General features: G+C 42.5%; 1 protein-coding gene across 3 annotated transcripts; it reads left to right on the top strand.

The window, feature by feature from the left end:
* Window positions 1–1212: 1212 nt before the first annotated feature.
* RAP1A (RAP1A, member of RAS oncogene family) lies at window positions 1213–46109 on the top strand. 3 transcript variants are annotated; one of them, XM_026077152.1, is made up of 10 exons: window positions 1213–1284; window positions 22798–22867; window positions 27095–27219; window positions 27693–27776; window positions 31918–31986; window positions 33559–33615; window positions 35430–35570; window positions 40774–40917; window positions 43675–43790; window positions 45116–46109. In XM_026077152.1, exons 4-9 carry the CDS (start codon window positions 27720–27722, stop codon window positions 43759–43761), a joined length of 555 nt encoding a protein of 184 aa, XP_025932937.1. In that variant the 5' UTR covers window positions 1213–1284; window positions 22798–22867; window positions 27095–27219; window positions 27693–27719; the 3' UTR covers window positions 43762–43790; window positions 45116–46109. The 3 variants fall into 3 exon arrangements, with proteins under 3 accessions (XP_025932937.1, XP_025932935.1, XP_025932936.1); XM_026077150.1 differs by lacking the exon at window positions 27095–27219; XM_026077151.1 differs by lacking the exons at window positions 1213–1284; window positions 27095–27219 and adding an exon at window positions 11549–11577.
* Window positions 46110–61573: the final 15464 nt, after the last annotated feature.

Genomic DNA, 61573 nt, shown 5'->3' with positions numbered 1-61573 from the left:
CCGCGGCGGGCGGTCGCGCTGCCCTCGGCCGCTCGGAGGAGAAACTGCTCCGCCCGGGCGGCGGCTCGGCGGCGGCGGCGGGGGCAGCGGGGGCCGGTGCCGCCTGAGCGCGGCTCGGAAACGCGCTTTTGGGGGCTTCGCTGTAGTCACGGCTCGGGAAGAGCGGCGCGCAAAAAGCGCAAATCATGAAAACTCTGCTTGCTTGCTTTCCTTCTTCTTTTTTATTTCCTTCTTTCGGTGACTTGATAAGGGAGGCGGCATTTCCTAAAATAGTTGTTTCTTGCCTTTGGAGAGGCCTGTCCGCCTTCAGAGCGTCGCCGTGCCCGGACTCCCTCTCTGTTCCTGTTGATTTTTTTTGGTTTTTGTCTCTGTAGTAGTAGTAGTCAAAGCAAAAAGGGGCACCGCGGTATTTGAACGGTTAAGCTGAGGAAACAGGCTGTTTAATCGAGAGTTGCTGTCTTTACTGTGCGCCTCACTGTTTTGATTTTTGCTGCTTTTTTTCCTTAATGAAATGGTACGTTGTTAATTTTCACCGGTGACGGTAGGTTCCTCAGATTCTGAAAGATATTTAATGTGGAATTCCTGAAGCTTTTAAACAGTAATGAGTCAAACCGTCGTGAAATAGGAAATACTGTGTTACTCTTCAAGGTCTGTACCTTTCGTAGGAAGCTAGCAGAAGTGAGGTAACACAGAGGGAAGTTTTACGTGGAACATCCTTGCCTTTGCGATGCCTGCAACGTTTTTAGTTTTTACAAGTAGTCTAGTTCAGCATGTCCGAAGTATGAAAAACTTTCTGATTATTCTGACATCATGATCGTGTTGCTATAGTGACTTCATTACGCTGGGAATGCCATGTTCACATCCGGTTGCTATGGAAAAGATCGGTGTTATAAATAAAAATATTTAAGGCTCTCTTCATAATTGTGGTAGGAGAAAACGCCGTCAATTTATTGACACAGTTGCCTGAAGACTGACAAAATATCCCAACAGAAATTTTTAGTGCCGAGTTAAAAGCGAGGGAGTTACCCTTTCTGATTCCCGGCAGCTTGTCACTTCATTCTCTCCGTTGTATTGGAGAGCAGAAGTTGTGAAATCCTGGCTTTAGAAATCAAAATGAGACCATGTATCTAGCTCTTTAAGGTGGAGTTGACAGGAAGTGAAGAACTGTGCTCCCATATACTGATTCTAAAAATAATCTGTTTTCATGCGCAGTATTTCTACTGATCACGCACCAGGACAAGAGGAGTGTTTGTGTTCTGTCAGACTAAGATCGTCCACAGAAAAGTGAGTTGCGCTTCCTCAAAGCGGATATTTCCGATGTCCTTTATAAACTTAGGAGAATAAATCTTGAAGGGTGTAGTTGGTCTAATCAAGGGACTATGTACAGTGCAGAAAAACCCCAACTTTGATAGCATTTAGTAGGCCCAAATGGTTATAATTCTGAAGTTTCAAATGAAACTAAAAGCAGTATATTTAATCATGTATTTTGGCTCTGGTCCGGCAGTTTTTAGGGTAAGTAGCTTTACCAAAGACTTTAAGGAGGACTGCCTGCCAAACAGGGACTAAGATACTAGCACAGTGTAATTCCAGTGACACGTTAATGTTTTTATTTTGAGACTAGTGTTTACATAGCTTATCAAAATAGTTTGTATTTGAAACCATAAGCTGTAAATATACAGACATAGACTATTTTGTGATACACTTCATGCCTGCTCATCCAGTCTGTGGGTGCTGTCTGTTTTTTAAAAAAAAGAAATTTAATTAGATGGCAGTAATGTAACACGTGGATGTACTCTAATGCAAAAGTATTACTTGTATATTGAATCATAGTCTTGAGGCATAAACAACTCTAAACATTTGTTTGTGCTAACGTATTGTAGTAGTTTTTTTGTCTTGTACCATGCCTGCATACAGTATACTTGGTGTCACTTTGAACTTGATATTTAGCAAACAGATTTGCCCTGTGCAGCTTTACAGAGGTTTAAAAAATCATCTGCGTACAGACTTTGTTCAGTTACATACACAATGTCGTAGTTTTATACCTTATGTGCAGTCAGCTGCCAAACTAAGAATCCTAAAATTCTGATAACAGGAACATTTTATCTGTCCATTCTAGTGGAAAAGGAAGTGAATCTTTTGAGCATATGTAAAGTTTAAATCTTTACTCTGTATATATGAAATATTTTTTGCTTGTAGCTGCTTGAAGTTCAGAATTCCCCTGGGTCCTGTTTTACAGTCAACCCGAGTGAAGTTAATTCAGCAGAGCGCTGCTGGGGACTAGCCTCTGTCAGATGGGTCTGACTGTGGATCCTAATCAAAACTTTGTGAAGATGATAATATAGGTGACTTCCTGTTTTATTGCTTTCTTTCCATTTCTGATGTGCTGGGTTAACTTTAAACATAAAGCACTTCTAGTAATTTTGTGTGTTTAATTCTGCAGAAGCAGATTCAAGAGATACCTAACTTTTAAAAGTCAGGTCCTGGGGTTGTGTGTGTGTGTGTCCCTTGAAGCCCAGTTTGTTTTTCAAGAGGAAATAGTGGGTTTTTTTTAGCATAAAGTTTGAAATCATTTTATGCTGAGCTCTAAAGTAGTTATAGATTTGATTTGATTTTTACTGTGATTAAAGGGCTTATTATTCATTCTGTAGCAGCGTTTAGTAGTTATGCTCAGTTGGCTGGATTTTTTAACCTTAATTGAAAAGTTACTTTTATTTAATAGATGATAGGAAGTAAAAAGAATTGTAATGGAAGCATCTTAAAGGGGTACTCGTAAATCAAATTTTTTTAGGTAGACATTTGTGCGTACACTTTGCAAAAGCTTCCGATCCTGGAATGTGACACCTAATGGCTGAGATAAGTTAGGATGTTAGAAAGTTGGAAAGAAAAGTTAATCTTACTGAGCTATCTTTTTTGATCCAATATGTCATGTTCAGATGCTGAAATTTGTGTGAGGTGTTTTATTTACTGCTGTACAGAGAGTATTCAGATTCCTAGACTGCTCTGTTGACTCTGGGTGTAAATTAATGTCCAAAAAAGTCCACAGCTCAAACAAGTTTCTCCTTGGTTTATATCCTAGCATTGTAAGTGCAAAAAGGATAAAGGAAGAACAGCTTTTTGTTCATAAATGTATACCTTGGAATGAGAATGCAGCTTTATAAGCTCTTTGCTGTTTTTCAGTGTGATTGAAAGTACAGTATGCTTTCTGCTGCTAGTGTTGCAAATATAATGAAGTTCACTACATTTCAATTCATGACAGTGGTTAAATGGAGCAAAAACATGTGAAGATGAATTTATTTCAGTCCTACATATACAAGTGATAAATTTTATTAATCAGTCCAATAGAAGAAACATAATTTTATGGGCAAAACATTTCACAGAATGGTTGAGTTCTTTTTTTTTAATCATACAATTAGAAGCGTTGAATTATTTTCTCATCTCCACAATTGTACGATAAGATTAGAATTCTTTGGCAAGCAACAGATTTAATTCCTTCACTTTCTCATTGTTGAATTGTTATTGTTGAGCTTTCAGGAGTGCTTGGAAGCAAGAATTGAGTAGGAGTCTAACTAATCCATTTTAGTGCCTCAAGCACTGACTAATACTAGAATGAAGAAAAACCCCACCTTTCTTAAATGAAGAATTGTGGAATAACATATCAAAAGAGAAAGGATTAAAATAAGTGCGGGGAGAAGACATTTTCATTAATAGATTCTGAGTGAGAAGGCTATGAAAAGAAAAACTATCTAAAGTGACTGTGGATACAGTTTTCATATAAATATTTTGAATTAGAAATAATCCTTGACTGGCCTGCATATGTACTCACAACTTAAAAGTAGAAATAATATTATCGAGCCGTGTACCATTCATTTTGTATTTCAGTGTTGCTTTTAGCTTTCTTCCTTAAAGGTCCTATATGACCTAAGAAAGTTACTACAGGAACAATAACTTAAATATTCTTTGGTAGTCTAAACCATTTGGTTTAGACTTGTGTTTGAGGCAACTCTGTGATCTAAGTAACTTGACTTGAGGTTGCCATGCTCTGATCTTAGCTTCATGACCAGTTCTGTCTTCTCTTTGTGTCCCTGCCTCAGGGCAATCAGGGAAATCCTAGCTATCAGTGGATGCAGATACTTCTTTGGGGGAGCTAGCATCTTTAGAATTGCATCACAAATTGAAGGGACCAAAAAACAAATCAGCTGAATGAACTTCATAGTGCGTTGTTACATTAATGGGGTGAAATTAGGCCAAAAGTCCCTCCTTACTGATTCTCTGGAAAACAATCATAAGCAGTAATACAGATTCCTTGGATGCATCTAGTTTTTTTCCTTTCTTATTAAGATTTCATGTTTTATACCTAACAGATTTTCCAGAATGAATGATTTTCTTTGATTTATAAAGTAGACAAGATTTTTGAGTAAATGTTGTTTTTCTTAGCCACACCTTTGAGTTTTCTTAAAAATACAAGTAATATGCTTTTAAGGTTACTGTTTAGCTAGTAAACCTGGCATTCAGCTTGGCATTTGTTCCAATAATGTGAGATATTTAGGCTAAAACCTGGGTATGGTATATGAATAATGTTATTTCAGTTATATTTCATAGAGAATCACCAGGATTGAAAGCAACTGCCACATTAAATGGCATTAATGTAGGCTCTGATGCTCCAGCTGAATATGTTTGGAGTTGATTTGCTCTTGCTTTTCCTCATGTATCTGAGCAGGCCATGAAAAAGGATCCTCCAAGGTCAGAGTGGGTTTGTTACGGGTGACAGTTCTGAGGGGATAGAGTGGGCAACTTACATTTTTGTAGATAGTGTCTTCCATGTACAAAAAAAAGAATTTTCAAGTTGTATATGGTCTGATACATAAAGTAGACATTTTGTGCCTTTAAAGACCGGTTTACCCTGTAGTATTAGAAGCAAAAGGAAACTGAGAGTGTTCGACAAAAGCTGTTACGTGTGGATGAGCAAGGTAGGCTGTAAAATGCTTTAAAATGTCTCTTGGCAAGAGTGACCCATGGTTTTCTCAGTTACTTCTCATTATTAATGTGCAAACTTGATTGCTTGTTAAAACATAGATCTATGTAATTAGTGATTCTTTTCACTTAAGTTGTCTTAAAAGATCAGTTGGCTCTTTTGAATCATGAGCTTTCTAAAATTACTGGTTGAGACCGTAGGCCAAGATCCTATGACAAAAAAAGAAAATGTATTTAGTGCTGGTTTGGTTCATCCTGACATCCACAGACGTTTCAGTGAGTGACTGACCCTGTCTATCTCTTGGAGTCTTTCCCGGCAAGGAATTGGATGTGGGAGCAGCAGAGCTTGGGTCTTGATGACAGACGCATCAGTACCTCCACGCCCTGCCGCAACGGGAGATGCGCAGCCTGTCCTCACATGATTTATTTGCAGGCTGACAGCTTGTGAGGTCTCTGGCTTCACACTGCTCTGAAAACAACTTCCGTATCCGTTTACTAGGCCATCCGGATATAGCCTAGTAGGGTTTCAGAATCCTCTTTTGTCTATACAGCCTTTTGATTATATGCTAACCATAAGGAGACATGAAGGCAATGGGGTTTATTTAGCTTGAAGAGGAGAAGGTTAAGCTGAGGGGGATCTAATTGCTGCCTTCAGCTATCTAACGGGGGTCATGATGATCATCAAATCAGATTCTCCGCAGAGTTGCACAGTGAAAGAACAAGAGGCAATGATTGCAAATTGTAGCACGGGAAATTCCAATTAAATGCAAGGAAAAACTCCTTCAGTGATTAAGCACTGGAATAGGCTGCCCAGGAAGTTTGGAGTCTGTGACCTTGGAGATACTCAGACTTGACTGGGCAAGGTCTGGAGTGACCTGGTCTGACTTTGAAGCTAGCCCTGTTTGGAGCCGGGGGTTGTAGTAGAGACCTTCAGAGATCCATTCCAGTATAAATTACCCTGTGATTCTTCTAGGTTACATGTCGCTGTTGTGACAACACTTAAATGGACTTAAAATAGTCAAGAAACTGCAGTTCCTGACTACATTTGACTTATGGCAGTATCTTTCTGTCAGTCTTGTGCTGTGAATGTAGTAGAGGTAAGGCAGCATCTATTGTTTTCCCTGTTACATCTAGAAAGCATGTAATTTGTAGGTTTTCTCGATGGTAGATAAATGGGTGAACGTTTGCTGTCCGTCTTCAGTGGCAACCGACCATTCCTCGCAAGGAGGAGCCTGCGCTTATGGGAGTTTGCATCATGCTGCCTTTCTGTTGTGACAAATGTAGGGTCTTTGCTGCTTGTTTCTCAGCTGACTTTGCTTGTTCAGGTGGAGACTTTTGAGATATCCCCTGTGAGTTGTTTTTACGTGTTTGCTGGCTGCATAAAATCTTCCAGAGAGATAAATGGCTCGTTATTAGAGCCTGTGCTTTCCTGTGACAGTGATAATTTTGTGAAGTATTGCCTACTTTCTGATCTCCCTGTTTCTGAAGTGAGGGGAGCGCAAGAGGAAGCTGCGCAGACATTAGTGACCATGGAGCATCGTGTAGGACAGAATGTAACGCCCCAACTGTTGGTAACAGATATCCATGCCGAAGTGCTTTATTCTGAGCTCCCCCTACTAATGCCATTTCACTGCCAGCTTCAGTATGAAACAAGTTTTGATCTCTAAAGCTCTAAATGGGACAGAAATTGATTACTTACAGATCACTTCTCCCCTTGCAGATACTACAATAATTAAGGTTGTCTAAGGCGTTCCTTTTAATGATATTGAAATGAAGAGGCTGTGGGGAGGTGGGTTGTGTTCAAGGAGGAGGCACTGTCTGAGTATTACATTCCTAATCAGAAACGGTGTGTTTAAACTTAAATTGCATTCATCTTCTGTGGGAAATTTCTTTGAGGTGTGTGTGGGAAGAAATGGGACATCAGAAACATTCCTTGATTTTGATCACTAATCATTTGGAGTTTTTTTGTAAGTTTGGTATTTCCAGATTGTGTTTGGAACATTGTAGTAGCCAATACATCTAATTAAAGATGAACTGTAAAATTATTTGTTTTTTTTCTGTTTCTGTTGTGGTAGTGGTCCACAGTGCATGGCAATGTGTTCTCTTCTCACTGTGTCAGCTGATTGTAGCAGGCAGGGTGGATCTGCTTAAATCTGAATGTGGCCACATGAAGACAGTGTTTTGATGTGTGTTACTCTTCCATGCTGCAAGTGGTCCAGCAGGTATTGTGTACTGGATCTTGGGAAATACCTGCTATACCTGAACAGTCGCTTCCTCAATGCATTTGTAGTGGCTTGACATGAACCTAGGTGAGAGTGCATATTTAATTTTTTTTTAAATTGAGAAATCCAGATGCTGACAAAAGCAGACCTTAGTGAGTACTTTGAAAAGCTCTGTTTTTTTAATAAAATCCCTTATTTGGGGGAAAATCTGCCCCTCCACAGGGCTTTTATAACAAGGGAGAAACAGGTAATGTAGGACAAACAGTGAAAATAGAAGATGAAGAGCTGCTTACAGGCCATGACTGCAGATGCTGAACTTGGCTTTTTTCACCCCTCTTACTTTGTTTGACTGAAAATATAGGGAGCCAGGCAATAGCAGTCCTGCTGAGCAGGTGGCCTTGAGTCATTATGGTTTGTTTTTTATTTTGAATATTGATAAGATGGAAGGTGTTCAAGTCCATCTGGGGCACTGAAGCAAGTGGTCTGAATATGTTCACAGCAGTGGTTGTGTTATGATTGAAACAGATCTTTATTAATCGTTCAGGTGAGACAGGCAGAAATACATGCCGCCCCAGTGCTCCGAACACTCATGTAAGGAGCAGGACGAGCATTTGTGTAATCGGTAGTTGTCGCTCTGTTAAATGTTATTGGGAGAGACTACTTTTGGAAATGCACTGCAGCACAGTGGGTTTGCCAATCGGTTGCGTTGCGTAACTGCTGCTTGCTCGAGCGTTGCAGAAAAAACAGACTAGTTGCATTTCATTTTTGAGTGGCTAAAACTGCAAATTAAAGGCTTGTTGGAATGTTTGGGGTTTTTCTGTTGAAATCCTTCTTGGATCCAGAGATGATGTGTTCTGGTGTGTTCTAATACTGAAAAAATTTGATTTTGTCATATTTAAATTACAGTATTGCATGTGAACTCATAGCTTTAAAATCTGCTCTTTGAAAGATCTGAGCATGCCCAGCTCTAGCTGGCTTCAGTTGGAGCTGTGGGTGCTCAATGATTCCAGAAATAAGACCACTATTACTTCTTTTCCAAGCAATTAATCTGTATGGAATCAGATATGTCGAGCATTTTTAACACATTAGTTGAAAATAGACCCTTGCTATGGAAAGCGCTGAGTGTGTGGGAAGAGCAGTTGGGCCGGATGTGTTGCTTGCAGTGCTTTTTTCTTATGCTGCTTTTTATGTAGTGTTCCTTTCTCTAATGTAAATAAACTTGAAGTTGTAGGGAGAGGCTGCTTAGAAGAGAGAACCTTTCATTACGGACAACTGACACACAGAGTAATATCTTTTTATATGCCACCTACCACATGGTAGTTTGAAGTAAATCATAGGTCACTGGGTAAGGTTATTTCTGGTGCAATTCTTTTTTTGCGTAGGTAGCCCATTTCAGCACATCTTGCTGTGCTCTGGGATGATGCGTTAGTATTGTGCTGAACGACCATTCCTGGTTATTAGTCCTGAAGAACAGAAATCCTGGTGGATTTATAGAATAAATGCAGGTGAATATAAAAAAAATTTAGCCAATTGCTACTTTCACATGCTTTGGGTTGTAACACTCATTGTAGTTGAAAGCAGTATTAAGAATAAAAATACAGCTTGCAGCTGTTCCAGTTGACATTTTTCATTAGATAGTCGTGTACTTAATGCTTTTAACCCATCAGATCACTCACAGTATTATTGCAATCCTTATGACTATAGGACTATATATCATTTTATGAATATACTGCATTGACATATTGATCACTTGAATAGATTTCTAACTTAGAATAAAGTTTTTTCATGAATCTCGTAAGAAATGATCTAATAGGTGTTTTAATGCTCCCGGGCAGTGTCTTGACCAGTGTGTATTCTAAGAATGGGTGACTCTTTCCTTTATTGTGTAATTCCAGTATTTTGTAGCCTGTTTCTGTTTTATGAACTGTTTGCTCAAAAACCTCATCATAAACATAAAATCAAGTACAGGTTAAGTTAGTACTAAAACAAGTATGAGCAATGCAACTCATAGGGTAGCTGAGCAGGGCATTAGCAGATGTCAGGGACAACTAAGTAATGTCTACAGAGCTCAGAGGCTGAAACGTTTTTTTATTGTCATTTTCTTGCCAAGTTAGTGTGAATTGCAACTCTGCGGACAGAAGTTTTAAAAAAAAACAAACCCTCAATATCTTTTAAACCCAGGGACTGTAGTGCACGTGGGTTTGTATAGTTGGTTTTGCACTTGTAGTGTTACTCAAGAAAAAACGGTTAAATGGGATTTTTAGCTTTGATGAAAAGGTGTTTAACTGAAGTGGAAAGTGCAGAAATAGCAGATAACAGCAATTTGCATTCAAATGAAGCACGGTGTGTTCTAAGGGCTCGATCGGGGTACAAAACTGGCAGTCTCCAGGCCATATCTTTAACAGATTCGCATACTAATATGGGAGAGATTTTTTTTCTACTGCATTACGTTCATCATTTTAAAGACTAAAAATTTGAGTTTTTCATTCCTATTTGAATGCTTTGCCTTCTCTACCCACTTTAAATTACTCTCGGAAGTGCTGTTGCTGGAGATGCTTTGTCCAAGGCTGTTCATGAGGTGGAGAGGAAGGACTGGCTGATGCCAGTGATATTCATCTTGTTCAGAGATCAGTTGCTGTAGGATGTGTCCTCCCTTCCTTCTGAGTTAAACTTAGCATCTCTTCTTCTGAAAGCAGGAGTCCAATTGCCCTTTTTTTTTCTTAATTTTTATTTTTTAACAGCTGTATAATAATCTATTTTGGTTGTAATGAAGGCTGACCTTTAAATTCTGCGACGGCTCATATAAAAATGTTGTAAACTATAGGAGCTATTTCCTCTAAGGGTTAGTGTCCCTTTTTATTATCTGTGAAAGACACTTTAGGATGAATTGGCAGAGCTGTTTTATCCTTTTAAGCCAGTCAGATTCAGAAGGATTTAAAAACTTCAGAGAATTCACTGTGCAGATGTTGTAAAATACCCATTATAGAATCTTCAGAAATTCAGTTCTAGACCCTTCTACCCTAAAAGTGTGATGCTCTTTAGAGTCCATCACGGAAGTCTTAAACTTCAAATATTCCTTCAGTTAAAATGTTCATGTAGGAGAAAAATTCATTTTTGCTGCAAAACAAACAAAACTCAACTTCTTCTACCCACTGCCCTCCTCTTCCTCCGAATTCCGGGGAGTAGCATTAAAGAACTGAGCTAAATGCTGAAGGATTAAGTCTCCTGTTAAATAACTTCATTTTGTTACAAACAGTAATGAAACTGTTACATTTTCTGTGGAGTAATTAACCTACTGCTAATCAGCTTCCCATCAAGTTTCAAAAATTGCTGTGGAAACATTTGAAGAGGTACGCCTCGACTTTATGGTGTTAAAATATATCCATCGTTAGCTTGACTTAGGTACTTGGTACAAGGGCACTCATCACTGGAAGTGTTTTATATAAACTGATAAACAACATATTAATAAGCGGCCATATGGTAAGTGGGACTTTTCATTCAAAAAATAATGGTTAAAAGAGGTGTTTAATTAGCCTTATTTGTGTGAGAGCAGTAGCTGTTTTGGTTGCTTGTGGCTGACATGCACACTAAACAAATACATATTTTTAAGGAAGTGAAAATGTCTAGACTGCATGTGCAAACCTGACCTTTAGATCAATCAACATGGTCAAATCAAGTGTATACACACAACCTGCTTATTGCAGCTTTGCTGTTAAGATTTAAAGAATTTTAATATTTTCTGGAATTTATGTTAGTCTCCTAAAAAGCTGGACAGCGTTCTTTACTAATATAAGACATATTTTGAAGGCTTAATATTAGTCTTAGAATTATCACTTTTGGGTAGAAATACTTTTTCAAAAGCAATTTATCTCTCTGCATTTTTTTACAAGAAGTTAAAAAAAGACCTTAATAGAGAGGCACTGTATTAGTGTCTCGATCAAAGGTTTAATTTTGGAATACAAATACGGTTAAGCCGGATCCCGCCCCACCTCCTCCTGCCCCAAATACAGCGCTTTCTGGGCGCAAGGCCGTCATTAAGGAGATGGGGAAGGAAAGAGCTGTTTTATGCCGTCGCATAACACCACTTTTTGCAGCAGTGCCCCGTGTGGAGGAAGGGGAGCTGCTACCCGTGCAGCCGTGGGTCTGGCGGGCTGCTCGTGGGCGCCCTGGTCCCCGTTGCCTCCTTCGGGCCCGTGTGCGTTTGGGCTCTCGGTCAGATATCTGACCTGCGCAGCCCCTGCGCCAGGGCGGCATCCGAGCGTCCCGCAGCCCCTGCGCGTTATCTGCCCGCTGCCTTCCGGGGAGAGGGACGAGGAGGTTTGCTGCAGCTGCCGCCCGGCCTAAAGCCGTGGATCAGTTTCACTGCTGATATAAAGCTAAACTGGTAAATCTCCTTTTTCTGTTGTTGTTAAGTTTTAAATGACTTCTGGGAACAGAATAAGCTGTGTTATGCTGTTCCAGCTGCATGTGCATTATGATCCTCTGTTAGTGTAACTATTTTTCTTTTTTTGCTTAGTTCTTGTCAATTTAAATTGTACTTTGTACAATGTAGCACTTTTAAGAATCCGTATAAGGCATGTTAAAATATTCCTCCATAAGCTGGTTTCTCAAAGACTTAAGATGCTATGGAGGTAGGTTTATTGCACATCATTTTGCTTTAGTCTAAAATGTATTTAGAAAATCATAGTGTGGTCAAGCAAACAAGTATTGGGTAAAAAAAAAAAGGAAATGAGCTTTCACTCCGTCATTTGTGTTGGGCGTGGAAATCTATCCCATAGTAATACTTTCTAGAAAAATACATTAGTGAAACAGTAAATTTTGAAGTATTAAGTTCACTTGACTGAAGAAGAAATTCTGTTTTCTTGATAAGGAAAATTTGTAAGTTCTTTTAACCTTAGTATAAATTCATCACTTTGATTTCACAAAAAAAAGTCTCAAATTTATGTGGCATTAAAACAAACCCCTCAAAAAATCAAAGCCTCAAACCCTGACTGTGTACAGTCATTTAGACAAAAACCCTCCCTTGAGCATTTTGCCATTTTTCGAATAGAAAAAGACAGGGATTTACCTGTGTCTGGTCACTATTACTGCAGAAATAAAATAATTACTTAAAATGAAAGCTAAAGTTGCAGTGACAATCTGCCTACCTCATGTCACTTATTTACTTTAATTATATAAACCAGGAAGAACACAGTTAAGAACGTTGCCAAGCTACTATCAGCACAACAAATTATTCTTACCAAGTATAATGTAGTTGGTGTTTTTGCTACGATTGAGCCTCCTAGATTCTGTCTGGAATTTAATCTTGTATTAAAAAAGGTCAGACTATTTTTTCCACTGAAGAATGTGGAAAAAGACTTAATATGATTTTAAAATCAATGGCAGGTTTTGGATGTAGGAGAGAGCAGATGGGAGGAAGTCCCATAAATTGATTCTGTATCTCATGTTCATGCCTTTTAACAGTGACGTGTTTTGCTGATGGGAAAGGGTGGGGGGGGGGATTTTTCTTTTCTTCCTTCCTCCCTCCCGAAAAAAGGAGAAGCTGTCGAGAACTCTTCTGTGTTGTGTAAAACCCTCTGCTGAAGAGTCTTAAGTAGCTCTAGCTCCAAAGGAGAGAAAGGGCTGAATGCGGTGATGTTGCTTGGGAGGACCTCTGTTGCGATGTTGTGTCTGTTGTACGTGAATTATTTGTGTGGTTTGTTGTGATTCTGTTTCTGCGTTGTGCCTACACAGTACTTCCTATTGGGCTACTGTATGTGTATAACTGAAAAACTAGTTTCCCCTAAATCTGCAGAATTTAGGTGGGCGTCTCTCCTTCTGTTTGCTGTTCGGTGCTCATTAGTATTAAATTTGCAGCAGTGCTGCAGTCCGTTTGGAGGGGAGGCTGCCAATTACAGCAAGTGACGTGGTGTTTTGGTCTAATTTAGGGATGCAGTGTGTGTTGGTCTTTGAGTTTTGCTTCTGGCTTCCCTTCCACTGTCTTTGTGCGTCTGGCACATGTCCCCAGCAACGTTCTGCAACTCCAGACCAACAGGACGAAAATAAATTAGCCGTTTGAGCATGGCAGGCTTTAGTTGCCCAAAGTACTTGCTCCTTGCCTGAAATACTTCGATAGCGAAGCAATTTAAAATGAGTAAGTAGGCAGTCACTTCAATAGAAGTAAACATCACGATATTTAAAACTACAAGTTCAGCATGAAGAAAAGGTTACAGATTGAGGCAGATCAGTCTCAATATGTTTGTGCGTAAAAGCACTTTTTCAAAGTACAGAATAATTGTTATTTTCAAAAAAGTTTGTTCCTCAGACTTGTTTGTTTGTGTTGTGGTTAATTTGTTCAAAGCCCCAGTTCAGCAAAACACTGGAGTTAGAAAGGACAACTGGGTTGCTAGAGGACTTTACTCTTAGCTGAGGCTTTTATGACTTTGGCCCTGAATCAGTATTCTTCACAGTACAATTCACAGGGTGTGAAATTATGCAGAAAGTAATGATTTTTTGGATGTGATTCAGAGGGGACACACGAGCAACACTTTAGATTTTAAGAATGGATGTGGACAAGATTTGAAGGTTGGTCTCTTGCCTTCTCCAGCTAACCACTTCGAATATAGTAAAACCTCACAGCAGTGTAATTTTTCTCTTGCATTCAGAAAATATCTGTTTGCTTATTTGGCATGTTTATTATTTAGTATGTGTCTGTCAATTTTTGTTGTTGTTGTTGCTTTTATCTTGTATTTCAGAAGCGAAACAATATGTGTCTAGTCAGGTATAAATTAATGAATTGTGATTGCCTCTGATTTGGGCAAGATATATAATTAAAATGTTGCTGCCTTCAGTTGTGTAAATTTATAAATTGTTGGGGAAAGTTGTCCTTCAAAATATTTTCCCATTTTGTGTTTGCAGTGAATTCAGTTTATAGCTGTTCTATTAACATGCTTTTTAGTGCAGTACTGGTTCAGAATTAGAGCCAATTATCAAGTCTTATGCTAGGGAATTACGACTTATTTATGATCTGCTCGTTGGCAAACTTAAGACTTCTGTGGAGGAGCGCATATGTTTCTGAATGTCACAAACACCCCTGTTTTCTTACACTGAAGTTACCAAAATATAAATAGACTAACTTGGCAACTTAAATTCCTGGAACTTAAATGTTTTTTCTTGTTTTTTTTAAAAAAAATAACTAGGTTTTGACCTATATTAAATTTAATAGAACAAAAGCTTAAAAACTAAAAGGAGTTGAACATATACTACAGAATGAGTAATACTCTGTAGTTGTATAGTGACTAGTCCCACAACATAATTATGCATGTAGTTAATTATATGCTTGTTGCATTGATTTTTTGTTTGATTTGGTGTTGAAAGCAGTCAATAGAAATGTTAATATTTTTACTGTTGAATTTGAAAAACTGAGTGAATTCTGCCATAATATATAAAATAATTCTGCTATAATATATATGATATAATATTAATATAAAATATTTTTATTTTGATATCGGATACTGTAATGATAAGCAATAACAGTCAGACCGTGAAAATTGCATGACTGGAAGTTTGTCAAATTACACTTGCGCTTGAAAAATCACACTGAAGTCCTACTTTGTGTTTGGTTTTGTTTTGTTTTGTTAACTCATTTTTCTGGTGTTGGCTGCCTCGGGAAAGGTTGAGGAGCTTTTTTGTGAGCCTTAAAGACAAGGAGATTGATAGCATTGGTTAAGTGACTTGGCGAGTGAGTCCGTGGCAGTGATTTTCATTCTCCTAAGTGAACTCCGTGCTAATTAATAGGGTCGGTCTGTGACAAAGGTTTTCTCACTTCTTTCGGGGGAGCCGTGCGTTAATTAGTCGTGTGATCTGTAGATGAGCACCCTTCCGTTTGTGATCCGCCATCCCTCTTCCCATCCCGTTTCCATAGCACGTGTACAACAATTGCATAATTGTTGACAGCTTGGATTAATATTGGGGAAGCATTTAATGTACTTTCAACTTCATTGAGTAATTTAATATCTAAGAACATGGTGTATAACAAATTCCTAATTAAGGAGCAGATGGTGAATGGAAGTTTTCATTCAACAGTGTGCGCCGGAGCCAGGCGTTGGAACCGGCACTGTGCGACCAGCCAGCTTTCGAGGGGCCACTAGCATTTTGCCTGCAGTTTGACAACTGTGGGTCCTTGGTGAAGCCAGAGGCTGGAGCCCCAGGTCCCATCTCCAGTTTTGACTGCAGTATCATTCTTTCTGCTATTTGTTTTCAGTCGTGAAGGAAATCTGTCAGTTTTAGCATGATTTTTGATCATTACAAATCTTTCCATTGCAAAAGTGCTGGATTTGAGTTTGAGAGCACAGTTGTGATTAATGAAGGAATTTTGGTGAAGAATTGAGCAATGTTTAATAGATATGTGGGGGGGGGGCGGACATTTTCATGGTCTAGTTTATAGTAATTAAAAAAAAATGGCATGAAGAACATTTACAAGCTCAAAATTAAATAGGCTTGTTTATAGTAGCCATGATTCAGTATTTAACTGCCAAGGTAAAAATAACCAAGACGTGTGGTTTTAATGTTCCAAGAATCTGCCCATCTCTCTTGGGGAAATGGAGAAGTGATGGCTGTTTCTGTAGTGCAGACAATTGGAAATAAGAGATGTTAAAGTTCAGGCAGTCATTCGTATGTTTTTTTTCTCCCTAATCAGTAAAATGCTGGAAGCATATTTCCCCTTGAAAATATTAAATATTTTGGTTTCCATAATGTTTCTGGTTCAGTTTCCATATGTGAAAATTGGAGCACTAGAAAAAGGGAGGTGCAGATGATGAGCAAGCTAGTGTACAAAAGGAGGTTATTATCTATTTTCTTCTCTCAAGCTTGGTGAATCTTGTTTGCTTTCCTTGCCTGTCTCCTTTTTCCTGATTTGTGTCTCAGTAATACTGGACTGAATCTTTCAAGTGAACAGTAAGAGAACAAAATACTTAATAGGCACAGTGCAAGCAGCTACAGAAGCTGCATTCTGGGAGGCCATTTCATGTTTTCTCTAGGAACCGATGCTTGTGCTTGTGGTTTTCTGTGGGTGCTTGTTCAACGCCTCACTTTTTTCTGTTCCTTTTCCCTCACCGTTTTTTAATCTAGGACTGTGTGTTGCAGTTCTTCATTGAGAATGCAATCTGCAGCATTGAATTGTATCATCTGTCCTCAATCCTGTAGTTGAGACTGTCTCAACACTTTTACTAAAATTCCCTGTTTCAGGTGTATATGACTTGGATCCAAGCAAGTGCTTGCAGCAAGAGCTGTGTGAATGAACTCTGCTTTGCTGTTGACTCACTTATATTTGGAAAAATATTTAACAAAGGCTATGACAACTTAATTATCTGTTTTAAAACACTTTGATTTCTACAGTTTCAAGGTGGTACATATCCGTGGCACATGCCCATGCCTCTGGAGTTTTGGATGCAGAGCTGCTAAAAAAAAATATTTTGAAAAAAACAAATGGTTAAGTTTTCATTCAAACTTTCTTATGGTTTTTTTGTTAGTTTCTTATATATGATTGCATCTTTTTTATTCATATCAGACTTGGGCTTTCTTACCGTTTCTGTTTTATGTCTGGAAGTAAAGTAAATGGCTGGGACTGTATGTTAGCTCAGTGACAGAGTTAGAATGGACCTGCTTCGTATTCCAAAAGCAGAGTATGGTGATGGGTGTTACTGCGATTTGAAGCTTCCACGACACTGATACTAAAAAAAGGATTGTGATACCGCAAGTACTAGGATGTCTTAAAGCATTTGGGCAAGGAATCGGCAGGGTTGCTGGGGGGACGTCGCTCGCCTTGGACGCTTCGTTGCAAGGTGGCGCTGGGAAGTCGTCCTGCTGCTGAGGGCCAGGGGGATGCTGCATTCCTCGTCTCAGCACAGCTCCGCTCTCCGCCCTCCACCCGTTTCTGTTTCATGGCTTGTAGATGCTCTTGGAGTAGTGTCACACGGATAACATCTCGGCCTGGCGCTGCTCCAGCGCTTCCCTGGGAGGGCAGCCCTGGGAGCGCAGCCCGCTCCCGGTCCCTCCTCGCCTCTGCCGCTGGAGCGGAGCAGAGCAGAGCGGCTCTGCAGGTAGTTCAGCTGGCAGAAAGGATGTGGAGGCAGAGGCACAGCGAGGGGGCACGGGGCAGGTTGAAGGAAGTGTGGAACAGGATGCCAGATGAGTTTCAGAGGTGCTGTGATACTATCGGTGTCTGATACTTTTATTTCCTGCGTGTTGAGTTGCCATGCTGCGCCGTGGGTTTGGTGCATGGTCAGCCTGGCTGCAGGGCCTGCTTGCTGCATGGGATGCAGTGCAGGTTAGTGTTACGTTATGATTGTGCAGGCGTTGCGTATTTCTTAGAAGAAAGCAGGCACTAAGAGTTTGTGAAATAATTGTACTTTATAGGTGATGCAACAGTCATTAGGTTTGTACGCAGCAGTGTTGATCCACTGTGTGTGCGGTTAAGCTACAGTTTCTGCACTTTGAGATTAATCAGATAACAGAGTGCATTTAAAGCAGTTCATCTGTTCCCATGCATTCTTTATAGTAGGATGTGTACTGTGTTTTCATCTCTTAAAATGCATTGTAACACTGAAATAACTGAAAAGAAGGTTAGGCTGACCTCAATTTGTCTTTTGTAATTGAGACCCCAGATTCTGCTTGGGGCGCATTCCTATGTTTTGGAGCGAAAGGCAAATCATGGTGGACAAAGCAGATGTAAAGTATATGTCCCCTATGTGTTGTAAATAAGACTAGTGAGACAATTACAGCAGTCCACGTATAGTAGCTGCAGGGGAAAATTAGGCAAATGATATTTCTGGGGCCCTTTCTTGATACTATTCCAGTTCATAAAATTTCATATATAAGTTGTTAAAAGAGCATCTAGATAAATGTAGTGTTTTTAGAGTGTATGTTTAATAAGCTTTCAAGGCTTAAAAGCAAAAATTCCTCAGAATCATATCTGCAAACAGCAAAAATACTGGTGTCTCTACCTCCTGTTTCTGAATACTCCTACCGAGGCGGGCAGCTGTGTGTCTTTTAACTGAAGTTTTGAGGGGTTTGTGCAGTGTATATCGTGGAGCAAAAGTCCAGCGAGAACCTGGTGGATTGACTGCAAGCAGCTCACCCCTCCTACGGAAGAAAGCTGTCATCTTGTTCAGGGAAAAACAGACTCGGGGAGAGGAATAAAGAGCTTGCAGAATGCATAAAGCTACTAAACACTTGGAATTCTCTAACAAGCTATTCCCAGCTGAGTATTTGAATAATTCCAGTCGTCAGAAATGATGTTGTTAGTCTGTTGAAATGCGGTCGTGGCTGTTCAGAACTACCTATTTGATGTGTATGCGAAGCTCAGTTGAAGTATTAGTCACCACCCTCAGTATCGTTTCCTGCTCTGTTTTGGCTGTCTTAGACGGTTAATATTAGTGCATGTTTTAAAAGGCTCATTTCAGTATGTGGGAGTTTAAGTATGAACAGATTCCTCCACCCTTCTGCCCTGTCCTCCTCCCCTGACTTTTCGGTCAAGTTTTTGGCTGATGACTCATTTATCACTGACTCAATTTCTAAAAATCTCCCTGCTGATCTGCTCTCCGCAACTTGTTCTTCAGACATGTATTCCGCTGGACGTGCAGTTTCTCTGAGGCAAAGCTGCCTGTTTTCTCCCAAACTGTGTTTGTTGCGTCCGTGGACACGAGGAAGGCTGCCCTGGGCTGCGGCCGGGGCCGGCTGCTCCCCGGGGTCCGTGCGAGGCCGGCCTGCCCCTTCCTGAGTGGGGACAGAGCAGGCGTAGCACCAGTTCGCCTTTCTCTTCGATCTGGCCAGTCGTGCTGGAAGCAGGGCAGGGAAGGCGCGAGGTCTCCCCCAAACGCAGCGCCGGCCCGTCGCGGTTACCCTTTGTGGTTTCCAGGCTGAAGCTTCTTCATTGAGCTTGAAAGATTGGATGATTAAACTGACAAACTACTCCAGAAATTGCATAGCGCAGGGACAAGTGTTGCTTCTTGCTTCCAAAAGAAAATGCATTTCTGTATTAAATAGAAATGTAAACTTTACCATTATGAGCTTTTTTTTTTTTTTTTTTTTTTAACCTATGAGACCTCAATTTTGTGTCGTCTTCCTATAGTTTACAAACTGGAGTAGCAGTTAAGGTAAAGCATTTTTAATGGTGTAATCAAGTAGAAATAGTGGTTTGCTGTTGTTTGTGCTGCCAGTTGCACCTGGGGCAAGACAGAAGTGGATTTGAGTTTTTTAATACCAAAACAGGACCCACTGCAATTCCTATTTTTTATCTACTGAGGTTACACCTGCGAACCCTCAGTTACTGTACATGCTAACCAAGGGCTGTGGAACGACTCTGGGCTGCTTATAGAATTGTTGTAGTCACTCCACAAACTCATGCTTTCTAATCTGTTGCAATGTATAAGGTATTTTTCTTGAACAATTATTGGACTACTGTAATGTTTTCAAGTTTCTGAATAAATGCAGGGTTGATTATTGTACTGCTAAGTATACTACTTAATCAGTACAATATTGTACTGATTAGTTTTACTGTATAAATAATGCTAATAAAAAATAGTGTGGATAAACCTTTTTTTTTTTTTATCTTAAGGTAATGAGTATTAAAGGCTTTTATAAAATTATTTTACATTGAATTTGTGCTCAGGAAAGCTTTTAAAATCCTAAGAAACCAAAATGAGATGGGGAGGGTCTTGTTTTCATAGTCTCAATTACCTGCAGCCTTAAGGTTTTAAGTATAGTTGCATGCAAAAATATTTAGTTTGTAAATACATAGTTGCATCCAAAAGTATTTGTTCATGGTGTGTGAAAGAATGTGCAGTGTGTTTAAACATATAGTTGAACCAAACACCTATACTGGGGAAGATCAAGTACTACTCTGAACACAGAACAAGATGACTCTAAGAATTAAACACTTTGCTTGGGGCGTTCAGCACCTGAACGCTCAGTATAAATGGGTTGGAAGAGGAAGGAAGAGCTGCCAGGTGCCCAGGAGGAGAAAGGATATTCCCAGCGCTCAGTCACTGTGACAGACCGAGTAAAAGATTGAAAATAAATAAACATAACGGAGTGCTGCTGGCCATTGTATCTTACCGTGTATTTATGCTGTGCACTACAGTAGTGATTTGTCATTTAGTGTATCTGGCCACGAGAAAAGACAGCCAGAAGTGCCATGAGGGGCAGAAAACTCCTCTAAAATACTTGGATGTGTAGGTCTGGAAGATCCTTGCTACATTGTTGTTTTAGATATGCTTATATTCACAACGCCTTGAGATAAAAGGAGACTTTCTGTCTGTGAATGAGTGCAGTGCTTTGACTGAGTGTCTGATTTGCGGGGTGAAACAGAAATCAGGATTATAGCTGTTGAACCTCTAGCGTGAAGGGACATTGTGGGAAATGCTGGGAAAATGTTCTGGAATTAGGTTATGTGGGTGGCATGTCTCCTCTACTATTGCAAATCAGTGTTAAAACATGCAGGCTTCAGGAGTACTCGACAAGGTTAGATATGTCCCACAGTGACTTCCAGGTGAATGGCGATGCCAACCTGCTGCTGTGCAGCAGGGTTTGAATTAAGCCACCGTGGGAAATGTCACTTACCGTGCACAGGAATGCCAAAACGGGAGATCCTTCTTTCTGTCTCCTAGCTATTACGCACATGTGTCTGCTCTGCTGTGGCAGTACATACGTCCAAGCTAGAGGACAGAAAGAGAAGAAAAACTAAACCAGAATGCCCGAGAGCTTTTGCTAGCGCTTGCTAAGGATCCGCTGGCCCATCTGTTTGATTCCATGGCCAGCAAGGGAAGCTGCATGAAACATCAGGACAGAAACAAAGGTGTAATTATTCTACAGTTTTTCTAGAGAAGTTGGGCTAAGATGAAATAATTTGCATTGTCTTCTAGATACGCCTCTTTTGCTTAACTCCTGGGACGATTTTATTCAGGACAGCCAAGAGCTGGGAGTGTTGTGTGAGTTACCCAGGCCTCTGAGAAAGGCATTGCTAATATTGCTCAGTAATTGCTTTTATCGACTGTAAAACTGCCCAGATGCCTGGTAGTTGTGGTGCAGTACATGTGTGGGCGGAAGTTGTAAGGATAAAGAAGTAGGATATGCAGAAGAGATTTTCACATGAAAAGTTGACTGCATTTCCATGTTTAAAATGTTTATTTGTAAAACTGTAGTCTGGGACTATAATCATTGTTAAATGAATTAGATGATGTTGTTTAATTGCATCTTTCACTGTTAGTGCAACAGGAAACTATTTGGTTTCTCTTCCCCATGTGTTATCCTAATGTTTCAATAACTGGATAGCAAGGATTGAAAGCAACAGTCTAAAAACCATGTGGACTTCTTAGGTGGAAGGAAAAACACAGTGAAACTGGTCAGTGCTGTGGCTGGTATAAATTGGCACTGTTAAATCGGTGGCATTTGCCACTGATTAGTAGCTGAAGTTGCCCATTATTGCTTATTACTGGATGCAGACTTACATTTTGAACCTATATTGGTGGTTTTTAAAGTGTGGCTCAGAAAAACTTGGCCTCCAATGGAACTTAAGTTGTTGCAGTGTGAGATATCTTTCAGTCTTCAGGTAGTTGTCTGCTGACAGTAGCGTGTTTTTGGTCTACAGGTTAAATGATTGTCCGTTATCTTTCAGAACTTTGGGGACCCTGCAAAATCAACAATTTTATTTTAAATATCTTTTGAGTATATAAGTAGCAGTTTGTTTGGGAATGTGTACAATGAGCTCTAAAATGTACAGGGGGAGGAGATAGGCTGTTGGCAGTAGCATCAGGTTGTCATTCCATTGCAGACTGACAAAATATTTTGTGCTTTGAGGCTTTGCAACCTGTGTTGTGTATTGTTCTCGTACAGTAGACAATGCAGTTATCGCAAAGGTTATCCTTAACTGTATTATTTACAGTTACAATGTGAAAAGTTTTGTAGCTAAGCATGTGAAGCATGAAACTTTTTTGTTTCTGTTTTTGTCTTTGTTTTTTTTAAATCTCATTGACCCAGTGTAGACTGTCAACAGTTTTAAAACACTTAGCATGGATGTTCTGAAAAAGTCATGTGTGGCAGGGGACAGTTCAAACACATTTGCTTTCAAGTTTTGTAACTGGCCTGGGCCTCTGGGAAATAACTTCAAGTAGAGCATACTTAGCGGTTAATGTATTTATTTAGGAAAGATGAGAAAAGGGAAGATGTGGCTTCAAGATTCTGATTTTTGGAGCTTTGCTTCCAAGTCTGGTTGGAGGACAAGAGTGCAGAGCTCATGTTCAGTTCCTCAGACATAAAAGAAAGGAAGAGAAGTGAAAGGGATTTCAAGGATGTCTAGAGGAGACTGAAAAGTAAAGGAAAACTGTCAGGTTTGCATCCCCCTCACCCTCTAAACATTTCACTGTTCCAGAGGCGAGATGAAATCATCAGGCGAGAGAAAATTTGATTCTAGTAGCCAGAAATTACTTAGAGTTCCTTTGATTAAACAAAGGGCAAATTTTGTAGCAGTCATGTTTTGATTTGAAACTGTGAAGAGTTGATTTGATGCTTATATAGACTATCATTTAAAAAATGTTTTGAGGAATTAATTTCTTTTTTTCTTTTTCAGTCCCTTGTAGGGAGCCTGGAAAAACCTTCCATAGGGCTGTTAAGACTGATGAGAGATCTTTTATGCCAAGGTAAGAGTTTTTTAGTATTCTTAATGCATTTTCAAATGAGATTACCAATTGTGAAAGCATTGGCAATTGGGGAAAACTTAAAAACTGACAAATGTATAATGCATGGTTTGAAATAAAAAGAAAAAAATTGCCTGAACACCTTCCTGTAGTAAGGTTAAGAAACATTGAAATTGTGCTGCCTTTCCTGATGTCATCTGCAGTCATACAAAGTATGAATTTGTGAAGACAGTCCACAATTTTTACTCTTCCAGGTTAAGTCAAGAATGTGCCTACTTACCATGACTTTTTTTAAGTCTTGTTATGGTCTTTCTTAATAGAGTATGTGTCATCAGTTATGCCCAGTATTTCATTGGGTTATGCAAAACCATCAAACCACACAGTCTTCCGCATGCTGAGCAGCATGTCTGTACCTCATGCTACATGTAGCTCCATCAGCATTTGGAGGAGGAAGAAGAAACTAATAAATATAAATTGCCTTCCTCATAAGTATAAAATTGTTCTCAGGCATTTGCATTTCAGAGGGTGCACATCACGTCCCAGGTTAGTGTGGAATTCTTGTACTCGGTCTTCAGTGCAATGTTTGCTTGTCTTCACACCCGTTCTTCTCTTCCCCCCTCTATCAGAAATTATAAATTTCTTGATGAGCTGGAGGGGCTTTCATAAGAGGAGTGGCTAATTTTTCTTTGGGGGTGAATCTGTTGCATAATTCCTAAGCAGTTCTCTTTTACAGTGGAATCACAATCGTTTGAAGCCTCTGACTGGTTGCAGTCAGAATGTTTGACTATATGGATTCACTTCTCATTTAAAAACTGTCTGTTATGACCATTTATACTTTGGTTTCCTGTTGTTCAGAACTTTGCTCGAATTGCAGTCCTTACCCTTGCTCTTTGTTCTTGGGCAAGCCTCTTCTTTATGTCTTGGCTTATACAATGTAATAGGAGTATGTTTTATTCTGTAGGGATGTGTCTTCTGAAGAGCCTTGCCAGTTCTCCACCATGCTTTCCTCCATAAGGCCTCTCTGCGTGGCTCCTTCCGCTTATTGGGAAATACCCTTAAGGTTTTGCTTATGGTTTTACTTAAACCTCGATTCAGCCATTTGGTTGCAACAGGGCAAAAGATGATGCTTGTAGTTAAGAAAGTGTGCAAGTGTTTTGCTGAATAGAGACGTGGGTAAGCGCACACTCAGATGTCAGGTTTAAAGCTACAGCTTCAGCCTGACACCTTAGCATGTGTTTCCATCCATCTGTTAGTTCTTCACAGAGGCCCTTCTGTCATCCTGTCTGCAGTGCATTTCATTCATGTATATTAAAATAAGTATCCTGCTTCTTTTCGTGACTTATCCATCTGTTCACAGAGCAGGGACCTTCATTCTTTCTTCCAGAAAGAACTGAACAATTTGTGGTTGATGCCGTTAATAGTTGAATGCAAGTTTCTGTCACTTTCCAGATAGTTGGCATTTGTGACAGTGGCAGCAGAAAGATACTCCTGTTAAAGACCTTTCATGCTTAGTTTTGCTCTTCCTTCGTATTAAAATCCATCGTTTCAGATGTATGTGTCTCAGTGTTTTTGGAGGTTGAAGGAATTGGATTGCAGGCATGTACTATTTGTACAACAGTGTCAAAAATTATGTTTTTGGAAGAAAAAAATCCTGAGATGTCAAGTGTTTCTCAGGGTGGTATCAAAATTTGGTTTGTCCATTATTATGGATGAAATCCAGACCCTTTAATTTATTATTGCTTTGCTTTAAAGTTGCTTTGCAGATGCTCTGTAACTTGGGAGTCTGAGACATGGGAGGAGAAGGGAGCCTGCTGCTCATAGCAGTGATAGGTTATTTAATAAGAAATTTTCTTTGTCCCACCGTTGTCTTGCCGTATATAGATGGCTTTAGGTGAATGGGAGGAAAGGGAGAATGGACAAGACAACATGCTCAATTTTTATTCTTTTATTTTTGCACCTTGACCTTCAGAACTAATGAGACCAGTTTCATAATGTACATGAGAGCACTAAAGGTTGTTTTCTTTTTTTAAACACTCCTTAGTGATCATATTCTTTTCTCAAATTGAAAGAAACCCTTAACACCCATAATTTCATATCATTTTGAAGCATAGCCATTGCTTCACAGCATGCTACTCCACTACACAAAGTTCTGGGTGGAAATGAATGGTACTGTGTGTAACTGTATTTAGGTGGGCATAAATAGTTTGCCAAATGTAAGTTGGCCAGGATGCTGCATAGTAATTTCTTGAGCACTCTATTCATGTTGTATAAACAGATAATATTAATACACTTGTGAAGGAGCTACAAGATAATCAAGGCGTGTGAGGTTTACAGTAATAAGGCTCATGCGTTTCAGGATCTTGGTTTCCTGTTTCACCTGAAAAAAATAATCAGCAGATACTGTAGAAAAGAAATGAGAAGTTAGTCTTGTACTACTCTCAGCTGAAACTTTCCCACAAGTATTTTTACTATAAATAAGAAGTGAAAGCGTTCAGAGCTAAATTTAACCCTTAGCTTGATTAGTTTGGGGGCTTTTTTGGCTGGAACGAACTGTGGAACTGTAGGGAGATGAAGATGGACTGGATCAGTAAAACTGCATTTATAGTTTTTAAAAAACAAATCGCCTCTTAACTTCTAAGACTTATGAGTATTATCAAGGGGGGAGGGGAAATTGCTAATTGGAATTCCCCTTCCTTCCCATCCAAAAGCATGACTTTTGAGGGGGGAATAAAAAAAAAAAAAAAAAAGGAAGTGAATGTTGCTTCTCAGGGAAGCTTTCAAGCAGAAGAGTTTGCAGGTGCCAGAATTTTAACCAAAACGTTGTCAAATTACTACAGTGCATAATGTTGCTTAGTCTATTTTTAGCTATTCAGAGTTACCATACTGGAAAATCCCTTTCAAGTTGACTTAATTTCTCAATTTCTATGAAGTTGAGTAACTGCAGCTCTCATAAACTTCAAGAGTTGAAGAAAAACAGCCTCAAGGTGCTTAAAATTATGGGCTGCTTCTGATAACTTTTATCCTCCCTCTAACGTTTGGGTGAGGAAGAACAGCTTAGCTGCATGACTGGAGATGGCCACAGCCCGGGCAGGCAAGTTTTATCTGTGTTCTGCTGTTTTAAAAAGGAGCTTCAAATCGAAAAGTTGGGTTAAACCCACCACAGAATTTGTTTGCATTTTTCTCTCCAACTGCACACAGGATTATTATTTTTTTTTTTTAACATGTATTTGTGGCAAATTTGGATCACAAACATACTGTAGTTGAGGGATGAGAATTAAAAGTAGAATACCTGGGCAGGGTCTCCAATAATCTGTTCCACTGCTTTCAGCTTGCAGTACACAGGTAGTTCAGCAAGGCGGAAGGAAAGCAGGTTAGCTGTTTTGTCTCTGACTTGCTGCGTAGCTTTTTAATCGTGGGACTGACTTCTCCCACACTGGATGCAGCTCGGACTGGGCCTGGGCATGGGGTATGTGGCAGCACCTGGACTTCCTTTTAACTCTGCCTGTACTGAGTGTATCTACTTGGAAATTTAAATGATAGAAAAATTTTGTCCTGACCTAACAATTATATAAAGTGAGACAGATTGTCAATGAGTTGTCCACAGTTGCAAAGAAGCAGCCCCAAAGTTAAACATATGATCCACGTTCCTTGCAAACCGTTTTTAACGGCAGTCAACAAGGTGATATATTTTTTGTGTCAAACTACTGGAATACATTTTTATTTTTAAAACAGTCTTCAAATTGTAGCCAGCGAACTCGCGTCTGAGAAGTGAAACTTAGCCTGTCTCATAGCATGCGTGTTTCTGAATCCTTACTTGGGAAGAAAACGCTATCGCGCGTCGGGAAGAATGAAAAGATAATTAGCTGCTGATGTCATTGTTTGCCCGAGCTCCCTTGATAGGGACAGCTGAGCCTGGCTTATAATGTAAACAGAGTGTAAAATGTTTATCACCGGCTTTGTCATTTGCCTTATTTGTCAGGGAATCTTGATGAGAATGAGAAATTTTCTGGGGCTGCGTAGCGAGTTCAGGGAGTTGAAAGATTTCCATAAAAAGGCACAGGCATTACTTGGAAGAGCAGAGAGGTTTCTGACTTGGCAGCCGGGAGCTAGGCCTGACCTTTTCCAGAGAGAAAATACTGACCTAAAACATTCCCTATTGGGGGTGGGTGGGAGAAGCAAACCTCTTTCCTTGCATTTCACTAACCTAATTTTCTTGTTTAATGCTCGCAGCTTTTTGCTGTAAGAAGTTGAGAGTGCAGAGGAAAGGTGGCATCAGCCAGTACTGGTGCTGCGTGCAGCTCGGGGTGGATTCGCATGCAGCTGTCGGTGGATTGTGGCAACAAAATGTTTCTACCGTAATTGTTTTTTACCCTCTTCCTTTCCAAACAGCCAGAAGGCTAACAAATCTACGTTTTGGCATCTTAAAACTTAGGAGGAAGTGAATTCCAGGGCAAATTTTGAAGTGGTTTATATGCCTTATGACAAATTTAAAAGGAAGCACTGAATTGTCTAGTTCACTATAGGAATATTGGATCCTGTATAGGAATTAAACATAGATTGTACATTTGAGTACTTGAACATGTTAGCAGGAGAAAAAAATCTTTAGTTTAAAGGTTATTTTTGAGTTTAGAATAAACTGGAACTATCAGAATAGAGCATCTGCATTTGAGTACTGAGGCTGAAAATAAAAAGTCTTAGCTATTACTAAAGAGATTTTCGTTCTCAACTGTATTTAAAGAACTAGTGTGGTGTTACCTTCAGAAGATGGTGTCATAAATTTGTATGTGCGGGTACACGTTTAACTCTTTGCTTTTTTCTTGCTTTCCAGGTCGTCGGTATTTAAACAGACCACATCATGCGTGAGTACAAGCTAGTGGTCCTTGGTTCAGGAGGTGTGGGGAAGTCTGCTTTGGTGAGTTTGTTAGGAAGTGGTTCTGAAACTCGTATATATGAAGTTCAAAATTGACCTATCTTATTGCAAATATTGGTCATTGAATGTATTAAGATATTTGTGTTACTTTTAAAAATGCAGAGTGACTTGCAGTAACTACTCTTGTACTGCTGAAATATTTGCGAACTGTAGCGTCACATGTTCGGAGAAGAAACATTGAGATGATTAATCACTGCTAGAATAGTTAGCCATTCCTTTTTGTGCGAGTATAGTACTGCAAATAATTGTACATCTTTATCCTGAAGTATTAAAAGCTGAACCTAGACTAAAATGATGAATTAAGTCTTGCCTTGCATAATATTGAATTAGTGGTGACTGTAATTTAGGAATACACCTTGAAGGCTCTATGTTTTCTATCGTGGACTGAACCTGAATGAACAGCTTGGCCTGAAAGCACAGTGACAGAATAACAAGTCACCTCTAGTGTCTGCAGTGCAGAAGGGTAAAAGCAGACTGACACTTTGCACTCCTTAAGTACTTGGGTTATTTCTTATAAGAGGTTTACCTTGCACAGTTGATAGGTGACAGAATACTCTCTTACAATGCTTTACTATTAATCAAGTATCAGTCAAGCAGCTTTCTGCTGCAAGAAAGGTGAAGAGCTGGTCAAGTGTAAAGTTATCTAAAACAAGGAAATACACCATGTCACTTTTCACAGAAGATGATGATGATAATTACCAGCCATTCAGATCACAGACTGCTGCTTCTTTCATCCTTTTTCATTCTTCTAAGATGGGCTGCTCATACACTTGATAGATCACCTGCAGAACCCAGACAAATAGGAGGAAAGAGATTGTACAATTATATATCAAATTTGATATATTCTTTCAGAGATCCCATCCTTTGTAAGATGTAGGTGTAAAATTTTTTTCTGATATACCCTATTCTGACATACTTTGATGTTTCCTCATTTTTGATATAAAATCTTAGTCAGAATCTATCACTGATGGTTTTTAGAAACTGAAATATGAATACTTCATTTTTCTAAATATTTACTGTAGATTTTCTTTTTTTCAAAATTCATTCTCAAAAAGCTCTGAAGATTCTGTTTTTCTTCATCCTATATTATGTTTTTGTGTCCTCCCACCTCTAGAGGTACAAATTGGAACAATGAGGTCCTTGGCTTTTATATGTGTATACTGCTGGTGGGATGATTGTGAAAAGTCTGATAAGCAAAACTTAAGTTCTTTCTGACAGTGTAGGTGCTATGTAACCATATGTTATAATTCATATGTGACAGTGATCCTATATGTTCATAACAGGACAGAGTAAGTGTTGATTAGCAGGTGAGTGAGAATAATATTTAGCTTACAAGATGACTATTTACTTATTTATGAGCAGTAGCATACAAGATGGGATTTAAAATAATATGGTGGTCACTTTAAATTTATTCTTTGAACTGTATAAACTAAAATGTCTAACAAAGAGGCTGGTGTTCGTTTTCAGTTCTGTGTTTTCATTGAGAGTTTAGATTACAATATGGTGTTGTTTCGCTGCAAATCCTCCTATTGTTTTAACTCTTTTGTGCCAATATGACGCTGGTCATGCCTTCTGGTAATGACGACAGAGCAGAAAGCCCTGTGCAAGTATTAAGGCACAGTTGTTTTGTTGCTTCCTTATAACTGTTTCCTGTGCAGTACTGTCCTCCCCAGTTACAATGAGGGTGAAAATTTTCTGGAGAGTCAGGGGGTATTACCAGGAATATCCATTTGTGCTTAATCTTGCATAGAATTGGAAACCGGATTCAAGACACACAATCTCCAAATTAATGGAAAATTACAACTTGGGTCAGCCCATAATCTGATCTGATAAAATTTTTCTCTTTTCCCTGTGCTTCTCTTTAGTAAATAGAAAATGTATCAAACTTGAAGAGTATTATATAGTAAGTTAGCTTATGAAGTTGGATATAATCATAATTATGGCTGTGTAATTGTTGATTTTATTTTAATACACAAATCTTAGCAGTTGAGATGACAAAAAAGTCAGAACAGTGATTTCTTAGAATTTGAGAGCAGGTTAGGTGGATTCAGTTAACTTTCTTTGTGAGAAGCACTGTATTTGTGAATATAAAATAAGACTCTGGATGTTGTAGTACAAAAGTGAAACATTGCAAGTGGTTTGTCATATTCTAGCACCCTTGTGCTGAAGGATGATTTACAGACATCAGAAAATACTTCATGGAATACAAATGTAGAATTGTGGCTGACTTCAGTTTTCAAATGTTAGCTTCCTATCAAATGACAAAGTTCTTTGGACTCTTTTTGGTTAGTAACTGTGCTTAAAAAAAAAAAAAACTAAAATCTGTGTAATCTGAAATTCTTCTGCTTACTGTTGTTAGTTTCTGTTGTCTGTATAACATCTGTATCTTATGTTAATAACAGTATCTTTTACAATGATATCATTGAGAGGTGTTATCTGCAAGAGAGACGGGGACAGCCATCCAGTGTGACTGGAAGATATCAGGGAAGCAAAAGCTTGCATCCCTAGAGAATAAAATAGGTTTGTTTAGTGAATGAAGATGACTTTTAAAAGAGGTACTACTAGGAAAACTTATTCTTAAATTAAAAGAAACGGGAAACAATGAAGAACAACTCAGTTTCCAGCATACAGCAATATTTTCTGCGGATAGCTGGCATAGGCCGCTCTCTGAAAGTCTGAAAATACTTGTGTGCCATGTGAACCCTGTTGCAGAAAAGTCTCAGCCTGCTGCCTGAACAAAATGTGGCTTCTCCAACCAGCTAGTGACTCTGTAGAATTTGTGTTTTTAAAAAAAAATTTGTGGGAGGTTCTGTTGGCAAAAGATAGTTGGTGTGCTTGTTTATCTTAGAGACAAAATAAGTGCTGCGATCTTGGCAGTTATCCACTGCTTTATTTTACGAACATCAACCAAACCTCCTAACACTCCTATGCTGCATTACTGCATGTTATCACATTATTGCATATTCCTACACAGCATGGGAAAGCGAGGCAGAGAGTTTGGGCCGTCTGTGGTGATATGTCAAGTGAGTGTTAGCGAAAATGTTGGATTCTGTGGAGCTGAACTTGTGCAGTAATTTAAGCAGCAGTGTCTGCATGGGAGTAAAGAAAACCCAACTCATACCGAAACTAGGGTAGAGAACAGCCCAGAATTTACCACTGTGATACCTGTACAGATTTGTCCGGGCACACTTGCTCACTGTTAATTCCCAACACTAAGCCTGATGAGGAGAAACTGCTGTTTTACTCTCCCATGTTAGCTGGTTTGGTAGTGCTGTAGGGATCTTGCACAGCCGCAAGTAAGAGGAAAGACCTGAGAGACGTGTTCCTCCTGTTTATGAAGAGAATGTACTGAAAAGTAGAAGTGAGCTGCCCGTTGTAAGGAGGACGAGTACAGCTATGGAATGGTGTGAGACAAAGCTGAAGTACAAGTGCAGAGCTGGAAATGTCCAGAGACTGACCACATCCACATTACAGCTCGATGGGGAATGCTCAGAGCAGTTTTATTTTGAATAATTATAAAGGGGAAGAAAGACTTCCTCTTCAGAATGAAAGCTTTCTCCTTCTTTAATGATTTAATATAAATTGAATATCTGGAGAATCTCCAGATATAACTTGTCACTGTGAAATATGTCTGTACTCTGGGCATGTCAGTAGGTCCGCTATAACTCTAACATGATTGAATTGAAACTCAGCCCTTAAATAGAGAGGTTTTCCACAATGTATTTTTTTCCACAATGTTCGTATTGCCAGTTCTTCCAATTTAACTTCAAGACTTCTGTATTTGGTGCTTTTTATTCTTTTAAAGTAGCAGACTCTAAAATAAAGTGATTTTTGAGGATATCATCTTTTATGAAAAAGCAAGCAAGCAAACAACTTAGGTTTCAAAAAAGCTTTGAAAACTTGTATAAAGTGATTCTTAAAATAACAAAAAGTATGCATATTTTATTAAAAAAATTTTGAAACTGTATGTCTTTTATCTCTGTTCTATATTATTGAATGTTAATGGTTAGCAGTGCTGAGTAATTTTTGTACTGTTACTTTTTTATAAAGGGCTTCTTGATAAATGTTACTGGTCATGTTGAGTTCACTTTAATTTTTTTCTTCTCCTTTCCTCTCTCCCTAGACTGTACAGTTTGTTCAGGGAATTTTTGTTGAAAAATATGACCCAACAATAGAAGATTCATACAGAAAGGTAAAATAAGATTTATTTATTTATTTCAAGTTTCATAGAGCTTGCAAAGAAAACTTATTGGAATGAAAACAATTTTTATCTGGGAAAATGTTTGTGTTTTTTCTTTTTTTTTTTTTTTTAAGCATCAGTTTATAGATGTCATTTTATGCATCAGTCTTGGAAAATATTGCATGCAGATAGTTTCCTGTATCTTTATAGAGTACTTTACCAGCTTAGGGCCTGTGAATTCTATCAGACAAATTGTATTGGCTACAATAAAGTTGAATTACCACAGAATGACAAATTTTGCTGTTAATTTAACCACTCCTTAACTTAGTTCTATTTAATAGAAGGAGTTAAAGCTTTTTACTCCATCTAAGAGCCTCTACTTTCAGATCTTTGGTGACTCAAGCTGTGGCAGTTTGAGGCTACAGCTCTCAGCTGTTTTGCCTGTTTCTTTGTTAGAGATGATTACACCTGTCCAGAGATGAGTCTTGTGCATCTTCCCAAACCGTCACTGATTTCCTCTTGGTAATAAGCTGGGGGAGGAGCTGTGGCAGCTGGGAAACAAGTATACTGCCCATCCTGTTGCCTGTGCTTCTGATTGACACCTGGGGATAGGAATATCTCAACCAAACTAGTGACGAAGACTGTTACTTGGATCTGTTTGTTGTAATCAGATATATTATTACTTCAAAACATAAATATATCAGCATTTGCCGTGTGTATGATATCCGTAGAAGTTATTATAAAGGATATATATACCATTCATCACCACAGATTTTATTACTGTAGCATAGTAATTGCTTTCTGTTGTTTTCTTTTTAGTAATGGCTGTCTCACCATTTAGTTTAAATGTGTTCTGTGTGGTTTGAAGGCGTATAAAAATCTTCACAGCCTTTTTGGATTCAGGCTTGTAATTGCCAAGCAAAAGCCCTTGTCAGAATCCTTGACACTGTGGTGTTATGTAATTCTATCAACAGAGCTGCATTCTTCACTCAAACTGATGTCAAGTAACCCATTGTTTGACAGATTAGCATAATTGTTGCCATAATTAAAGGCACAAAACCCAGAAAACAAAAAACTTGTATCATTTGTGCCTGTGATAATTACATGTAAATGCTGTTAAGAGTTCTGCAGTTAAATTTATTTGCCTTTCCCGGAATTACCCTCATTTGATCTCCAACATTTCTTAGTAAATAAAAGGCTTACAAAGCCTGACTGTAAGAATCATCAATTTTTTTTCCCTTCCTTGCTCCCTTCTCTCCACAAGCAAACAAAAAGTGAAGTCCTTTGATGTGTGAGGGTGAGTTTTATTTCCCTTAAGTTGAGATGTTTACAATGAGCTGCTTGTTTAGGCCTTTATAATCAATAGAGTCCTGGACCACAAGTGAACTGACCCGAATGTCTAGCTTAGGGTGCAGTTTGTCCACTGCCAGAGGTGCCTCTCTGACTGTTGGGAAAGTGCAGGTGGCTGGCTTATTTAGAGGTGTTTGCTTTAAAAGTCTAAAATTAAGCTGAGATTCCTCTTGCCTAACCATCTTATTTCAGTCTTTTTAGTTTTAACTGTTTGTCTCTTTCCTTTTTCCCCAGCAAGTGGAAGTAGACTGTCAACAGTGTATGCTTGAAATCCTCGATACAGCAGGGACAGTAAGTATAATTTTTTTCCTCTAATAGTTACAGAGTTTCTTTGTTAAGAATGAGGTGAGATGTGAAGAATAGAACTTAGTATGATCATCCTTTCCAAGGAAAATCAATTGATCAGCTGCAGCAATCTAAAATTGAAAGGTTTTGTTAAATAACCCAAAAATCAGTGTGGTGAGTGCACCTTCTGCAGCCCTGCCAGTGGCATAGTGAACTTGTTCCCTGCCTCAGTGCTGTAATGTAAAAGTTAATGCTTCCTGCGTCACTATCCTCTTCTTTGCCATCCTTTCTTCACAATCATCTATCATTGTCTCAGTATCAACCTGCTGATACTGGAAAATGGCAAGTTTTAGTTTTGCCAGGGCCCAGAATACACAGACAGACAAAAAAGACAAGGTCTTAAGCAGCAGGCTCTTCATTAAAATAAAGTATGATTTTTGTGTAACAAATACTTGGATGGAAAGGTAGAAAGGAGAATAAGGACTTAGCAATAAGAGCATCATTCTGTAGCTAATTGTGGGCAGTTTGAAGTGCTGAATCGCTTCAGCTGCTTCTTTTAAAACGAAGTCTCTAACAGAGTACTGTTTTAGCCTCTTTTACTACATCTTCATTCAGTAAGTAGGTCACTTCATTCGAGGGCTTTTCTCCAAACAGGCCTAAAGAGAGCAGTTTCCCCTTCCTGTGGGGAGAAAAGGGGGTATGTCCAGAGCTCATGTGAATCGAAGGTGCTTCTAGGGCATGCTTAAGTATTGCCTCCCAGCCTGTCACATCAGCCCACGTGGAGAGGATTTCATCAATAAAGACTTTGTACCTTTCAAGGAATCATTTGTGTCATCTTCTACTCAGATGACGCCTTCCTGATGCTGCCTTGTTGAGGAGGCCCATGTCATGCTGCCTTCCTCTTAGCAGCAAAAAGCCTTGAAGCAACTCCCCTTGCCATTCCAATGTCACTTTACTATCCTGTTCACTAAATAAATAGACCCTGTAATGGTAGAGTGAACGTCACAGGGAGAGTATATGCTTCCTAAAATACAGTTACTATTTGATTTGGAAAGCTTGGAACTTTACTGACAATAATGCAAGAACACAGAAGCAAGAAGCATTATTACAGAGTTTCTGCGAAAGGTTCCGTTCACTGGCTTGGACAAGAGACATAGCAATCTGATACAGATTTTATAGCCTGCTCTTGCAGCGCCCTACATTTCATTGCATTGAACCTTTAAGCCATTTTCATGCTACAGATGACTACTGTATAAACACGTATGTTCAGAAGTGATCTGGCACCACCTTCCCACAGAGTCGTGCTTGCAATGAGCCGTGAGGATGTGACACTTATGCCTTTCTCAGTGTAGTATTAGAGGAGAAATTGCATTTACAATCCATATCTGTTACCTGGGGAATTGGTCTGGTGGCAGACTCATGCTTAACACCGTATCAGACAATAAATGAAAGAACACTACAAAATATGTCAACCAAATCTTAACACCTTGTATTATGGTTTTGGGGCATACATTAGTCCATCTGCAGATACATTTTTATTGCTTTTCTTGCTGTTTTTCCTGTGGTGTATGGGGGGGGGGGTGATTGTTTTTTTGTTTTGAAAAGCCTTTTTTCTCCTTAGGAGGGGAAAAACTAAAGGGAAAGATGTGTGTTAATGCTTTTCTTAAATTCACATACATCAGTGGATTTCTGTATGGGGTAAAAATGTAAATGTATGCTGTGCTGTACTACAGTCTTGTCTCCATTAGAACAAAAATGTTCCTTTGTAAATGTTTCTTAGCTGCATTTACTGGCTAATTTTTTTAAATATTTGATTACAGGAGCAATTTACAGCAATGAGGGATCTCTATATGAAGAATGGTCAAGGGTTTGCACTAGTATATTCTATTACAGCACAGTCCACATTTAATGACTTACAGGACCTGCGGGAACAGATTTTACGGGTTAAGGACACTGAAGATGTAAGTAAAATGCTTTTTGTTTTGCAAAGGGTTAAAGTATTTTTGTAACTAAACATACAGGTACCTGTATGTGAGCAAAATTTCTTTCTAGGAATTTTCTTTACTGTAAAGCAAAGTTTGGTGTTGAAGTAAGTTTCCTAAAACATCTGATATTAGCATTATTTTCAATGTGGTTACTCGGGGACAGCTCTCGATAAGGGGTGTCATGAAGCCAGATTTTCGCGTGTACTGAAGATCTAACAGTCTTTGTAAATGGTAGGAGTTGATTTAAAGAAAAAAAAAAAAATCAGTTGACATCTTTTTCTTCTTTTAACTCTTTTCCAGTGTTTGCATTTTCCTTTTTCATTATGCTTTAGCAGAACTTTTTTTTCCTTCACTTTGAGGGAAATAATAGTTGAACTTGCCCATAATGATGTTCTTCAGTAGATCTCCAACTGCCTTATAATGCAGACTAATACCACTTTCCTCAAATTTATAAAGTGGAAATTGAAGTGCAGAGAGAGATGATGGTTTCCTGAAGGTCATCTGTAAAGTGTCTCAAGTCCTAGACCGCAGCTGTATGTTTTAAGCTAGGCTGTCTGCTTTAGGCATATATATGGATAATAATCCAAACTGATCACCTTGGACTGTAAATAGAAAGAACATATTCAGCTTATTGACCAGACTTGCGCTTTTTGATTTACAAGAAAAGTCTGATAATAATGATGATAATTAAAGTGTCTGAATGCTCTTTTAACTTTATTTTCGTGTCATTGTGGGAGAGTGGGAGCTGTCAGTAAGGACTGGGAAGGCAGGGTAGGGATCTGTTAACTTGCTTGTGCTCCAGCTGCCTCGGCAACAGTGCAAGTGTTGAACCTTTTAATAGCTGTTTGATAAGTTAAATAGCCCCGGTCTTGTTGCGTGAAGTAGGGAGTCCCCTGCTATAACTGTGCTGCTTCGGTTTGCATAGTCTCTTGATTTGTGATCTTTGCTTTATTCAACTCCATCAGCTGTGAGAGCCAATAATTCTCCTATAACATGTCTCAGAGGACTGTCAGATGGATAGCTGTTTAGATGCATTACTGACCGGAAGGTAAACCCAGATGAAGAGACTTTTTATCCTGTTTTGAGTTTTAAGAAAAATCCTGTGCACTTGTCTATGTGGAGAGGAGATTGTAGCGCTCAGAGCTCTGACTGAGCAATTTTCAGGAAGTGAACCAAAACATCGGTTTTCATTGCTTCTCTCACTCTACCATGTCTGCCCCTGCTTAACTATTCCTTTTTACAGAATTTTAGGTAATCGTATGAAAATGCACTGACTTAATTTTTTAGTGTAGCCATTTCTGTTTCACAGTGGATTCTTTTACACTTTATATTTCTAAATCTATGATGTGGATGAAGTTGTAGGGTGGCTTTTGCTGTGATAGTCAAGTGAATAGTGGAGCTGCGTGGGAACTTGCTGTTCATGCAGGCTTCCTCAAAAGGAAGCTGAAATTAAATTTTGTAGCCGAACAGTAATGTATTCAAGGGGTTGCCCTGAGGAGTGTGAAAAAGATCCCGTACTTTTTTTCCACTGACAACTTAAAAGTGGCTGCCGCCTTTTGAAGTTGATTGTTTGTTTTTAGTTTGTATCAGTCGCTTGCATGGCGCATGGCTCATGTCACGGAGTTGTGAAAGCAGAAGTAGCCTCTCATTCATGCTCCCCCTTATCTGATAACTTTCTTGCAGTTAGGAGGGGCGATGGTCAGTAAACAGGGCTGGGACGCCCATTTAGGCCAAATCACAGGTAAAGCCCGTGCATTGTATTTAAATAGCCGTTCGGGCAAACGCAGTTTGAACGATGAGGTAGAGAGCTCCGGAGGGGGGTCAGCGCAGCCCCCCGTCCCCAGCTGATGGGTTGGAGACTGAGGGCAGTGTCTTGCGGTGCATCCCTTCTCTTGGATCTTCGTTGTTCTTCATCCTCGACCACCTTGTGTTTTAAGGTTTTGGTACCCTCCTTGGTTTAACAGGCTGAACTTCTATTTATGTAAAACTGATTTTCATTTAGGTAGGGATTATGCTTGCATAAATCCCCGGTTACGTGATTCTTTTATTAGCCTCTAGGTCAAAGCACTGCGCTGCTCAGTCAGCTGCGCTGGTCAAGTGGAATTTGCACTGTAAGCGGGTCGTGTTCGCCAAACAATGGAGACTTACTTTCGTTTTTACTGCAGTTCTTTGATTTAATTATTAAAATACATTTATGAATTTTGTGTTAGTGGGTTGTTACTTGTTGAATCCAAGTTTGAGAACCTTTTGGACGTTTAAGCTATGCTTTGCTGAGCTAGAAAAATGCACACCTTCCTGTATTTAGTGTAGACTGTTTCTTTTAAAATCCCTATACTTTAACCATTGAATTATGTATGTATAACAAAGTTTGAATTCCAGTCTTATAAATGAAATAGTAAATGGTCAAAAGCTAGTTGTTTATTAAGGTCCCTTTTTTACCCTATAATAAATAATTATTACCTTTTAAAATAACCATATAGAGTCTCATGTTTTTCAAATCTATACTGTTTACCCCATCTGAGTATAACTTTTTTCCTTCTATTTCACATATTAATATTCTTTATTTGGTTGCTGAACATGTTCAAAATACATTTTTATGTTTTGGAATGAGAACATTTCTTTTAGCTATCTAGAAAATTGTAGAAAATGTGTTTAGGCTGATACATTTGTAAATATTTTGGTGTTCTCTGAAATAAGCTTTTTTTTGGAATTGCCTCTTCTGTTTTGGGACTTTGGGGTTTTGATGTAATAGGTAAAACTTAATTCTCAAAAACTAAAAATGTGATCTTTTTCTGTAGTTGTGAGTTAGAAATACAAAAATTAATCTTGATTGTACATGAAACAGGAGGCAATCACTTTGCATAAAATCAAATATTGAAATAGTTTAAACAAACGTAAAGTGTGTTGTAAATTATCAAAGAAAGCAGATAATGATTTATTTTTCAACTGGAAAATACTCATTTTCCATTCAAAGGATTAAATACTTGAGGAAATGGAATGGGGTGCACACCCATTATCAGCCATTCTGTAATTTGGTTTCTACTTTTACATAGCTTAAGGGAAACAGGATATTGTAGATGACATGTGCTAGTAAAACACTGCAGTGTACGCTGCAGGTCTTGCTGTTATCTGGAGTGTCAAAATCCTCGAAGGACTGGAGGTTTTGTCCCTCAGCTCTGGCTGCCTGGTCAGCTAAGATCCGCGTGAGCCGCGGAGAGCGAAGCAGGCTTCGGAACGGGGTGCGAGCAGGGCTTGAGCGTGCACAAGGAGCTGCCCTGCGCCGCTGCCATCGCAGCTGGCTGGTCGTTTTTGAGGGCTAGAGACGGAGAGACGGGCGGCGTGTCGCACTGCAGCGCTCTCGGGGAACGGTCCTACGAGAGATGCAGATAACAGCTGGAACTATAATGTAATTTCGCATAATCTTGTAGTTGTGGAAACTGGATTTGAGGGTAGGTGGGTTTGTTTCTGTGGGTTGTTGTGTGTGTGTGTGGGGGGGGGGGTGTTGTTTTTTGGTTTTCTTTTTTTGAGGTCTTTCCTACCTGTCATTTATAACATCTTTCTTGTGAGCTACAGCCATGCTAGAGAACGCAGGGCCAAGAAGCAGAAAAAGCCTTCTGAACTCATGTATCAGTGTTGTTTCTAAAATTTCTTAGTGCTGTTGTTGCTGTATCTTTTTGCACAATTTGTTGCTCCTGAAAGAGTTTTAACTTGATAACTAAGCATAACTGATGAGAGCGAGTCTCCTGCTGCTTACATTCACCAGAACTTACTCTGATACTTTTAGGGAGAAACGCTTATAATTTCATGAATGCTGATTGTACTTGGCTCTCTGCACTGCACAGGTGAATATAAATATAATCCCAGCCCCAGAGAACCTGCAGTCAGAAACTGGTTAACTGGTTGATAGAAACCGGTTAATTATTGGACAAGAGACCTGGTAGCTTGTGTTGTCACTTCTGCCATTTGTTGGAGCGCTGTTGCAGCTGTCTGGATAAGCTGAAAGTCTCCTCCTTTCCGCGCAGTCTGACGCAAACAAATCGGTAATATGCACTTACTAGAGCAAGGTCATTCTCCTAGGGTATTAAATTTCTCTGATTTTCTGTAGGAAGTGTCCCAAGGAATATTGTTTTCCCAAGGCACTCTCTTCCTCGTGAAGGAGTGGGAAGGTGACTCACCCAGCGTCTCAGAAAGCCAACAGCTTAAGGAGAGGGCTGGATGCCCTTTCGTCATTCTCTTAACAGATGATTTGCCTATATTTGCGTTGTAGGTATAGGATGAAGCTTTTGAACGTGTATCAAATGTTTATTTTAATATTATGTGAGATTACTTGTTAGAAGTGAAGTCATTTCAGGAGTTGAGCTGTTAGTAACTAGTTGGAAAATTTTAGTTATTCTAAACTAGTAAATACTGGTTGTGTGTTTGTGCCTTTTGTAGTGCAAGAGCCTCTTTTTCCGTGTGTATATAAAACATGTCAATAGTATGATATTGTATGCCAATGGTGTTGTACACAGGGCTGTGGAAGTACTTGGTTGCATAGAACTGTTGCTGCTTATTCCACACCCAGGGCAGTGCTTTTTCAAAGGTGGTTCCCTTTATTCTTCTGTGGCTTGACAAGAGGTCGACAAGACAGGTCAAAAGGGACGAAACATACGGTGTATCTTAAGACATATGCTTTATAATCTGTTGCCTAAAATAGGTTAATTTGGCAGGCAGTTTAGCCTCATGTCACATGGAAGTCTTCAAATACATTTCAGCAGTAAATTATGTTTTTGATGAGAATAGTGTTGGATGTAGATACCAGAAAATAAATCTTTCCTAGCTTAAGAAGATTATGCTGAAATATTACCATTTGGTTTTATGGTTGTCCTCCATGTGCTTAATTGTTACTGAAACAGGGTGGCTACAGGATGGATTTTGTTCAACCCTTTCCCAGCAGGCATATAAAATGCAGTCTAGCTTGTGAGTTTGTCTGAATTTCTGATTTTTATGGATTTCCGTACATTGTCTATTGGCTGCTGTCTTTTCTTTTTCCTCATGTGCTTTTTTAAAATGTAACCCTACAGAAAATATCAGGGGTTTGGAAGAAACAGTCTTTGTGAGACATAGCTTTGCTTGGGCGGTCCATGTTATATGTTGAGTTTGCTAATAAATCTCTTGTTCTTGCTTATCGCCCCTCCAGGTTCCAATGATTCTGGTTGGCAATAAATGTGACCTGGAAGAAGAACGTGTAGTCGGCAAAGAACAGGGTCAAAACTTAGCAAGACAGTGGTGTAACTGTGCCTTTCTAGAATCATCTGCAAAGTCTAAAATCAATGTTAATGAGGTAACTATCAGCTGTTCCCTTGTTTTTGCTACTCCAACATGAATGCAACATTAAACTGGCATGCAGCCATTCTTACACTTCTTGATCATGAAAGTTCAGGATGGTTCTGGAGTCTCAGCCTAAGAAAGTCTTGACATGCAGTGTGTTTCGTGTCTGTTTTCTATTTGTTGTAATGAAATCTGCTCCTTTTGTATGCAAAGGGTGGGTGACTTTTCCAGGTAAATGCTTTGCATAGCCTATGTTAGTGGGCATAGATAGCAGAGGGTCCTGAGTAAGTGCAGTTCCCTGGATGACTCTTACCTTGGATAAGAAGGTATACTTTTCAGATAAAGTTGAAGATAACTACTGCTATTCAGAACCTGGATTGTGCCCATTGTATTACTTCTCATGTTGCACAGTGTTGGCTGTTGGGTTTGAAAGTGTTTGCTTTTCACATTCCTGCTACATCTGGCTGCTCAAACAGACATCCCATCACACTTATTCCCTGGTAAGCTGCTAATTTACTGAAACCAAGTCCAAACATATACCTATCTAAGCAGTTCCCTGTGTTGAACTGAGAAACACCTTTGCAAATAAGTGTGCCTTTCCCTGCTGTCTGAGGTAGTGTAGTTCTGCTAATGCAGCTCTGCTTGACACCCGGCACCAAGCCCTTAGTCTCTACTGTGAATTTTCCGACTGAGATAGAGGCCAGGTTTTCAGTCACAAATGCTAAGGTGACTCCATTGAGCAGAGCTGGTTTGGTGCCAAGAGATAACTGAGACCATTTAGGAGACTTGTGTGATAAGGAGAAGCAGTGGGATCTTGGACTGGACCCAGAATTAATTTGGCAGCTCCTGTGAAGTGCCCAGCACTGCATCTGTCAGGTTGAAAGGGAAGGGAACCCCAGGCTGCATGAGCTGCAGCTTCTGTGGTGGGGATTAGCCTAGCTATAGTGCACGCTAATCTAACATGGTAAATACAGTTCACCGAGCTAGGCTCATGCTGGAAAGGATAATTTTTTGCTTTTTGTCTGAGCTTTAATAAAACTGTTAATGAAGAAGCTGGTGGCTAAGTCGTTGAACAGATCACCTTGAGTTACAAAAAGTTCTGTTTTATTTCCACAATTTGTGGTAAAGACTGATCTCTCATTAGCCAAAGGTGCCTTGAAGTTCACCAGAGAATTGTGCAAGAAAACGGAGATTCTCTAATTGGCAGAATGTTTAACTGTCTTGTGACAAACGCACACTCAGTCAGTCATGGTTTACGTAGAATCATCCTTAATGTGTGAATCCTGTTTCTGCATATTTCCCTGTGATGAGCGCTGTCTCCAGTGAGAGACACCATGTAGAAAAAAATGGTTATCTGGAAGGTTAGTTTCTGTTTTTATTGTGATCTTTATTTTCTGCATATTACTGTTTTAATCAAAAATATGTGCTGAGTTCTTGTATCACTCAGGCCAGTAAACAGGGACTTCTGTCATCCAAGGTTGTTTCATTGTCACATTGTCACAAAACTGCTTGTTTAATTTTGTTAAAACCTCTATTATGCCAGATACACTGGCTTCCAAGGCACCTGGTAGCTAAGGCACAAAGGATATTCTGTCACAGATGCTGTATTTTTGTAAATTGGAGACAACACCAGAATTACTTTTCTTTATACTGTCTGGTTATGAAAAGCATAAAAGCTGAGAAAATCAAAGAGAAGGAACACACCATGAATCAAACAACTTATTATTTGAAATAATTTAGTTATGTACTAGTGCTTTCATGTGATAGCTGGAAAATCCTGAATTTTCAGTTGTTGCAATTTGATATGGCTTTTCTGTTTTGTTTTGTTTTGAATTTCCTTGATATCAACAAGAATTTGTGAGCCAGCAGCCACTCCAGGAAGGAAAAAAGTAAACAAAGAATGTAGGGTGGGTCTTTCGGAAAGTTTAAAAATTTCTCCTCGATACCATGAAATAACTCCATCTTTTGCAAAGCTTGTTTTGTTGTAAAAGGCCGAGTATTGCTGGGAAAACAACTCATAGCAAAAGCATTCACAAGAAATTCATCTCTGAAGCTACTAAGAGGCCCCTGTAATCACGCCCTTCCAGAAATATCTGAGTTCAGGGCAGATGTATGGCTTTTCCTTGCTAATTTTATTAATAAAAATCAAAAGATTAGACCAGGCAGACAGGTGAAGTAAGTGATTAACAGCTCCAAACTATATGGCAAAGAGGAAAACTAACAGTGCATCCTATGCAGCAGATGAAGGAAGATGACTTTTGAAGGTGAAAGCCGAGAAAGAGAGCCATGTTTAAATACCGTGTGAACACACTGCTCCTGGTGTAACAGTGCTCTGCAGATACTGATCAGCCCAGGGAGCATCGTGAACAGATCATCCTTACGGATATTAGGCCTGTCTTTAAAAATCTGTTTTATTTCCCAGTTTTCTTCCAGCTGTCCAAAGCAAAGGACCTGTTGCCATTTCATTGCCATGCTCCTCTGAAGGCTTTGTTGTATGTAACCTGAAGCGGGGAACACATATATCGCAGGTTCAGGGAAGAGCAAATATGAGTTTACAGCTCCCTTATTTTCTGCACACTCACGTGAGCTCTGTGCTCTCTTGTTCTATAAGAAGCTGCTTGAGAAATGCTTAGGTAAATACCATCAGTTTGACTGAACTTATAAAACTGCAGCCACCAGGAAAGAGTACCAGCTTGCCAGCCTGCCTCATTTCTGACCCTTACGTAGGGTTTTATGGGTTTGATTTTCGATTTGCATTTTTCATTTCCAGATCTTTTATGACTTGGTCAGACAGATAAATAGAAAAACACCAGTGGAAAAGAAGAAGCCTAAAAAGAAATCATGTCTGCTGCTTTAGACTCCCATCACGCAGCAGCTCTGAGCCAGGTAAGAGGTGTCTGAATTCCAGGTCAGTTAATCTAGAGGGGATCTACTCCTGACTGAGGGGGTCTTGTTCCCCTTCCTTCCACTCCACTCCTCTCCCTCCCCCTGCTCCCATATAAAATTCCTTCCCATTCTGTTGCCTCTGGACTTTTCTGGAAGGCAGTCCCACTGACGGACCTGGCAGAAAAATAGCTGCTTCACTGCCTTTCTCTTTTGCTTGGGTTCCTTCGTAAGATCAGTTCACAAAGGGGTCTGACAGCCAGCAGGAGCAAGTGGGAATGGGCAAGGGTTTTCCTTCTTGCTCTTGGTAGGTTCTCCCTCTGTCTTGTGACACTGCGGTCTGAGCAACTGTGACTCGGTTCTGCTTCCGTTTTCTTCTCTGCTGAAATTCAGTAGCCTTTGTGTAACTTGGTGTAGTTGCAGCTGCTGTCTCGGTCCTAGGTGATATGAGGACAATTGCAAGTTTGTGTGGGTGGGACATGGATTTCAATGGCAGAGAAATGAAAAGCTGCCCACCAAAAAAAATACCAAGGTTGGACATATGCTATAAATAATCTTCCTGTGTATCTTGGCAGGGTACAGTGTGTGCTTACAGCTGTTACAAAGCACTCCTGAAAGAAGAGAGCATTTCTGTAACTTCAGGTTTTCAGGTTTTGCGCAGAAATACAACGTAGGCTGTGCCCTGAGCTGTTAGCGTGGTCACACCTAAGCGCGCAGCACGACACTGTTAGGAGAGACAGATAAGGTTGCAAGGTAAATGGATGCAAGTGCCACCTTGGCACGAAGAAGTGAGAAATGTTCAGAAAGCGAGCAGATAATCTTGAACAGCTGTTGTAGCGCAAAGTGTTTTCGGTCTCTCAAATTCAGCAGGGCAGACTGGCAGGCCGAGGAAGCCGCTATAGCCCAGCCTATGGGGAAGTCGGACAGCTGTGTCACCGCAGTGCTCTGCCTGTGTCAGCTCTATTAGCCTCTCCCTTAGAGCAGGTGAGGTAGAAGAAGGGTATTATCATGACAGCTCAAAGACAGGGTGGCAGCTGCCTCTCACTGATCTGTTACGCTCATGATAAAACAAGAATTTGTTTCTGAATGAGTTTATGGTTTCTAAAGTGAATTTTTTTTTTCTTTCCGAACCTCAGAATTCAAAGGACAGTAGGAACAAATCATAATAATGAAGTAAGATAACCTCTTCCTGCTGAAATGCTGCATGTTTTTACAAGCATGTTTTTGGGCAGTTATTTGGGGAAACTTTCAGACCTTTGTTTCAGATCATTTGTTTCATCAACAGCATGAGAAATATTTCCCCCATCATCTCTTTTTACTTTTTCTAGATTGCAGGAATGAAGAACTGTTGCCTAAATGGAAAGTGCCAGCATTCCAGATTTCAAAACCTTACAGAAATTAACAACACATCTGAAGAAGCTTCTCCTGTTTTTATATACTATGAGAAGAATTTAGATCTTAAAATGGTTTGCACACAGTCCCTGGAAAAAGAAATTGCTCTGTGTATATCTCTTGGAAACTTAAGACAATAGTATTTCTCCTTTGCAATAGCAATTAACAGATGTGAAAATAAATATAATTGACTCTAGTGTATGATTATACAAAGGAGCATGGATGCATTTCAAATGTTAGGTATTGCTACTATAATTAAAATTTCATATTGACCTTTTTATCATAATTTCTCCCCATCAAGCACTAAAAATGTTCCACCATTTTATTTTATATCTATAACTACATAGATATATATTATCTGAAATTTCCCATTGAACTCACTGCAACAAATAACTTTTTGAGTCATTGACTTCATTTTATATTTAAAAGGTATGGAATATCATTATTTCATTCTGCCATTATATTCTAATTAAAAATGTTTGTGCATAATGCTTTGGAAAAATGGGTCTTTTATAGGAAAAAACTGGGGTAACTGATTTCTATGGCTTTAAAAGCAAAAATATATAATATACTAAACCAACTCTAATATTGCTTTTTGTGTTTTACTGTCACAGATTAAATTACAGCTTTTATGAATGATTAAATTTTAGTACATTTTCATTTTGTTTCTGTGTTTTTGTTACGGTTTCCAGGCTTTGGTTTTTATGTTTTGTGAATTCCTCTTCCATTCTGGTAGATAAAGTATTTTGTTATAACAAATACCAACAATATGTCATTATGCCGGTGAGATGTCTTCACACACGCTCCTTTTTGGATGTACTTAATCATATTACACACTAAAGTACAGAAGGCTACTTTTAATTAGTTTTGTATATTCTTTTGAATGTTTAAAGATTGTATTCTGCTGAAAATATTTCCTCTGTACAAGTATTTTTATATGTACAAAATTGTTTTAATACTGTATCAAGGTCTGACTTTTCCTATGATCTTCAGTTTCATGCAGTTACATACTTCAGTGGCAGAACCCTTGTTTTACCAATGTTATTCTGCAGGGCAGGAGTCCAAGAGTGATATGTTACCATCAGCATCTCAAAATGAAACTGGATTTGAAAGTTGGTTCTGAGTAAATACAATTTCAACAAAGCAAACAGCTGCTTTACATCTGGCTAATATTACCTGATTTACAGTGAGCCAAAAGGGCTTTTACTTTTAATTTTGGGTGTTGTCCCATTTCCTCGACCCTCTCCCCCTCCCACCCCTCGGCCTTTTTTTTCCTTTTAATTCATAGAGTTCAGAGAGCAGAGTGTGAAGAGACCTATGGGTGGTCGGCCACGATCCTCCTGTGTGTACGCAAGTAAAACAACCGCCATTCTGGGGACCTGCTGGGCCCAAAGTACATCTTCAGTTTGACACTGCTGAAATTCCATCAGTGCTGGAGAACTTGCTCCTACTTCGCTTCAGAGTAAGTGAGAAGAAAAGTGTATCTTCACAGTGGAGAAAACTCAGGACGGACTTTGTCCTGAATGTCCTGGATCCATTGTATAGTTTTATTGGAAACCAGGTGTGAGAAATTTCTATAAACGTGTTTTTTCTAACGTTGTGTTACTGATGCAGCTGTTGAATTATACAGAGATCCCAGTTTCTAAATGAAGCCCAGAGAAGACTGGATGAAAATATTTGGATGACAATAATGTGAAAACATCTGCCTACTTACAAGTTAGTAGGACGAATGGTAGTTGCTTAGTTGACTGTCTTCAACCTGCCTATGCACTTCCTTTTTCAGGAGCAGAAGCATGGTGTTTGCAGGTTGGTTATCTTTACTAAATGTAAAAATATTTTAGTAATAAAGTAATTTTAATGTACGTGCTGATTATTAGATGTCTCTTCTATGAATTAGAAACCTAATCTCAACTTTCTAGATACGGAGTACTGGGTTAGTTCATCTAACCTCACTTCATAAATGCCAAGTGTTTATTTTATATTAAAGCAGCCTCCTTCGTTACCTGCTGCCACCAATCTCAGGATGCTGCATGAAGTTGCACGTTAAACGTGGAGGTGCTTTTCCACTTTGTTTACAAAGTTTGCATTTCCCCAGAGAGTCTTTCGGTCCATCTCTTCCGATGTTGTAACCGGTCGGTGTGGCGGAGGCGAGTCCAGCCTCTCCGGTGGCGTTTTGTGTCTGTGGCGGGATCTCCTTGCGGCACTCGCACGCTCGCTTCGCCGGGGTGAGGAACAGCCAGGTGTCTGCGGACCCGCCTGGGGCTTCACGCAGAGGCACGTGCGTTTCGCCGACCTCGGCCTCCTGTTCAGGGCACCTTCTTGTTGAAGTGCTTGTTGCTGGAGTGCAAGGGAGATCGGTGGCTAATGCTGGCTTTCCAGGAGAGGCAGGAACTGAATGCTGAGCCTGGGATGGTCTTTGGGTTGCAAAATGAATAATAAACCTGGTGGAAGAGAAGAGGGAGAGGTTTTAGTAGTAAAATGCTTCATGTATCTCTTAGTTTACCACTAGGTGGTACTGTTTGAAAACAACAGCAAAATGATGGACGCTGATGCGGATGAAGGGCTTTTTTAATTACTCAAATTATGTAAGAGTAAAAATAGTGTGCAGTGCAAGAGTACTGGTTCCTCTTGAAGCTGTAGTGATGGTATGCTGTAAATGGGTCGAGGCTACTCTCAAACAAGTTGCGTTTGGCTGTTCAGCTCTAGTTGATATAAATCAGAATCCCTTTGAAGATGTACTTTTTTGTGAAGAGTGCACGCTCCAGTAGGAGGCCTTGATGCACCTCCTTTTGTATGGTATACAATGAATCCGTTTTCTCCCTGAATAACATTTTTGTATTTAATGGATTCTAGCACAATAGCCCAAATTCTGCCCTTAGATATACTTCAGCAGGTGCTACATAGTTTTATTTCTGAAGAGAATCATCCCGAAGCATTTGATGTTTAATGTTTCACTGGTTTAAATATGAGTTTACTCAAGAATGTCCTAAAGAGAGGTTAAAGTACAAATCTTCAGAAGTGGAGTTGCATGCTTCCGCTTTTCACCAACATCCACTCAAATAAAGTAACATTTAGCTGCTAGGAAAGGAGCGCATTTAAAATTTCAATTAAGCCACACAAGCCCCAGAGTCATCCAGGCCATATTTCCGCTGATTTGAGTTGAGTTCTGCACAAATTCAGCCCAAGTGATTCACTGCTGTCTCTACAAATACGCTGTTCTTTAAACTTCTTCAGCCTGTATTTATCTATTTATTTTCTGTGTTATGTAAAGGTCGTTTTGAAACGTGTTTTCCCATCTAATGTCAGATCAGATGATAACTGCCTAATCTTGTAAGCTCTGCCTTACTAGAGAGTTATAATTGCAGGGTTTGATTTTAATCCAAATACACAGCTGAAAAAGGAGCTGTGGAAAGGAATGGGCTGTCTTTAGAGAGAGCAGTGGTCCTGGTGCGCTTGCGACTTGCTCTGCCGCCTTCGAGCTGCAACAGCGTTCTCGGTTGCAGTGCGCAGAAGGCAATGGTGCACGTGAGGTCTTGCGTCCAGCAAAATGACCGTGCGGTTCAGAGTTAACCATCGCAAAACTAATGAATGTCTCATTTAGGTTTGCCAGCACTAGAAACTGAAGGAGCGAACCTGCTTTTTGTTGGGGACTGGACCTCGTTCAGGAAGTAGGCAGGCTTTCGGACGCGCTCTCCGCCACCGGTGCCGCGGTGCTAGCAGGCAGGTAGCGTGGGCTCCCGCGTGCGGGGCGCTGAGCCGCGGGGCCGCCGGAGGAGGCCGACTGCTCCGAGCTGCAGCTGCAGCCTCAAAGCCGGGGCCGAGGCTCTCTCAGGCGGAGAGGAAAACGGGGAATGAATTTCAGATTCTGTTCCCTATGTTTTAATGCAGGCAGGAGTCTTCATAGAATACAACCTCCTATTAACTTTCTGCTGATAAATGACACGTGATGCCTAAGAATGCTCTGTTATTGCCGACAGATTCCGCAGAGGCGCAAAGGGAAGTGTTAAAAGGAGGGGAGCTGGGAGCGCAGTCTCCTGGCGTCCCGGCTGGTTTCTGTGCAGGGCGATCGCGTGTGCCTTCCCTCGTGGATCTCTCTTTTTAAAGAATTGCTCTGTTCCTGGTAAGCAGTAAAATCCTCATCTTTGGAATAACGGACAGTCATATTCCTACTGCTATGTTTTATAGTGCGCTTCAGCGAGCCCGTAACATTGAATTTTTACGAGGCTGCTGCTGAGGCTTAGTCCGAAGCCCCCGGGTGGGGATGTGCCGGTTGCTGCTGGGGGTCCGGGCCCTGCTGCCGGCATGGCCATCCCGTGTCGTGCTGGCTTCACCCCGAGATAAGTAACTTCAAGTGATGTTTTATTCTGCGACTGAGCTACGAATTGGTGCTTCCGCAGCTAAGCCAGAAAGGCTCGGCGCAGCGAGGGAGAGGGGCTGGCCCTGCCTCACTTCTTGCAGGCTGGTCTAGTTCTTTGGCAGGTTCTTCCATATAAGTAAAAGTCTTTGCAAAATGTTAAGTAAACATTGTGCGAGCATTTTAAAATTCATGAACAATGATTAAACCTTCGAATGTTTTACTGTTTTGTTTTTAAGATGGCAGAATAGTCCATAAAGAGAAGGATTTTTTGTTTTTTTCAAAGGAGAAAAAATCCCAAAGTTTGACTAGTTCCACATACAATGTATTTTACTTCAGGTACAAACTAATTTCTGAACAAAGCATCTTCCATGTAAAATACAATTTCTGTCATGCCAGAGAGGTATTTTCAGACTGATCTCTCAAGAAACAGGGCTTGTGGGATTCTCAGCATGTAGCGCAGCGGCCTTTGAATGTTAGCCGTTTCAGTCCAGTCTGACAGCCACTTGGGTGCAAGTTTAGATGAATTTTGTGGAAAAAAGTGCAGGAAGAGGAGAAAGATACTGAGGAAAAGATGGGGATCTTGGAACTACTGCTTTTCTCCTTAGGTTCTGTCATAGCTTCTCGTTGTTTTTTTCCCGTTGTTCCTCCTCGCCGGGGGGCGGTTTTGGACCCTTTGCAGCGGTGCGATGTGTTGTGCTGATGTTGGGGTTCAGCCCTGCCGTCTGCCTCATGAGGCCCAATTCCTGTACAAGGTTGGGGAGGGAGGGTTTTTTGCTTGTTTTGTATTGGTTTTTGTTTTTACTCCCCCATCTCATTGTACTTCTGGATCAGTTTTGCGGTCACCTAGTGAGGACTGCATTTTCCCCTCTGTTCTTGTAAGGCTTTAAATGCCGTTTTGGAGGAGAGATGCTTTTTCTCCAAGTGTCTTGTAGTAGCTGTCTTAAGTCTTCCTGAAAAGAAAACTCCTCAAATTCAGAAAAGAAAAAAAAGCAAATGCCATGCAATCATTTGTAGTGCCAACCCCCAAAGCCCTTTACCAGCTGCAAGGCATGCTTGCCCGGGTGCCAGTGTTTCTGCTCTTGGTGCACTACTTGTACCCGCTGTTGTCAGCGGGAGCTGCCCCGTGTGCAGGACAGGCGGTTTGCACCACGTCTGGCTAAGCCCCAGATAGTCTGGCTGTGGCAGCGTCGATCCTTTCTTACCTAGACTAATCCTGTCCTCACCACGGGGAGCCTCTATGTGGGGGCAAGCAGACTAGGAAAATGAATTTGTCGTAATGTTTCGCTAAGCCCCTGCTGGGGGTTTGCTTTAGTCCGAAGGTGAGAGGTTGCAGGAGGCACAAGGCATGATTTTAGCCACGGTGGAAGACGTGGGGTTTCATCCGTGTCCTGCATACAGCCCGGCAGGCCGCGTCTAGACAGCCGGGCAGCGTTTCAGCCAGTGCTGCAGGCCCTGCTGCCTTCCCGCTCAGCTCATCGCCTGCCAGCGGCGCCCGGCAGAGCGGCGGGCAGCAGCCATCTGCCCGCGCCGCGTCCCCGTGCGCCCTTGCTTGGCGTGCAGGAGAGCGAGGCTGCTGCGACTTGCTGTTAGAGTGGCATTTCTCAGGAACGTTGAAGCCCCCTTGGTCAGCCTTGTCTCCGGCAATGTCCATCTGAGATCTCACAGAGCATTTATGGCCGGTAGCTTCTGCCAGGTCACGTGGCCATTGCATTTGGGTCGGCGTCCTGAAACATCTGTGGAAGCAACTGTGCGATCCCACAGGGATTACTGTGTGCTCGGCAGCATGTTGTGGGAATATGCACTCCGGGAATGTCCTGCAAACGCATCTGTGGCTCTCTGTCAGGTCTTTGGGGGCACTGCCCGTCTTGCATATCTTCCCGTGCTGCTTGCATTCAGCCGTAACAGCTTGTGTTTCGGGGAGGGACAAGGGCATGTGCGTGTGTGCGAGTGTCCCGGGGCCAACAAGCCGAGGGAATTGGAGCGCTCTGCTGCCTTCGATGGAGCCGCTAAGTACTCTTTTTGCTCAGTGGAGCATCCCCTAGAATTCATCCTGCAGGCTGTTGTTGTAGCTGGTGGCTTCCCCCTTTCTGAATATTTCAGGCACTGCAGGCTCTTACGCAAGTTTCTTGTGCCTCGTGTTCTCCAAATGCAATAGTTTGCAAAGACCCGGCTTTTTTTTTTTTTTCGGATGTGATAGGTCCTGAAATAGATTGTGAGTCTCGCTATGGGGAAGTTCAGTGAGACTCGATAAAGAAAACGCCCAGCAGGAAAAATACCACTCAGATGAGTTTGGTGCCTATGGGGTTCCCTGGACTTTTAATTTGAATTATTTACTAGTGAAGGAATTCAGTGGTCAGGACGCAGTGTGTTTCGTGGCGGTTTAACACAGTGCTCGCTTCGAACGCCGGTTCCCTGCCGAGGTGGGGGCCGCTCTGAGCGGGGCAGGAGCTGCCCACCGGGCTGCCTCGATGTCCCCCCCGGAGGGGCAGCCCCGACCTTCCGGGCCTAGAGGACGAGCAGGGTTTTGGCCGCGGGCTCCTGGCTGCGGAGACCCGGCGAGCACCCGAAGCAGCCTGGTCGGGGCGCAGCGCTGGGCCCCTGCGGCTGCTCCCTGCCGTGGCCGCGCGCTCGTCTTTAGCCTGGTCGCTTCCTGGTCAGAGTTGGGAAATGGCGTTTTCGTAATTCTGGGACTGAGCCCAGCCTTTTCTTCTCCCCAGGCTAAAAGCGAAGCTGACGTTACGGCAAAGCAAACTCTCCTTGCACGCGTATCTGGCAGCAGCAGGCCGGGGCCGGGGTGGTGAGAACGTCCTGTTGCACAGCGTCCTGAGGAGTCTGCTCCCCGTCTCCAAAGGGATGCGCTGCAGAGAGCAGAACTGGAGGAGGATTAAATGACTCGTCATAGACTTTGCAGTAAACCGGGAGTTATGGCCCAGTGCTCGGGCGTGAGGTGCCTGTCCTGCTGACTTGGCTATGCCAGCTCTTGACTAGCTCTTGCTTACATTGCCTTCCTGGAGAAGAGCAGTCACGCAAACGCTCGGACAAGCTTGTCTCCTCCTTAGTCGTATACCCCTGTGCAATCCACTTTCATATAGTCCCCATCAGAAGCTTGAATTCCAACATTCTTGGTGTTTTCTTTGAGTGGTACCAATGTTTAAGGTCAAAAGTCAATCCCCTTAATCTCGTGTCGCGATGAATCAGAGGTAAATAAGGAGCCCGTTGTGCGAAGGAGTCAGAGGAAGCAGTGTTGGGTGGCCGCGTCCCCACGACTCGCGGCGCTGGCAGCCCTCCAGGCACTGTGCGCCCCACAAGGGAGGCTGTCAGAGATGCCGCGGCGCGGAGGCCGGGGCGGCCGGCAGAAAGGGGAGTGCGACCGGCAGCTGCTCCCCGCTGCGACAGCCGAAGATCGAGGCACAAAGGACAAATTCACGGGGCTGGCTGCAGCGCTGCGGGCTGAGCACACAGCACGCATTATGGAGCTGAATAGCACCGAGGCAGGCAGCATCTCGCCGCCTCCGCTGCCGAAGCGCTGCGTTCGGCTCAGCACCCCCTCCGTCGCTGGAAGGGCGGAGGAGGACGCGCGGACAAGCCTTTCTGAAGTGCGTTTGCAAGAGGAGTGGGCTGGGAGAAGGGAGCATCCTGAAGGCTCAGCCAAGCCCTTTCTAACCCAACGCCATGGTGTGGAGCCTGCCCAGCAGCTCTGCTGGACGAGGACCAGCCTGTACTGTGAGGGACCCCCATTGCGTGCAGGGTGCTGATGGAGACTCCTGGGATGATATTACTTGGTGCGCAGTTTTGCAGCCAAGAAGCCTGGAAAATCTCCGGGTGTCATCCAGAGTGACCACACAGAGATAGCTCCAGGCTCCTTGAACTGGCCTCTTCTCAGCAGGCTGGAGTTTAACAGTAACTTTGCTTTTTCTCTCCGAGCATTTTACATATAAATTAGGTTTTTGCAACCCATTTTGAGTGAATGATGATGGAGCCGAATGAAAGCAGGCAGCGTTGTGGGGCTTTGGGTAGCTAAACTGTCTGAAGCAGCAGGTTGTTGCAAATCATCAGCCAAATTGAACTGCGGATACTTTATACCTTTACTCAATGTTCCCAGCGATCAGTGTGTAGTTAAATGTTTTGAGGTCCACAGGCATCCAGTGTACTGCTACTATTTTTCATTTAGCTGTTGAAGTAGCAGTGTCAAGCTGCTTTATTACTGTGGCTTAAATTCAAAGGAGAACTCATTTGATTTGAAGCAGTATACGTTATTAAATATGACTGCGCAGGAGCCCCTGTGGGATAATCCTTTATGATAAATGATGTTTGAAATGAGGGAGACCTTATATTGGCTATCTCGCATACCAGTCACAGTTAATCTGCGGTAGCAGGACGAGGCACAGCATAATTGCGGATATGCAGAGCAAAGGGCAGAGGCTGTACGGTGACAAACCAACAACTAAATCCTGCATGTAGTCAACGCGGAGTGTTACAGCAAAGATGAACTGAGCTGGAGCATCTTTCTTTGACATAATAAGGACAACACTTGCATGCCCACGGATTTCTCTCCTGTAACATGCAGCTTAATCAACTGACTCTCAGTACTGCTTAGTGCAGAAGTACTAGAAATCTGGCAAGTAACCTAAATGCAAAGGTAATCAAAAGCTGCTTGTTTTCCAGATTCCCTTCAGATATACACACAAACTTCCATGGAAATAACAAAAAGCATCCATTCTCTGTATGACTCTAATACAGGGAGATACTGTATTTGTACTGTAATTTGTCCTGTCAGTATATCATATGCCCTAACTGAGCAAATGATAGTACATGTTTTACTGGCCTTGGAGTGGAGTTTTCTGATTTAAATGTATTGATTTGGTTCTGACATAAAAATCCATTAGAGCCTCTGATGCACGGCAAGGATAAATAAGCATGTCAGCTTGCAGCGGACGTGGTGGTTCCTCACTGCTGATTTGCAGGCCTTTCTTCGGCAGCTTACGTCTCCCACCAGGGACTACTCGACGGGAAGGCTGCTCCAGAACCACGGATTGAGCTGGAAGAGGCAGACTAACCGTACGTCATGTTTAAAATACATTTTTTTGTCACCTGTGAATGTGTCCAGTTAAGACTTACACCGTTAACTATTTCAATGCCCTTTTTCACCTGAAAAGGCTGCGTCTAGAAGAGGTTTTCTCCAAGAAACTCTCGGTATCCTGTTCCTTAGTAGTAAACCATTAAGAAGGTTTCCTCTTTAGCAATGAACAAGCTTTTCTTTTTGGAGCTCTTTGCCTCCCCCCTCCCGGGACGCTAGAGGAGCAGCCGTCCCCAGGAGGCGGCTACCCCGCGGCAGCAGAGTAAATTGCAGGTTTGTTCCACTCTTCGACTCCTGGCAGCTCCAGTGCATCCTTCTGGCGCTGGCATCCCCTGGACCAGGAGGGATCCTAAAAGCACCAAGTGCAGGCAGCTGCTCCGAGGCGCTGGAAACTGAGTGAAAACCCTCTCCCGAATCGCTGCCTGCGCAGGAAATAGAGCAGACCCGGGAACAGCTCAGCACAAAGAAAAGGCCACCATGCTTTATGCCAGAGCCGTTACAGCTGGACTTAGTACTTTTGCTACAGCCCTAGCAACTAATGTGCCAAAAATCCAGATAAATAAGACCCAAGCAGCCTCTTCTCACCCTCTCGGCATGCCCGAGGACCAGCCACGTGCAGAGAAGAGGTCCCAGGGCAGCTCTGTGATCCTGCGCTGCCCCGCAGACTGCTGAACTAAACCCCCTCTTCCTAAGAACGGGTCAAACTAGATGAAGGAAGCAGGACATACTTTAACAACAGACTTTGCCCTTTTTAAACCCAGAAAAGCCCAGAGTTACAGCTGCTCTCTTCTTCCAGCCTTTGCTCCTAATTTAATGGAGTAGCTCCCTGCAGCCAAGCTCATGGCAGGTAAACACCTGGGGAGCCTCTGCCTGGAAGATGTTGGCTTTAACGCCTTCCAGACTAAGATTTGATGTGGTTTTATAGGACAAAGAAATACCAATTTGGATGAAAATAAAGAGAGGAAAAAGCAAGGAAGCTGTTCTCATGGAGTTAGGTCTGCACTGCCTCCTGTGCTCTGCCAGCCTCCTGGCCAGACTGCAGTTTTGCTATGTTAAAAATTGCTCGATGACTGATGTGGCCGTTGGGTTGTCCCACCGTAGCATGTGCACCAGGTTTTGCAGGACCAGGCCGGGGAGCTGCGGCGCTCCTGAGGGCAAGGTGCTTCCCTTCGCTCCCTGCGTGGTGCGCAGCCTGCTCGGCAGGTCGCAGGCAGCCTTCGGCCCTCTCCTTCCAAAACAGAGCCGAGGACGTGGCTGGGAAGGCTTCGGCGTGAGATAAGCGTCCCAGCGTGGGGGCAGAACTAAAGTAATAATTGAATAAATGCGAGGCGGCGAACAAGGCATGGGACGATGGGGGAGAACAGCTGGAGACAAGCTCGCTGCCCGTGGGAAGGAGAGGAAAGGCTGCCCGGCTTCTCCTCCGCGCTCTTCTGCCAGCTGGAAGAGGTAGGTGTATGTGCGGCAATGCAAGCGATGGCTTTGGGCTAGCAGAACTGGATTTTCTAGGGAAAAAGGGCTAGAGCAGGTACTTCTCTTAGGGCTTTCTAATGAGCTTTGTGCTGGGGTGCTTGGCACCCTAAATCGTGGTGTAGGCGCCGAGTAGCCTATTTTGGGCGGCCTCACTCTCCGGGTGTTTGGTCCCAGGCTATTTGCCGCTTTCCTCTGGCTGCCGGGATTGCAGCTCCTCCGTCTGCCGGTTGTGCCTGAAGCTGCTTCCGTTTCTCCTGCTTTCTTCATCTGCAGACAGGCCCGAGCCGCGCGGCTTTCTGCACGCGCTGCCCACGCCGGGACGGGGACGGGGGCAGCCGGGCCCGGCCGAGCACGCGCTCGGCTTCCCTGGCGCAGCCACGAAGCTCGGCACATCCGCGAGCGGTTGTGGAGCGGGGGGCAGTAACAGCGTTACTCCCTGCCTGCGTAAATCATGCGTTTTCCCCTTGAAAACACTAATTTATGTACTGTTGTATTATGCCAGGTTGTGCGTTCCTAGTAGGGTGCAGGGTCTGCTGTTGCTTTCTCACTTCTCTTCTGTTTCCTCTTCCGCTTTCTGTAAGTTTTTATCAGTTTTAGTTGTTACTTTTAGTAGGGGCTGCGGGGGGGTCCCCCGTCCCGGCGAGCGCCTGTCCCTCCCTGGGCCCGCGGGAAGAGCCGGTGCCCCGTTTCCGTTCTCGTTCCCGCGCAGCCCTGCGGTTCTGCCGCGCTGCTCCAGGCTCGGCCCCGCACGCGTAGGTGATGCACGCGCGGCTTCGTTAACGAAGCGGCGGCGGCGTTCGCCTTTAGGATGAGGCAGCGGGGGGAAAAGTGACTTTGGGGGTGCATGGGGCCGCTCCAGGCGTTTGCTGTCCGAGGCTGCTCTTGGGTTGTTCCTAGAGACCTCGTGGTCGGGGATGGAGGAGAAGGGGTGGGGGAGAGGCTCCTYGCTGGAAAGCTTTAACTCTATAATTAAGCCGAACAAGAGACTCGGAGCTAAATCTCTGTTTCTCTTGCTCTGCCTGAGCGAGCACAAAGAGGAGAAAAGGACTGAACTAGACAATTAAAACGAGAAATAAAATTGCACAGAGAGGTCTGAAGAATGATTTTTTTTTTCCTTGACACGCTCGCCCCCATCAAGTGCCACATGCCCTGTATATAAATAGCAGCTGCCTAGACTTGCCTAATCATCCCATTGTTGCTTTATAATATTAATTAAACATTCCTCTGGGATTGTTCGCATCCTAATTAAACCAGGAGCTTACAAAAGCCTGTGAAGAAACCAAACAAGTGTATGTCGGGGGATGCACAACCCCGTTTCGCGTGCAATAGCATTCAAAAAAAATTGAAGGAGAACTGCGATTAAAAGCAGAGTTAATCGTCAACAAAGACAGGGACCGTTTGAGTAACGGGGCCCGGGAGCGGCTGTTGGCTCCGGGATTTTTGGAGGAAGAGCCATAGGAAGCGAGAGGCCGTTTGGGCCTGGCTGGAAGGGACACGCGGTCTCTCCCCCCTCTCATCTAGGCAGGAGCGAGTCGTCGTTGGCAGAAAACCACCGATATCAAAGGGCCAATTAATCCGCAGCTGCTCTGAAGGGGGGACGGGGGCTGCAGCGAGACAAGGAGCTGCTTGGAAAATGTCCCGCAGCCCCGCGCCGGGCAGGCGGCGGCAGCTGGGAGCCGGGAACGCCGGCCGCGGGCTCCTCTGCGCCCTACGGAAAAGGGCACAAATCCCAAATAAACAGCCGGGCTGCCGGGAAAGCCGTGCAGGCGGGAGCGCGGGTACAGCCGTCGAGGGAGGGCTACGTATAAATACCATAAATAGGGTGATTTCAGCGCCCCGTCGCAGGGCATCGCCGTTCCCGCAAGAGGCTCTCGTGCAGGCAGGCGCCTCCCGGGGCTCTGCCCGGCCGGCAGAAATCCCCCGGCAGGGAAGCGCGGCGAGCGGCAGGCAGGCTGTCGCCGCCCGCCCTGCCCGTCCTCTCCGCTCCCGCGGCGAGCAGGGCTCGAGAGCCGTGCTCTCAAATGAGGCTCCCGCGCCCTGCAGGGACGGACGTACGGCGAATTGCTTCCCAAATTATGTGAGTAATTAAAATCAGCGAGAGGGTATCCTGTTAAATAACGCAATTAGGTGAGCGCAGCAGCTCTTCTGCTCTCCTGCCTGGAGGTAGCGTTCGGCTCCGCTGCCGCTTCCGCGGGGAGCCGCGGAGGGTGTGTGCGCGGGAGGCCGTGCTCCTCCGCGCGCTCCTGCTGCCGCCGAGCCCTCCCCGCGTCCCCCCGCCCGTCCGCCTCCCTGCTCCTGCCGGGCAAAATTCCCTTTCCCCCCGTCTCCAGCCCCGGCAGCGTCGTGCAGGTGATGCTCGGGCGATGCCGCACTTTATTCAAGCGGCAGCGAGGCCGTCAGGAGCATCCGAAACTCCCGAGAAACAGCAAAACGAGCAAAAGCGCAAAGGCAGCGTTTGGGGTTCCTCGGCTGCGGCAGAGCTGTTGCGTCTGAGGAGGAGCCTGGCTTCAGGTCGTTGCCTTGCCTCAGTTTTTCCTGCAAATATACCCATTTCTGGGGCCCCTGGGTGCCCTCCCCGCCGGCCCTGCTGCGTTGCTCAGGCCGGTCCTTCTCCAGCTACAAGCAGGCAAAGGCGCGAGTGCGCCGTCCTGCAGCGCTCTTGTGCCACCATCGCAAGACTGTTAATTACCTGGGTAAGTGGTGGAACTGAGATTTGCATCTCCTTTACATATAGCTGCTACAAGAAAGGCAGAAGACCGAGTTTAGTGGCTGTATTTGTGTCGCCCCTTGTCACTGGTGTGGACTGGTATGCGTCTGTTAACCATTTCAGCACCACAATGTTGCTTTAATTCCTTCAGTGCTTAAAATATAGATGAAAGTTTCTTTCATCTTTGCTGCTCGAGAGGGATTTAATACACAGGTAGGAAGCAAAAACCTCACTTATGAAAAACGTAATTGACCCTCCGCTTTAATTTGAGACAGTGGCACGTGCGAATACGCCTCGTGCAATGCTCTCTTCTAGGAACCGCGTTGCAAACGAAGGGCCCCACGGGGTGGAAACGAGGATGGATTTTTATGTGCATAATGAATCGTCTCGGTGCTTCTCCTGCAAACAAGTGCGTTTGGTTCTATTTATTTCTGCTTGTTTCAGGGCAAGGACTGCAGCCTCGGTCCGTGCGGGGAGACCCGCCGATGGACCTTGGTTTTGCACGTGGTCCTGCTACCTCCGAGGGGGCTCTGCTAGGGGTGAAGGCATCTGGCCAGATGGCTCTCGTTGCAAGGCTGGGACCTGAGTTATTAATTTATAGTATCGTGTTCACGACTTTGCCGTCTCCCAAAGGAAGCACTGAAAAGTCCTTAACGTGGTGTTTATTTTTTCCAGCTGCGGTGGGCAGAGATGGGCTTCTCTGCGTTCTCTCGTATTTGGAGCTTGTTGGTGATTTTTCCAAGGTAGTGAACTGTTGCAAAGATGTGTCACATCTAATTACGCTTGTCACATTAAATCATATTACGGCAAAAAACCTGAACCCCCGCTAGGAGCATAATCCCCCTGGTAGAGAAATTTACCTTTGATGTGCTGCAGGAGTGACAGGTTGCTCTAAGAGAGATTTAAGCACACATATAAAGGGCATGAGTACGCACTTACCGAGTCTTTTCTGTAACAGCAGTACGTGGCACTGAAAAAGCGGCTGCAGCCAAGGCTTGGAAGCAGTTTGTTTCAGCAAAGGGAGGCGCTTGGCGCCGCGCGGGCTGCCGGATGCTCATCTCGATGGCGAGCGTCACTTGCCTGCTTTGATTTGTCCCTTCCATCCCAGGACGTGTAGCTGTTCAGCCGGCTTTGATGCATGCCCCAAGGGCGACAAACTGACGCCTCGTTCCGCCGGCGCGTTAGCTGCCGGTACGCTGGCCGGCGCACGCCGCACCGCGCGGCACCGAGCGCAAAGCGTCACCCGCATGGGCAGGGCACGGAGACCCGGCCCGCGGTGCCCCTCCGCGCGGTCGCCCTGTTGCGCTGGCCAGCTGCGATGAGTTTGTCTGAGCCCTCTATATTTGTAAGAAACTGCAGGTTTTGCTGCTTTACAGGCAGGATAAGTGTTTTATCCTATTCATCGCTAGAGTAATTTAGAGGTCTCATAAAACCTCTCTGGAAGGAAGACTTTTGCTTGACTTTTCCCAGCAATACCTCTTATTTCCAGTGAATTTCCCGAGATTCTTTTCATAGCTGCAGGTGGAGTGTTTGTTCTCAGTCATCCTAGGGGACACCTTAAAAAAAAAAAAAAGCAAATAACTCACAAATTCTGTGAAAGGTTCGGGTACTTTTGCTAACAGCACTGCTAACATCAATGAGATGTTTGAAAACCACATGAGCAGTGAGTAGAAGGATCCTCTCCTGAATTCTTTTAAATCCAGAGGCCCCGATCTGTCCTTTTTACACATACAGGAAATTCAGCGTACAGGAAACTTGGTATAAAAATGATCATGAGTAATTTCCACCCGATTAGCATGACTGAGTACGGACCAGGCAGCTGCTTGCATAAGTGCCTGGCTGGCCGCCTTTGGGTGCCCGCTCCCGATAACGGGCCTGGAACAGGCTGAAAAGCGGAGAACGGGGAATGTGCGAGGCGGCTGCTCGGAAGAGCTGCAGCTACCGACCCTGGGACAGGACTGCGTGAAAGCAAGCTCGCAGGAGGAGCTGCTGGCTTCTGAGCTCTGCTCTGCCCCTTCACGTACTAACGCATCCTCCTCCGCGCGATCGGGGTCGAGTGTTTTGCAGCCCTCGGGTGGGGAACGCGCTGGCTCTGCAAGGACGCTATCGGTGGCTTTGGTGCAGTGGCTGCAGCTCCCCAGAGCAGGGCTGGATGGATGCGACGTGGCTGCTGGAGGGACCAGATCCCCGGGACACTCGGTGTTGGCTTCCTTGGCTGCCTGCACCGGCCAGCGCTGGAGGGCTGGTGGGATGGACTCTGCCCCAGCGTTGCTGGGTGTACAGACGCGCTGGGGGAGCTTGCTCCGTGCCGCGTTGCAACACTGCTGCGACCTCTGCCCACACTGCTGCTGCTGAAACTGCTTCCAGATGACAAGCCAGCAAGGGACCTCGTGTCACACTGACCCTCAGAGGAGACCCGGTGCTGCAACGCCTCCAGTCTGGACCAGAGGTGACAGATGTTCTGCAACACTCCTGCTCTCGAGATGTCCATCAGTCCTGTTAGTAACTTCTTCAGTCCCCAGAAGGTTGTTACGGACCACGGAGACCAGCAGATGCGATGCCGAGGGGCCTGGAACGACCCGTCATTGCCCTGGCTGGGCAGGGGCAGGTAGGTGTTAGCACACCCAGTTAGGAGTAAAGCGATGGCTTCGCTGCCATCATCCCAGTCCTGGGCCGTTCTCTGTGCCCATTCCTTCGCGGCTCTCGCCACTGGCGGTACGGCTACCGGAGGCAACACCGCTATGTTCCTGCAGTCCAGGAGCCAGCTTCTACCTCTGCAGAGG

This window comes from Apteryx rowi, unplaced genomic scaffold, assembly GCF_003343035.1.
Source record: "Apteryx rowi isolate R43461 unplaced genomic scaffold, aptRow1 scaffold_45, whole genome shotgun sequence".
In the NCBI taxonomy this organism is placed as follows: domain Eukaryota; kingdom Metazoa; phylum Chordata; class Aves; order Apterygiformes; family Apterygidae; genus Apteryx; species Apteryx rowi.
Note: the sequence above shows the minus strand (reverse complement) of the source record. Positions and strands in the feature narration are given on the sequence as shown.

Coding starts and splice junctions, on each gene's coding strand:
- RAP1A (XM_026077150.1), top strand. CDS start 27,720: ATGCGTGAGTACAAGCTAGTGGTCCTTGGTTCAGGAGGTGTGGGGAAG. Junction 33,616..35,429: donor TCCTCGATACAGCAGGGACA/GTAAGTATAATT, acceptor ATTTGATTACAG/GAGCAATTTACAGCAATGAG. Junction 35,571..40,773: donor GGGTTAAGGACACTGAAGAT/GTAAGTAAAATG, acceptor TCGCCCCTCCAG/GTTCCAATGATTCTGGTTGG.